The sequence below is a fragment of the Helicoverpa armigera genome, chromosome 16, assembly GCF_030705265.1.
Source record: "Helicoverpa armigera isolate CAAS_96S chromosome 16, ASM3070526v1, whole genome shotgun sequence".
Taxonomy (NCBI): Eukaryota; Metazoa; Arthropoda; class Insecta; order Lepidoptera; family Noctuidae; genus Helicoverpa; species Helicoverpa armigera.
Genome location: NC_087135.1, coordinates 9,472,665 through 9,534,415, shown reverse-complemented (window position 1 = coordinate 9,534,415; position 61,751 = coordinate 9,472,665). Strand labels below are relative to the sequence as shown.

The following is a 61,751-nucleotide window of genomic DNA, read 5'->3' as shown; positions in this document are numbered from 1 at the left end:
AGAAGCCCAAATTGGAAGCTGAAAAACAATAAAAGAGTAACTAGGTATTAATCCATTCCTGAACTTTTGGCTTGCTGACTCAGATTTTAAAAAGGCATCGTTATACAATACGACTTTAAACGATCTCTAAAGGTCATGGTTTGGTATTACCATGGTATTACAAATATTTAATTTACTTTTATTGTGATTTATAGCTTTGGTCATACGTGTAATAGGATTACCCGGGGATTCTCGAAAAATGTCCTTCAGTACTTAAGTATCTTGTAGATTCGAACAATTTAAGCTTTATCTTTTATACTTTATTTATTTATTATGGTTGACTACGGTGTCTGTAAAACTTAGTTTATTATCCTTTATTAGTAATTCCGGGTATTCATATGCTCTCAGCCTTTTATTTTTTTAGGAAACAACAACACCATATACGACATAACTTAATTATATTGACGTGATTGATACAGTAGACGCATTTCCTAACTACGCAATGGGCTCGTCCGGAAATCGCGGCCCTAAAGACAATGATGCTTACATCCTACCATCTTTAAACTGTTCATCCAAATTGTAATGCCACCTACTTTAATACCACCTCAATCATAGACTGCAGTAAAAAATGGAGTTCGTTAGCATTGTACCATGGACTGTACCTAGGCCTCTGATACTCGCTCACCATTCCTAATACGACTATGTCAGGTGGAGCGACCCTATAAGACGACCAACATAACTTTACCATCAATTAGGACAAATTAAACCTTATTGCTGAGCCATAAAGGTGTGTGACACAATTTGAGCGGCAAAAACCCGGTTGTCATAGACCACGTCGTGTGCAAAAGATCACGACCAATAGTTCATATTGTATTTCTTTATAAACGTCAACAAAAATGAGCGCATGTCCATATATAAAAATTTGCTAGGACATAATGGTGTGAGTTGGTTCGTGTGTGTATCTAGTTTGGTAAACCTTGGTACCTTCGTGGGAATGTTATGGTTTTCTACGTTCTTACTTTGTGCTGATTTGAGGCTTTCACAAGTTTGAAAAGAAGAAGGAGAATTGAAGCTTTCAAACGTTTTAGATTGGTGAAACATGTCTTTTAAAAATTTTAAACATGGGAGATAGGTACTTACCTACTTCGTTTAAAGTTTGTGCTGAAATGCCGAAAATCAATCAAATCAGAGCAATGTCAAAAAATCAATGATAAAAAGCTTACGTAGAAAAATTAATTTAAGTAGTGGCATAGGCATGGATTTTCTCCTAATTTTGTCATGATTTAATAAGGAATAAGGATCTTGAGACTCAGAGCCATTAGGATGTCAGAATAATGTACCACTTTTCTGATTCACACTTTTGAGTTAGGTAATTAACAAAATCCCATGAGATGTGTCAATCATGAATCATGATCACCTTAACTCACCATCTATTTGGCCATTAACATAGGGTTCCTCAAACTTGTGTGAATCATCAAATCGAATTCAAAATCTTTCACAAACGTATTAGATTTAATTTTATAGCCAAAGGTTATTTGTTTCTCAGAACTGAATTCGTAGCATAATTTCTGGCGTCATTTAATGACGATTAGCGCAATCATTCGTTTTAAAATGACAGTTATTTTTAAATTACTTGATTAGGTTAATTTGCCGATTAGCATACCAGTTAACGGCACTTATTTTCTTAGCTTGCTTACTTAGCTGGCTATTCCTACTCATATTTGTTTATATCTTGAAATAAGTATAAATAGGTATGGTTTTATTGGGTGTGATTACAAGTACCTAAGTAAAATTAAAAATTTTATGAAAAAAAAATATCATAATTAAGACATTTAAAATAATAGGGGTTAAAGTATGAAATTGCCGATTTGTACTGAAAACCTAAATTGTATTTTTTTTTAATTTTTAACAAACTTATTTAATCAAAATAGTTGCCATTATTATCTATACATTGCGGTCATCTAATAAGAAGGTCATTTATGCCTTTACGATAGAACTCTGAGGATCTAGACTGCACAAACAGTGTGAAAGAATTTTGTTCTGCCTCCTGGGAAGAAACTTCTTGTGACGTAGATAATTGTCCAAATCACAAAAAAAATGGTCGTCCGTTAGAGCAAGGTCTGGCGAATATGGAGGAAGACGAATAGTTTCCAACTGCAGTTCCTGAAGAGTTAAAACGGTTTATTTTGCTGTATGAGGCCTCGCGTTGTCATGGAGCAATAGCGGTGAAGGTCGATTCATGAGTCGTGGCTGTTTTACTGCTAATTTTTTCAACATTATTCGGTGTTCGGCTGGGTATCTGGGTTTGACTAGGATCGGCGTTCACCGTCTCTCTTAATTTCTCGTTAATCACCTGTCAGGCGGTCTTTCTCATGGCTCGTTCTTCAAGTCGAAGTTTCCACCACGAAAGCGTTTAATCCAAAATCGCACGGCGCGTTCTTTAGCAGACACCTCTTCAAATGCAGCATTGATATTGCGGGCTGTTTCTGCCGTTCAATCCCGCGTCGGAACTCATATTCAAAAATTACTCAAATTTTCGCAGTATCCATCTTTCTTGTTTAAGTTGAATAACAAAAACAATTGAACATCGATAATCAAATGTTTCACATTTTTTAAAAGAAGAACATCACAGAAACCACGTGAAAAAAGTTCCATTCGAAAACCTCAAACCATGAAGGACTCTATGGCAATTCAAAAACCTACTAGAATAAAACGGCAATTTCATACTTTAACCCCTAATATTGAAGACTCCTTGACAATCAATGATTAAACATTTATTATATAGTTCTTATTAACACGAACGCGCCTAATATAATCATCATAAAAAAATAGAGCCAAGGTATTAAAATCGTCGTCCAGCCACCATAAAAGCATGATCCAGTCACTGCTTATAATCGATGTCAAGCTGTCAAGAAATAACAACACTATATAAATTGATGTGATAATTGCTACCGTGATCATTTTTCCCGCCATATTTGGCTATTCGCGCGAAAACATTGTTAGAAAAAGGCTGCTAAGGTTTTATTGGTCTGTCGTTATTGATGATGTCCTCCTAGCCGATTATCGGCTACGGCGGCTGTTCTCATGTAAGGAGATTAGCCAACTACGCAGGACATATTATAGTGCACGAGCATTTGCGCAGACACAGGTGCACTCACTATTCCTTAACTCTCATAGCCCGATGGGACGGTAATCCGACACGACCGGAGAGAGATCACAAGGGCGGATCCACCGTTGTGGGCACGATGGGCATGCCCACAACCTTATTAGACTTGTGACATCACACTTTTACGATTTTTTGAAATCGATAGGCTGATGATAACACTAGGGAACAAAATAAGACTTTTTTTGTTGCATTTAATTTTATGACTGTTGTTTACTAATTCGAGGTCACCATATTTTTTTTATAACAGCTTTAGTTTTTGAGGTACTTTTATGTCCCAAAACTCAAAAAAATTCGCGCTCGCTACGCTCGCGGCTTCTTCACTTTACAGTAGTTTAAGTCCAATCAGTGGCGTAGCGTGAGTATCTGCCGCCCGGGGCAGTTGTCGATTTTGCCGCCCCTTCCCGTGTATTTTTTTTCTAACAAGTGTTCCTGGCTGTTTGTCATTTATAACCGACTTCGAAAAAAGGTTTTTTTTGTATCGACGTTAAACATCATCAAATGACCCTTCCCGCCGTGGGTTAGCAGCGGTGCGGGAGTGTCAGACTCTTACTGACTAAAAACCGTCGTGTTCCGTCGAAGGTCTTTTATGTTCCAGAGCCGCGGTAACTCTTTCGAACAACCCGCAGCCCCGGCAGAAGCGGGAGGTTCTCAAGTAGACTGTTCTTTTATATCTTTGTAACTTGATTTCTTGAAGGTTTTAAAATTCAAATGCGCGAGCGAAGCGAGCGGGAAATTTTTATCGGACTTAAATCAAATATTACGTAAAATTTTGCCCAAACGTACTTAACTTTTTGTTTGTTGACAGATGCAAAAATAAGGGCATATCGTTTTTGAATACGCGAGCGAAGCGAGCGCGAAATTTTTATCGGACTTTAAACAAAAACTACGTAAAATTTAGCCCAAACGTACTTAACTTTTTGTTTGTTGACAGATGCAAAAATAAGGGTACATCGTTTTTTATACGCGAGCGAAGCGAGCGCGAAATTTTTACAGTTACAGTTACAGCCTTTTTATCGTCCCACTGCTGGGCACAGGCCTCCTCTCACACGGAGAAGAATTGAGCATTAATCACCACGCTTGCTCAATGCGGGTTGGTGATTTCAGACTATATAAGGCCAGGTTTCCTCAAGATGTTTTCCTTCACCTTTTTATCAGCCATTGGTGTCTAAGATATACTTAGAAAGTACATACAAACTTAGAAAAGTTGCATTGGTACTTGCCTGACCTGGATTCGAACCCGCGCCCTCATACTCGAGAGAACACACAGAACCACGACTCATAAAACAAAAATTACGTATAATTTTGCCCAAACGTACTTAATTTTTTGTTTGTTGACAAATGCAAAATTAAGCGCATACACTTTCTGAATACGCGAGCGAAGCGAGCGCGAAATTTTAATTATTTTTTATTTAAGACTCAAAACCAAAATTACGTAAAATGTATTGTCACGTGTGTTTTAAGTACCGACAATAATTAGTTTGAAAAGTTTTAACTTTCTTGTTTAATGTTTTGTTATTGTTAGGCAGTTTTATGTAGCGGCGCAGATACTAGTTGCGAACATTTTTTTTTTATTGGGTAAATTTTGCCGCCCCCTGAAAGCTGCCGCCCGGGGAATTTGCCCCCCCTGCCCCCCCCACGCTACGCCACTGAGTCCAATGTCGAAAACGTTAGATTACTTTAAGTTAATATAATATAACGCCCTCTTTCAGCACTTTCTGGTTGTGAAGGAGCGGTGAAGAACAAAACAAACTTCCCACTATTTTTCATTTTTTAGTTGTTTTGGTACTGTTTTGTTCCAAAACTCAAAAAATTTCGCGCTCGCTCCGCTCGCGGTTTTTTACTTGTTTGGGTGGTTTCGTGTCCCAAGACTCCAAAATTTTGCGCTCGCTTCTTATTTGCACAGTACTTTTTCTATAATTTCTATACGTATGTTTGTGGCATAGAACTCAAAAAATTTCGTGCTCGCTCCGCTCGCGCAACTTTATACGGTTTTATGCCAGGTCTTCGCTTCTGGTTTTATAACTTGGTAACTACGACGAAATCTAAAAATGTTCCGGCTTGCTACGCTCGCGCAAAAAACAAAACTACTCACAATCTTTCCATACATAAGGGTGCTTTAGTAATGATTGCACCCGACGATAAATGAGTAGAGACGGAACTGATAGTGAGCATACTTAGTATGCGTTTAGATATATTTAAAAAAAAGTCAAATATCGTCAATCGCGTTTTTAGCATTATTAGATTGGTTCGTAATTTTATTTTGTTGCCCCGGGTGCCACCCGATGCTATGCCGCCACTGGTAATAGTTGAGAAGTGCACCAAATGCGTCAAACCCTCCCTATATTGGCTTATAGGCTACTAGAAGTTATTGATTGAAATAGATTTGGATCGAAACGGTCATTTTTTTTTTTGTATCGGCTCCGACTTTCTCCTAAGTTTATTTTCATTCCTAATGCCAAAGTCCTGATGCTCAGAAACCAGGAAATAATTTAATTCAAAAGTTCATAAACGACTATTATAATTTTTAATGAGCATTTTCATGCTCCGACTTGTACTTTTCTAGTAGCCGTTTCTAGTTCCGATTTTCTAGTAGCTGTGACCACAACCTTTTTTCAGGGCTGGATCCGCGCTTGAGAGATCAGGCGCAGGACCGACATTTACGTGCTCTCCGATGCACGGGTGTATCAATCACCAGCTTCCAGGCTCCGGGCTGCTTTGTGAAAGTCTTCTAAAACCCACAAAGCGATTTCGGCCCGACTCGGGAATCGAACCCGAGACCTCGTGCTCAGCAGCCGCACTTGCGACAGCTAGACCAACGAGGCAGTTATTATCATTGAATTTAAAAATTAAAACGTACTCGTTTCGTAGAAAAGAAGAATATGGGTGCATGATCTAAATTGAACTGACCCAATTGATATTTATCTTCCTCGAAATGCAAGTAGGACCCAAAATGTCACCTTGAGGAATCCAATCTTTTCATCAAGTTTATTCGAAAATTCGGTGGCTATAAATTACATTTGATTTGGTAATGGTTAAGGATACTTGGACATGAAATTTCGTAAGTTAAGCTAACTAGCTGTATTCAGAATTCAGCTTCGTACGCCATGTCGTCATCTAACGATGTTGATTGACGCGCGATTAACTGTTAGCACTCTCTCAACGTAAAAGGATAAGCTTTAGATTGCGTATATTCAGACATAGGTACTTAATATTGGAAATGTAAATTCAGTTAGTTCGTCCGTGTGATTGAACTGCTGAAATGATTATGGTAGTAGTGAGCCTGATAAAATAGCGACGAAAGAATCTCTGGCTGCTGTTGAATACACTATCTTCAATCTAATTAACCATTAAGCCCATGCACTCTGCAATGTAATTAGAACTTATCTCAAAATGGAAAACCTAACTAATCTGCATTGAATTCATATTAATTTGTCTCACCTCTGCCTACTTTAGAAATATTTAGTCTACATACGGCCAAAGAAATCTAAATAAGGCAATAAAACCTATTTGTTTTAAAGTGGTCCGAATAAATTTGGTCCACTTTACGAGTGTACTTACGTGGGACACGGATGAAAGACACATTAACTCAGGTAATAAAAACTCAGTACCAACCTACTGAAACGGCATACCTACCTAATGTTAGAAAAACCAAATAGGCTGCTCGCTTCCGAACTGGCAATAAAACCAATTAATTTCATTCATAATTTATAAGTTTACACAAAAACGGAGTCATAACGAATCTACTTGATTCTTACGTGAGAATTTCTCGTATAAAATGGCAATAAGCAATGTTTTGTGTCATTAAGCTGTGGATAAATATCCTCTAGGTAGCGGCATAAAGTATTTGGCACCCAGCAGGCGTTAGGAAGGCTGACGACAGTTTTTGCGAAGCTGGAATCCTGTGTAGCGATTACTTAGTAAAGTCTCGCTGTTTGCGCTTAAGCCTTCTAAATATTTGCTTATTTATAAAGGGGTGTCTATATTGAAGTTTAGCCTATACATTTGTGCCCCTTATCTACGTAGATACGGTTACGAAAGATGGGTAGTATGCGTTGGGAATTCGCTGTACCAAGTCTTTCTTGATCATTTCCGGGTCTTGACAAGACCCATATCCAAGCACCCATAATTTTATACACCACTTTGCGTCTTGGGACAAGACAAGTAATATAATTAGAACGTAAAAAGGCTTACATAAATTGATATTCACTTAATTAACTGTTTAACAATCTCTTTCCTAAAATGTGTATGTGTGGTATTTACCACACTTGTCACTGCCAAACCGACTGCCAAAAATGGCTTAGTTTTTTTTAAAATAATTTCACTGATCTAGAATAAATAAAAACCATTAGGCACGTTAAGCTAGGCCTTAGAAGTCAGCGGGCGGTGTGTCTCGACGCGGGGCGCTCTCGGCAGTGTGAGAAAAATATCCTAACCCTCACCTAGATCGACAGGCGCCGTCAGCGCTTCGGCTGTCCTTTACCACGCTATTTATTGCAAACCGTGAGATATGACGCGGTTATGCACCGGGTTAATGCTATTACGTTTTTTTGTACCTGAGCAATTTGTATTTGCGTTTGTTTTCATGTCAATTCTGGGTCATATTGACTTAGTTATAGCATAACTAGCTTTCCGCCCGCGGCTTCGCCCGCGTGGAATTCGGTTATATTGCGGTATAAATCACAACTATAAGAAAATCATCAAAAGACCCCTCCCGCTGTGGGTTAGCAGCGGTGAGGGAGTGTCAGACTCTTACTGACTAAAATTGTCGTGTTCCGTCCTAGGCCTTTTATATACCAGGGCCGCGGTAACTCTTTCGAACAACCCGCAGCCCCGGCTGGCCCTGGCCCTACTGGGCCCCACTGATTTCAAAACACCTTAAGAAGACTAATTCGCGGCGAACCTTAACACCGCGATACAGAAAAGCACAACGCCATCTATCGAGCTATCGGGAAGCTCGCGATTGAACAATGAGCTACAGGTTAAAGCGCGAGATATTCGCGCACTTCTTACGTATCTTAAAAAAACAACGTCACAACGTTTTAAAAAGCTATCATTCCACTTCTTACGTATTTTAAAAACACATCGTTACCACGTTTTAAAAACACCCAGCGCCATCTATCGCATACCTCAAGAACTAAATAACTTAACTAATACATATACCAATTAGTAATTCGTTGAATTATAGTTATTTCAGGATAAGTAGATGTAAAAAAACAGTTAAGACGATAAAACAAATTGTACGTCATCCCTCGGGAATTCCTCATTTTCGAGGATTCATTATCGTATCATTTTTTAAACGACACACAGCGCCATCTACAATCCATCCATCAAGCAAACAATATTTTTGTTTTCCCTCGGGAATATCTATTTTTTTCGGGATAAAAAGTACCCTATTATTTAATCCGGACTTCTAACTTTACGTCTGCAAAATTTCAAAGCAATCGGTTCAGTAGTTACGGCGTGAAAGCGGAACAAACAAACAAACAAACAAACAAACTCACTTTCCGATTTATAATATTAGTAAGGATAGGGTCTTCTTTTAAGAGGATTTCTGTTTGGGTACTCTTATATAGTGTCCGTGGGTTGAAAATATGCTGATGTTTTTCCCTGTTTCCTGTCAAGTTTTAAAGAATGGCTTCATTACTTTATATCTGTGTCCCTTCAAAATTACCTGCCTACTCAAAGAGGCATTCACCTTAAAAGTTCAACAAAGAGCAAAATCTCATTCAATGGACCACCAGGAAAAGAATCAAAATTATTTATAAGCTTCATATATACCAAAACTGGGTATTGTATCGTTGAATAAGTATTTTTGCTTGCCTTATTTACCTACTCAAAAGCGCGTTTTGATGCCCACGCTTGCCGCCAACAGAGTTCGACAAAAATGTCGTTTTACTGCATACATTGTGATGTCAGATGACCTTGCAAACAGCACGTGTGAGACCTCCGTGGTTTAAAGGATTTGGCTTATTAATCTGGCTACCATCTCATCTTCAATAAAAAAAAAACTTTCTCTGAGTGTGAGGACATTTTTACGGGCGTCTTATCATCGCTTGCAGTGTTCTTATACTTAGTGCCGTTTTTGAAAAGCTGCAATCTGTCCATCTAGGTATATTCTTGGTGTTCAAAGAACATCTTACATTTTTTCTCTCAGCTAAAAGCTTTGCCTTTACTAATTTTCTCAACTTAACATACTGAGGAGCCTAAATATTAGTAGGTGGGTAGGTAAGCAAGTCTTGCACTTCCAGGCGTTACCTACATCTTGCAATGATCATGGTGCACAACAGCTTACCGAAAAAATGTTTAAAGGAAAGAGTAGTATTGGCGCCGAGAGTTTGTAAGTAAATTGTTTGACCTTAGCTACTAGGTATTGCACGAGTTTTACTAGCTTAACATTCAATAACATGATAAGTATACATAATGGATGACAGTGTTAGTCGTGTACGTACAACATCAATAAATATTGTGGTTATCAATTAAATCATCAACGAACTCAATTTTTATGGTCGACATTTATGATCGAGAAACGAGGCCCATAAACACGGATTTTTAATAGCCATAGGTGCAAAAATATTTTTATTATGGTCACACTAACGTATTTTACCTTACGTTTACGGCCAGTTACATGCATTGTGCTAAATAGACATATTCGATTTATAAATAATTTTCCTTTACATAAAATGAGTCACCATTTTAATTACACTGAACTGTTTTTATTTTGCTCATTTATTTTTAATCTTTATCCTTTAATTCTAAGTATAAATGCGCATGTATTTACAAGTAAGTAGTTCCAATGGCCTACTAGTATGATTGACCCATTCAACTATGGCCTGCTTTTAACTCACTTTTAATTATAAGTAAATGTTTTGTGTTTGTGCATGTCAGAGGTTTAAAGTGCCTATAAAAAGGTGAATTTAAGAATCGTAAAAAATCTTATATGATAATTAGTAAAAATAATACTTATTGTGTTACAAAGTATGAAGTAACGTAGTGTGTAATGCTACCTATGTATTTTGTGGTAATGCGTTTACCATATTTGTCTCATGTTGACAGTTTGAGTCATATTATTTTTCAGCTCAAGATAAGCTTTTGATTAATTAAAGGCCTAAATATTGTTGACGGTTTTCCTTATTTTGCAAGATATTCCTGCGTAGCCTGATTTCGTAATTTTAATTAGCCGTAAATTCGAGTTTAGAACGGATCTGTGGGATAAATAAGGGTAATGAACTCTTTGCTTCAAGGTTTTTTTTTTAATAATTATGAAAGACGTTTTGATTTGATTTCGGCATTAAGTTGAGAGCTTTCAAAGTTTCAAATACTTATGGAATTTCAGTTTTGCTAAATACCCGTTACCGTTACCCGTTGTTTTGCTAGTACTGGCTCAACTAACTTTAAAACAAAAACGGCGAATAGAGTTACTCCCTCACCAGTAAATAAAAAATAACCAAGGTGTCTGTGACGTGTAAAAACTACAACAATAAACAAAATTAGTGTCAATCTAAGCCAAACTTCGAACAGTTTTGTCCTAAAAAGGCACAACCATTCTATATGGCATTGCCAATACTTTAATCAGTACTCCATCTACGTCCAGGTTCATGTATAACTGTCAACGTGAATACAAAATCATAATAATATGTGATCATGATTCGCAGACCGCTTCGCCGTCACGTCAGATAATCGAATAATTCAGGGAACTGTCATGGCTGCCGTATTTGGCGGGAAAGCAATCCGCTTAAGCCCAAATGGGCATGTGGGATACTACTCTTTGGTTCTTTATTGCATGACATGGTGTTGCATAAGTATAAAAGTGTTGCATTTTTACCTAACGCAACGGGCTTTAACTTAGTAGGTACATTGCGTAATAAGGCGTCAGAGTTTTATTTGATGTTTAAGCATAGGTAATTCGCTGTTTCTTGCATAAAAGATAGAGGGAGTTAAGCTCGTTTAAAAATGGTAGATAGTTCACAAGGTGTAACGAGTGCATACCTATTCCATTAACTTTACCTAGGTTCTAAATCTCAAACTGATTTCGACGAACAAGCTTGATACAATTTAATATCTGTGAGAATGGTATAGACGAAATAGGACAAAACCCCATTAACCCTCAAGTTAGAACGAAGACTGTAGATGTCCATGCAGATTAGTATGCAAAAGGGAGTAAGTATTGTGAGTAATTAGCTGAGACCCTTAATAGGTTTATAATTGACGCAATCAGACCGTAAAATAGTAAGTCACACCTTACTTCACTATAACATATCTTAGATAATTGAACGACTAGTATTTACGATGCTTAGAACAACTTGTTTTAGTATTGATTGAAAATGATGGGTTACAGCTTTCTACAGAAGGTATGTGTCACTCAGAATTGGAATTCCAAATGAATCACGGATTTAACAACAGCAATTAATTTGTACTGAGAATTTTCTAAATATAAATCCTGTAAGTGTCTGTTTGAGTTGAAAACATTTATTTGGACTTTGGAATTTTATGACCGAACTGAAAATGGAAGCTTTGAATAACTGAGACATACTTTTGGACAAAAATACCTACTTACTTTATGAACTTTTTGTGTGGTTTTGAAAAGGGAACAGTCAAAAAAACTTAATTCCAAAGTAAATAGGTGAAGTCAGAACTGTACAGTTCAGTAGAACAGATTACACAAAATTAACGAGGCGCAGTAGTAAAAAGCTATTACATTCGTCTTGGTTCCAGCAACTTGTATCGAAACAATGAGAGAGATCGACGCGTGGGCATTGGGCGGCAACATCATATAAGGCGCAGCTACACTGAATAGTATAGAAAAAACAAATAATATCTAATAATCCTTAGTAAATGCGAAAATCTGCCTATCTCATTTTCGATTACACTAAGTGTCTAGTTCACTAGGGACATAAGAATTTATCGTTATACCTAAGCTATCACAAGAATAAGAACGTATGCCATGGCCATCCTCATTATCGGCCTTTTTGTCTTTCTCCAGTGGGTCCTGACTGGCCCTGTTCTCAATTACGTATAGAGAAGACAGAATACACGTCACTGAAAAGAGAGAGGGGAAGTTCATTTTTGGATTTGCTTCTAAGCTAGGCACCTTCTTCTTTACACCTTCATTCTTTGGGAAATCGAGATAAGGCTTGACAGCGCAAAACTGTTTAAGAATACTTCTTACCCATTTTAGCAAAATTCCATCCATGTAAGTACCTACTTGCCTTAGACTTTTGCGGTGCAGGTGGTATCAGGTCCACTGTACGTTTTTCGTATCATAGCTTATTTGTTTACCACTCGGCTAGATTAGCCATCTTCGAATAAATAGCGATTTGTTCAGAGACATGACATTCTATAGGTAGAAGCAAGCCCTTTGAGTTTTAGATTGGTGTTAATCAAAATTGCCATTCTACAATTTCTGGGACTATGCTATGAAACTATGAGGATAATTCGTTTAGTGTTTAAGTTGAAGGGAATTCTCACCTATCATGTATTTATACTAAGGTGTAAATAAAAGGTTTCAATAAAAATAAATGTGAAAGTGATTGAACTTGACCGCTTATCAGATCTTGTTTCGATTTTACTCGAACCTGTCCGTTTTGTAAACATGTTTTGGCGGGATCTTCGCAGAATTTTGTGGCGTAATTATTGAATTCGCGCAGCAGAATTATCTCTCATTGGAATTGATAAAAATGTAAGATACTGTGTTTTTCGGCTTGTTCGTTGATTCCATGGCTCAGCGATGGCAAGTTGGCAGGTACGAAGGGTGCGGAATTGGATCCCGTTCATGGTAGTGCTAGGTCTAAATAGTGTTTTGGGTTCTTGGTGGTAGGTACTGTTCCTATAGTTAAAGCTACTGAACCTACATTTTTTTAAAGCTTAAATGCAAGAACGCAATTCCACCAATTAGGTACCTAAGACTAACTAATTTATGTAGACGTCTGAATTAACGATACAACAAATATCCCTAATGTATGTAAAGAGTTCTTTTTATTTTGTTTCTAATTGTCTGAATTAAAATTTGTGTGACACAGACTTTACAGTCACAAGGTTTTAAGACGTTTCTTTTTGTCGTCCAACGATAAATCGGGCAAGCCCACGCTTCCGCAGCCTATTATTTACATAATCAAACGATCATTCCGCATCGGTTGGCAACTTGGACTCGGTAATGAGTGAAACAAAACGTAATAGGCTAGTTTCCTAAAAAATAATAATTAGTCCGTCTTGTAGATTGTCCAAAATTAAGCGATACGTATTTTTTCTTTTTTAAATTGGATCAGAACTTGTTAAGATATAGCGTGTTAAAGTTGAGTGTGACGTCACAAGTTGCTACAATTTTCAGGACACTGTGACGTAAAAGGCCCCCACTCCTAATTTTTGAAGTGTATTATCTTTGTCATTTTATGTTTAATTAAAAAAAGAAAAAATACGTATCCAATATTTTTTGATTATCTAAAAAGCGGACTAAATATTATTTCATTATTTCGACCCTGGACACTACCCTTGTATTGTTCTTTTTTTGAATGTTGGTAGTACCTAACTAAGTCTATGTAGGCATAGAGATATAGATAAAGCCCTGCGACAATTTTTCAGGTTCATCGAATTTTATATTTTTTTATTTTGAATTTAAATGGTTTAATTTAAATATTTTTTTATGAATCGATGCAAAAAAAATAAGTGCATAAATCTTAGCAGTGTTTCTAAACCTGCTGGTGTGATTGATTGATTTATGCATGGGTATGTAATCAAAAATATACCTAATACTTATTTGATTAATTAGGTGTGATTTGGTATAATTGACACGGATTAGTAGGCAGTTTGACCATTTGTACATTCCTAAATTAGGGAGGTTTATGAACCTGCAGTCATTTTCTATGTAAATTGCTGATTAAAGTTAAGGGTAAGCCTTCAATGGGATTCAAATGGGGTTGGAATCAGATTTATGTAGGAGTTCCAGCGAGCCAATTAATTTTGCTATGCTGAACAAACATATGAGTAGGTAAGTTCTTAATTAAAAGGATCTATTATTGCGCACAACATATAGGTTACCTTCATATCAGTATTTAATACAGTGGCCTATTTTCCTTTAGCATGCTCTACCTACCTGTCTGTAATTTTGAGATAAGCAAATAGTGACCAAGCTATGATAGATATCTAGAATTACTATGAATCGGATAAGCTAAATGAATAGATGCAATTTTAAATGACTTGCAAAGTTTTATCAGTTAGCTCTATAAGTACTACACAGACACACACGTCACGGTGATAAAATAAACACATGAGCTCATAACGATAACAATTAAAATTTATTAATAAAAAATAAATAAATCTCAAAATATATCTCATACAAAATAAAATATAGTTATTTATAAGTAATAATTAATAGTATGGCAAAAGGAGAATTAAATAGTAGGTACCTAATTGGAAATAGTCCGGCAGTGCACCACTCACAACACTATCACGCGAATGTCCGGTCGATGTAGTCGCAGTCGAACTCCGCGAAGAACGAGTCGAACGGCGACAGCGAGTCCTCCGCGAACTCCGACGGCGTCTCCTGCTCCGTGGAGAACTCGGACAGGTCGGAGCACAGCGGCGAGGGCCAGCGCTCGGGGCGCGCGCCCTCGGGCTCCGGGCTGGTCTCCCGCAGCGCCGCCGACAGCGCCGTGATGTAGCGCATGGCCAGCCGCAGCGTGGTGATCTTGGTGAGCTTCTCGCAGGGCACCGGCGTGCCCGTGATGGCGGACGCGGGCACGGCGCGGCGCAGCGTCTCGAAGGCGCGGTTGATCTCGCGCATGCGGCTGCGCTCCCTGGCGTTGGCCGTCTTGCGGCGGTACTTGCTGAGCGGCTGCGGCGTGCGGCGCGCGCGCGGCTCGCGGCTGCGCGCGGCGCGGGGCCGCAGCTGGTACTTGTCGTGATCGGGCATGGAGTGACGCCGGCGGCCGCCCCACGCGACCACGCCGCCCGCGCAACGTCGCCGCAAGAAAAATACGCTCACTCCGCCCACTTGCCCCGCTCCGTTCATGTACAGTCACGCAGGGAGCTTTTAACATTGCATTGTATTGAAATAAAACCTACACAATTACGATAAACATAAATTATGGAAAATACGAAGTGTCAAATGGAACATGATATTTTATGTTGCAGGAATTTGACCAAATTTTATTGTTGCAATAAGATAAGTATCTGCCCACACTTTAGAATGTGCATATTTTAACTTTAAGTATTAAGTCATTCACTCATCATACTAAGTGGTTCCATCCATCGTGGTTTTTCCATAGGAAGACCCAATACCTAATGTAAAAACTTAATTCTCAGTAGTAATACTTATTTTTAAAAATAGGACACATGATGATGATGCATTAAATAAGTGATTAGGTGCTCTAACTAGAGCCATATTGTTTACCACCATAGACACCATAACACTTGACCGCTCTCCTGTACCTCCGTTACAATGAATGAACAACATCCAGCTACATAAGTCATTGGGTAATGGCTAGTAATCCGATTGATATCATTTGCATATTCGATTCGGCATTTCCGTTGTAAAGGCTCTGCGTGGACTAATTGTTTACCGACCTTGCCGAAGTACTCAACTGTTCCTACGTGGGTTACCATCACGTGTAGGCGATCATCGGTGACGCAAAATGTCATTATGTAATGCTACTACTTGATTGCATAGATTGCAATTGCAATTTGGCCCTTTGCACTTTAAGTTAGGCAACGTTATATTGCAAGTTTCTTTTATGCATACCTAAATCGCACCCACGATCTCGCTTCATGAAGAAATTGGTGTTAATTTATTAATGCTACGAAGCAAAAACTTAAAATTACTTTTATTTCCACTACTTATCTCACAAATAATATCTTTTTCATACGTCTATTGAAAACTTTAATTGAAGTTACTGGCTGTCTAGCTACATACCGAAGTCACAGCAAGAAACCAATTAAAAATAAAATTAATTAAGGCGGGAAAATCGTTCCATATTTATTACACGAAGGAGGTCAGCTGCAGTTTTTAGTTAACGCTGTTTTACTTTACTAACAGTTAACTTGTAATTAATTAAGACTTCGTTAGCAATGGAGCAACAATGTAAATTGCTGCTATACTTAGACAGCAGGCGTTACTTACATGACATGAAAACTAACTGCATGGATTTCCTAGAACAATTAACTGACAAAACGGTCTGTAAGTTTCCACCATTACGGTTTTTATTGGAGGTTGACATTATGGATTTATTTGATATGTTTCCCGAGATAGGGGAACTATTGATAAAAGAACCAACTAAAGTAAAAAATATGTGCAACGATGTTTTGTTTGCATGCCTTCAGGCTATCGACCTCGAGATAAAGAATCGTATCGAACATGCGCAGGTTGCCGTAACACTCCGTTTGAAGAGCGTTCCCAGACTTTTGAAATCTAATCCTCGACATTATAATGGCTTGGTGACAATTGATGGATTGCTGATAAGTTATTCGAAGCCGGAGAGCTATGTTTACCATTCCGTTTGGTCATGTCCTGAGGAATGTGAAGGCAGCGAAGTTATCTTACACTACATACCCAAACACCCACCAAAATGCTTTGTGTGCAAAAGTATTCTATTTGAAAACAGCGGATTTAGGCGATGTGGAGAACAAGTGACTGCTACATTTAAAATTCCAGATCAACAACTACTAAAACGTTTTCATATTCCCGACGATTTATTTCCAAAGCTAAATCTCGGATTGAGATACATCTTGCATGTCGTTGTCACGAAAAAGAATACAGTTGTCTGGTCTTTAGAAAAAGTAATTCCTTTGGCTGCACCAATAACTAGCTCCATACCTAAAGATGTAGAAGATTTGTTCAAGGCTTGCAAAGGTATACCTTGGAAGTTCATATACTGTCTCGCTTCAAGTATAGGCGTGAATATTTGCCCTTTGAACTGCTTCATGCACCTTAAGATAAACCTGCTATTGAGTCTTACAAGTATAAAGGCAAACGCGATAACCGGTGCAAGTATTGTGCACGTCTTAGCTGGAGGATTTGATACGAGATATGTGGGGGAAATAATGACTGAAGCAGCTAAACTGGCTGATAGACACGTGATTTTAGGAACAGCCAATTCTTTGGCTTCAACTGCTTTAATAAGCAGTTCAGGAGGAGTCTGTATGCTACCATTACCTCTCCACATCTACCATCAGAAGCAAGTGTCATCTGTTCTCTCAGCTATAGAAACGGGGAATATAAATACTGGCACAGGACCAACAAAGCTAAAGTCCGCAGTTTGGGCTCAAGGCATGGATTTCAAGAAGATGATTCTGTTCAACGTTGCCAGCGTGTTCGGTAACGTCTGTCGAGGTGATTGCGGAGAATACTACGACGAAATAGTCGACTTTATGACGCAGCAGGCCGTAGAACCAGCAGGAGTAGGTAAAGAAGAGATACAAGCCCTGAAAGATGTGGCAAAGTATATTGACCTCGTCGCAGGAGTTGAAGTAGATTTAGATGATGCCACAGAGAATTTGTTGAGGAGTTACTTTCTAGCTGCTCGTAAAGAGAATACAAGAAGTGTTTCAGTCGGTAGCATGAGCGCTCTGGTGGCAATTTGCTTGACTTCAGCCAGGCTTTGTCGTAGGAAGATTGCGAACATTGATGACGCTGTTTTCGCTATTTGGTTACACGTCAGCGGTAGTCCCGAGCCAAGGTTCGCCCCCGAAGAGTACCTACAAACCCCGGCAGACGTGAGAAAATTACAAAAAATAATTAATAACTTCAAAGATTGGTTAGAACAATTTACCGGTAGTTTACTTTGAGTTTTTCCTGCTTTGCGGGTTGCAAGGTGACTTTGTTAGCAGTTTTTTTCATACAATAGGCACTTTGTTCATTTTATGTTTCGTTCCCTATACAAGTACCAGCCTGTGTGCTTTTAAGGAACCAATGTTTTTGAGTCTTTAATTAAAACATAAAGTAAAATTATAGCTGTTTTAATTGCATAAAAGTTCTAACAGAACATAGATTTGCTTAAATTCAACAATATATTTAAAACATGTATATTTTTTATTTTTTAAATGTTATTCATATATTATGCTTTTTGACTAGAACACAAAAAATAGGTATCTGTTAGAATTAAATAAATTCGTTAAAATAATAGTAAATTCCATTCAATAGGTAGCAATTTCAATTCGTTAGTAACACCAAAACATAAAAAATAACAATAGGTACTTAATATCTAAAACTAAGTATTACATAAAGTAATATATCTAGCACCATATTACAATAACTAATTCCTAAAATAAAACACAGATAATAAGGCACATAATTACGTTATAAATCACAATCTCATAAACACTTAAGCGTCTTTTAAAAAGCTAAAGTCTAATATTGATTTGTTCAGCAGCTCTTTTTGGGAATTTAATTTCATAGACAAATTCATTTGACTCTTCCTGATTTTCAGACTGTCTTCAATAATGGACTTTAGTTCCTCGTCATCTTCTAACTTGTTAGTCATTCTCATGCAGTGATTAGACACAGGTTCACCAATTTTGAAATCCTTCTTCTCAAAAGACACCACACTATAAGGAACATTTGCAAAACCTTCAGCGTCTTTCACCACAAGACTGATAGTTGACCAAGTACAGTTTGTCAGTTCCTCCAGAACATTGCTTAGGTCAGCGGCCAATTTATTTGTATTATCTGCTGCATTGAGTACAATATCACCAATCTTGGAGAACTCTGTGCTTACATCCATAAGTTTCAGTACAAATGGTTGTTGGTGAACTTCTTCTAATATCTTGCTTCTGACTTTGAGACAGTCATAGCTTATTTTGGTAATGTCAGTGCATTGCTTCTCCCTTGATCGGTTCATGGATTCTGCTTTTTTATGAGCTAAGAAGGCTTTGTAAGCATTAGCATATACTGCTTGGTAATTGTATTTAGTGACAAAGTTGTTGATATCAGCAGTAATAACTTCATTGCTTCGTCTAGTGGCAGACTGAAGTCTCACTGTAAGTTGAGTCCACGCGGTTTGCAGTTTGTTTATTCTTTCCGAGATATCATCTGTATTCTTGAATATTTTTTCAAAACCACCAAGAAGGTTTGTTCCATTAGGGCCATCTTGTAATGCAGAAATGTGTGTTTTACCAGCATCAGTCAACTGTTTCAGGGTTTCATGTTTAGCTAGAAGATTCCCAAGATTTTTATCAACGGAGTTATGTTTGAGTAGCAATTGTTTTCCTTCATATTTCAACGACTCTGCTCTTACAAACAATCCATTGATAAGTGAGTCATATATTTCCATTTGTGACAAGACAAGATAGAAACCATTTTTGTATAGATTTTGGCTGTTCTTGAAGTTATATAATGTCTTTGGGTGTTCTAGACACCTTTGTATAGCCATTGGCACTATTGCTTTTACATTATCTTTGATGATATACTTCTTATTGTACAAGAATAACATGATGTTTTCATTCCAATATTTAACTATACATTCATCGTCTGCAGGCTCCATATAGTTCATCTGAGTGATTAATATCTGTTCACTCATGGGTATCTGAGTATCATTGAATATTTTAGATTTCAGCATTAGAACTGTGGTTGCCTCATCAACTTCATAAGCTAGCGGGGACAATGTTGCTACAGAAAATATTTTGACTATTTTCTTTGTTAAAATCTTTTCAAGGACATCAAAAATAACTATCTTGCTAGCTGCTTCTTTTTGTTCTGATGGTATGTTGAATGTGACTCTAGACGGTGCATCCCTGCCTCTCAACCTAGGGTCCCACTCTAAAGCAATTCTCAGCCAATCTTCAATGAGAGCTTTGAACGGTTTTGAAATAAAGTTTTCAGGGAACACTTCATTGGAATATTCAATATCACCATGGAAAGTTTCATACACACAAATATTCTCATGAGCCTTCTTCTTTACATGCGGCATCCACTGCACAGGAGCCATGAAAGGCAAAAATGGTCTCCTGCCACAAATAAGTTCAAATGCAACCAAACCGAATGACCAAAAATCAACAGAGTTACTGTAGGTTTTACTATAAATAATTTCTGGGGCTAAGTATTGTAAAGTTCCAACTAGACTGGCACAAACAGAGTTAGAATCTATTTCCTTAGCATAACCGAGGTCAATAAGTTTGTATATAACCTTCCTTTGGCCTTGAACAGCTACATTGGTCTGTACTGTGTCTAATATGTGCATGACTATGTTCTCTGGCTTGAGGTCTCTGTGTGTTATTTTGTTCTGATGGAGGAAATGCATGGCGTTTCTGAGATCACTCAGTATCTGCCTGATTTGTTGTTCCTTTAGACCTGAGCAGGATTCAGGCTTGTTGAGCACCTGTCGAAGGTCACCACCGCTGCAGTACTCCATGCAGAGTATTGGAAGGCGCGACGGGTTTGCGCGCTCCAACCCCGTTTCGAACTCTGGCGGCAGATCCTTTGTCCCCACAATATTGGGATTCCTGCAACTTTGTAACATTTCCACTTCCTTCGTCCATCGTTCTCTGTGTTTCTCACTAAGCTCGTTACCCCACTGGCAAGTCTTGATAGCTAGTTTCTCGTCTGTTTTTTTGTGTTTCCATAGCACTACTGTACCAAAACTTCCTTTTCCAAGTTCTCTTTCTTTTATCCAGTCGCCGATAAAGATTATGTCGTCCATTTCTTACGTGCCTACTGAAGTAGGCAATAAAACAGGAAAACGCAACTCTAAGAATTAGGCTATGATATAAAAATAACTTTGCGTTCAGTCGGTTTACACAAAAGCCACCACAGAGTACATTTGAAAGCCACCACAAACTTTGTTTGATAACTAGGTTTTTTATAGAGTCGATGTTCTTAGTTTATAGAAATAAATGCGTAAAAGGCATAAATCCATTGTTGTAACAGTCAGTTTTGAACGTTTTCACTGTCACATAACACTTATCTGTATTAGACACTTGTTTCTGAGAAAAAAACGACTTTCTTTTAGATAAGTTTCTGATAAAACGATTTAGGATCATCCACGACTTTATTGGATAATCGAGTGGCTTCGAAAAAACCTTATCTTACATTCATTCCGTTTTACGAAATGAAAACGATCAATGTTAAGATTATATTTACAACTAACTTATTCCAATTACTATGACAACATTAAAACGAATAAAAAGTGAAAGTGCTTAATTAATTAATTATTTTTCTAATATCCGCAATAATCTGGTTTTGTTTTCCAACACCACACGTCACCGCGTCAAAACGCAAACGTCATGTCAGTGACTGTCGTCTGTCAGTGTCAAATTAATTGCAGCAGTTGCAGTTGTTGCTGTTGGTTTTGCTTCGTCCGATGTTTATTATTTATGTAATTTTGAACATTAAAATCGCCTTAATTTTAAGATAAAATGTTAGATATAACCACTTCGTGTCGGACTTGTATGAAAGACAATGTAACCTTGGTGGATTTATATGGAACAGTTGAAATTGAGGAAAATTATCTTCAATTAGATGAATTGCTTGTTCAGTGCACTTCAACAGAGGTAACACCAGTGCTAAAACTTGAATATTTATTCTTGTTACATTATTATAATATTTAACTTGTAACATTGTGTAAAATTCAAGTATTTTAAAATTTTATTATTTAGGTGTCCAAGGAGGATGGGTTACCACAACACCTCTGCGATGCCTGTGTCAAGGTGCTCCAAGTGGCGTACACATTCCGCAAGCAGGCTGCGAAGGCGCAGGTTGAATTCAAAAAACTTCTACAGAGTTCCATAAAGCCAGAACCAGATGAAGTCAAATCAGAAAACGATGACTACTTCAGTAATTATGAAGATTTCAATTTTAATCCAGATGTTTCGAAAACTGAATTCAGTGAAGAATATTCATGTACCAAATGTAACAAACACTTTACAAAACAGAAGAAATACTTAAAACATTTAGAACTACACGAATTATCACTAGCGTGTACCGTTTGTGATAAGTTGTATTCTAATCAAAGTTTTTTGGACAGGCATATTGCTAAGCATCATAAGAGTGCATTTCTTGTTAGTGACGAGACCTTATTGGAGCAAATAGTGGAACAAAGTGGAGATGTTCAAGTTAAGACTGAGGCTGAGGAGCCGGCACAGTTGTTACAATGTCCCGACTGCCAGTTAACATTTACGAAGCAGAGATCACTGTCACAGCATATGAAGAAACATAGAAACAAGAATGAGTTAAAGGAGTTTATATGTGATGCGTGTGGGAAGGCATTTGCTATGAAACATTTGTTGAAGAGGCACTTGGCGCTGCACAGCGACGTGAAGATGCACAAATGTGAGAAATGCTCCAAAACATACTCCCGGCGAGATCAACTGATGGCACACATGTACACACATAAAGAACAAAAGCGTTATGTCTGTTCTTATTGCAATAAGGGTAAGATACTCTTCTGTTACCATTTTATGTATAATAGACTTCATTGAAAGTAAGATAACACTCAATGGTGTTACTGTCTGTTTAGATTTCATTCATCTAAGAAAACCTACAGGCTTTGTAAATCACAATATGAAAAAAATCTGCTATTACAGCTTAATGTAAGCATTAGTATAATTTAAATAAAAAAGACTAAATATTTTTTAACTATTGAAATTTTATGAAATGGTTTAGACATACCAAAAAAAAAGCCAAATTACCATTGTTATCATATAACTTGTAATATTCCAGGATTTATTCAAATGTGCAGTCTAAAAGACCATCTTCGGACCCACACGGGTGAGACGCCGTACCTTTGCTCTCAGTGTGGGAAGGGCTTTGCCAACAGTTCCAACCTGAGACAGCATATGATGAGGCACTCCGGCGTCAAGCCGTATGCCTGTCACCTGTGCCCTAAGACTTTTTGTACCAAAGGTTAGTTTATTTTAATGTTTTTTTATCATTTATTTATTTTCTAACATATGATTTACATTTTTAAATATTAAATATAAAAAATTATTTTAATTATTATTGTTTTTCTTAATGGACCAAGATTGGTGTATTGAAGAGGCAGTTCTTCATATTTGGCAAATAGAAGTTGGAAATAATTAGCAATATATTTAATTTAATATTAGGAATTTAATAAAAATGTATTTATTTTCCCTTCCTTTATTATTAAAAAAGTGGGTCTCTTCTCTTATTCTCTCATATGATTTGAAAATGTGGTCACGATATTTAGAGTTTCACATTATTACTTGAATGAGCTTATCTGATATTCAATACAATTGTCATGTGAACTGATAACAACATTGTCTATCTATACTACCACAGTGGCTCAGTCACTTTACAAACAGACTCATTTTCGCATTTATAATGTTAATCATCGAAACCATCATCAAAACCGCATCAAAATCCGTTTCGTAGTTTTGAAGATTTAAGCGTACAGGACCATAGGGACAGAAAAAGCGACTTTATCGCTGTTTATACTATGTAGTGAAGTAAAAATCCTGTTTCCAGGACAAATGACGTCCCACGTGGCGACCCACACCGGGGAGCACCCCTACAAATGCGAGGAGTGTGGAGCCGCCTTCACTAAGGGAAACTCCTTGAAGAAACACTCCTTGATACACCTTCCCGTCAGGCCGTTTCCTTGCGACACTTGTAACATGAGGTATGATCAGTGGCGGATTTACAAATTTGCCGCTAGTAGGCCATTCAATTTTTGCCGCCCCTAATGATTGTGAATTTAATGATATTTCTGTCAGTTACTAGATAATTTTTGCAACCCGCTATGTAACAAAGAGTTTAATGTTGACCTAACAAGTTTATTTGACAGCGAGTTTAAAGCGTAAAACCTCTCAATTGATTTTCATGAAACTCGCCCGTAAAACACCTGTAATACAAAAAAAAGCTAAATTGAAATTGGTTCATTCGTTCGGGTACTATGATCAGAGGCGTACTCCGCATTGGGTGGTACCCGGGGAGGACTACCTATTGAGCAGCCCCTAAAAAAACGACACAATATAATCACGGACTAAAATTGTAATTGAAGTACTTAAAAATCGTGTAGAAATCATTCATGGTACTTTTTGCTAGGTTTAACATAAAGAAACTGGATTCATACCACTGCAAAGTTATAAAGCGCTAACTACATAGTTTATAAAAACCAGTGTCAAGTAAAAAAGCCGCGAGCGCAGCGAGCGCGAACTTTTTTGAGTTTTGGGACACAAAAGCGAAATTATTTGCGACACAAAAGTCCTCCACCTCCTGAGCAGCTTAGAAATCGTCAGCGTAGAGCGTCAGTTGTTTTCGGTTTCTTAACTTTCTTACTTCGGTGCTTTAACTTTTTGTTAGATTGGACTCAAAGAGCGCAGAATAAAGGCTCGAGCAGACCGGATGCGTATGCGTAACCACGCGCGTAGTCACGCGCGTAGTTACGGCGTAACCATGAGTTGTAATGTATGGAAATGTATGAGACAGGCCACACCGCTTGCGTAACGTAGACACGCGCGTCATTACGCAAGCGGGTGTCTCATACATTTCCATACATTACAACTCATGGTTACGCCGTAACTACGCGCGTGACTACGCTTACGTCTACGCATACGCATCCGGTCTGCTGGAGCCTTAAACCAGAAATGATGAAGAAACCGCGAGCGAAGCGAGCGGATTTTTCAATTTATTTTTATTGAAACACTATTGGAATATTTTAAAATTCATGATCACATAAACCTAAGCATATATTACAGTGCGTTTATTAATCGTTTATTTATATATGGATTGTGTACCCATATAATTATTAAAAATAAAAAAAAAACTGTAAAAAAAATCGCAAAAATTGCCGCCCCCCTAAATCTGCCGCCCTAGGCACTGGCCTACTTGGCCTATTGGTAAATCCGCCACTGGGTATGATATTAATGGCCAGTTTCAATAGTCACTGATAGTCTCTGGTAGCCGGTCAGGAAGTTATTTGAGAGATAAACTATAACTTTTGGCTTCTCGGCAGAAATTATAGGCTAGCGACTGACGCTTTATTGATAACCAGTGAAACATTAGACAACAGAATACATACAGGATTTGAGTTTAAAAAAACACTTAGAGGCTATGTTTTAATTGTATTCGTCCAAGAGAGCCAGAGAGTATGCCCTTACCCTTACAACATTAAATGCAATTAAAAAAATAATTTATTCAAATTAAGAACTCTGGAAAAGTTCACCTTTAGCGATTTTAAACGAGTTTCGACCTTATTGTGTAGTGATAAGGTTGAGAATTGCTCAACTGTATTGACGAAGTTGACTTCACGTCATTATTACCGGTTCGTTTGTTTTATGTCAGTTTATGAACTAGTGTAAGATTGGAGACGCTTTTTAGCTGGTATCCAACTCTATACCTGCCTTATCATCTTATACATGATCAAGCTGTGCCATGGTTTCAGGCGCGGTTTGAAAGATTGGATGAATTTTTGATGAGTTTTAGTTTTACGTTTTTTTTTTGTTTTCACTAGGATAGTTTTTATATTTTTTTGTAAATATATTTGCTTTCAACCGATAATCTCACAAACTTCATCTCTTAATAAAAAAATCCAGATTCACCTGCAAGGACCATTTGAAGCGTCACCAGCGTATCCACACGGGTGAGAAACCTTATAAGTGCAAGTACTGTGACCGCGCCTTCTCGCAGAGCAACGATCTGGTCAAGCATACGAGGCAGCATATCGGACAGAATACCTACCAGTAAGTTTATATTGGCTTTTAGGATATCCAGTAGCTATGGAGCCTTTTCTCAACTATGTTGGGGTCGGCTTCCAGTCTAACCGGATGCAGCTGAGTACCAGTGTTTTACAAGGAGCGACTGCTTATATGCCTCCTCAACTCAGCTATCCGGGCATTGGGCAACCCCACACACTACATTTTTCTCTGCTACATGTTTTAAATATGTTATTCATTTTTAAAGCAAACTGTTTTCTATGGAGTTTTTTTTTCCAAAGAATGTTTTAAAAACCCCCAAGAAAAAATATATTATAAGCGCACATTACAATCAAAATAATAAGTGTTCTAACAAAATTATATTTAATTCCAGATGCACAATATGCAGCACCCGTTTCCGTCTACAATCTGAACTGAAGCAACACTACCCAATTCACTTCACAAACGGGAAAGACCCGAACGACCCCCAAGACCCCCAAATTACACCCCCTACCAAAGAAACTGCAGAACCAACCGAAAACAACCCCATTGACGACCCCCCTTTACTAAAAATCAGACCCCCGGAGTTCAACCCAATAAATTACAAAGATAAAGATATGCTAAAGGTAAATGATAAAGGTATGCCTTTGTTAAGTCTGAAACCCGATTCTGATGTTGGGCCCGTTCATATAGATCCTAGTAGAATAGTTATAACTATTAACCATTGTGATACGAATGGTGTTGTCAATGGGATTACTATTAAATTGCCCGATGAAGAGAGTTAAGTATTACTAGAACTTCTTTTTTTTAAAGTCGGCTAAATTATTTGTATATTAAATTGGATGCATAGAAAAAAATATATAAAAAGCTTGTTGTACTGGACAAAAATTTATGGCTATGAATGATATGCGATATGAAATTCAATATTTATTTTCTTATTAGGTTGTTCAAAATCTTTTCTTTGAGATGACTTTCTCAAAACGTGTAACATTAACAATAATTGGTGGCAAACATAATGGAGGCTCTGGACATTGTGCGAGTCGCTAAACAGAAACAATTTTTGACAATAGGTCTGAGCAACGTCTGTGCTTGGAAATTAGTTAGGAACCGCCATTATTTTGGCGAGAACTATTCCTTATAAATTAGTAATAGATATGCATTGTGATGTTTCTCTATCCTACATCGAAGGCTTTAATATAATACGAGGCTAAATTATAACTTAAAATTGGTAATAATTGGTTCAAATCAATATTAACAACGAATGGTATTAAAATCGATCTTGTTTTAGTTTTTAATCATCTTTATCAAAATTAATTTATTTACAAAAAAAATTATGACAAAACATTTTTATTTTCTAGACATAATTACTGTAATAATTACAGTAGGCCGTATTAGTTTATCTTAGAGTGTGGTTATTTATATCAGGATCAATTAGTTTTGTCTAGGCTAAACTGGTTTATCCTATCGGGCTTAGGACATACTAGTTTTGTCTAGGCTGTACTTGTTAATCCTATGGCGTAAAGGAAGAACTACTTTAGCCTAGACCACAATCATTTGTCACTAAAGTATAAGTGACCCTTGTTCTTGTTTGATTCATACCTAGTTTTGATGTTTCTTATGTTTTTATGCCAATTGTTAGAAATATATAGTATTATGTACCTTTTATGTGTAGATATTTTAGATACTAGACATTCCCAGTATAATATTACATATTAGTTAAAATCTGACATTATCAATTGCTCTCTATTTACGTATTTTAATATTTTTAACACCAACTTGTAATATATTATTATTGTAAGGACCGCCGCTTAGTGCCTTCACCTTTTATAAGGCTACATACTTATGTATATACCTATAGTAAAATAATAAACTCTTTTGCAAAAAAAACGGGCACCTATGCGAAATCTTGGTTTTATGAACTTTAGGTATGTTTCAAAGGGTTTTAATGATTGGAATATGTTGCTAGCATCAAAAGGGGCAGCCAAGCATGCGTAAGAGTGTATTCTAAATTTGAATTTCGGAGAATTGCTAAGATAGTGGTATATCCTTGTTCTAGACTAATTCTTAGCAGAAAGTTTGTTGGTGTTTTGAAAAGTTTTTGATATGATTTTCAGAAAACTGATAATGCAGTTTCAATAAGTGATTGTTATACCGTTCTGTTACATCAAAACATTTTTGAAAAACTATGCATATTTGATAAAATTTTCGCCTATACCAAATGGTCCATACTGATGATTGATGGCAATGTTACGAGTTTCGATATTTTTGAGGCAACCGTTTTACTGTTTTGATATTGTACTCGAGTGTTTCAAAATATCCTTTTTTTATAAATAAAAATGATTTAGATCTGTATCAGTACTTTGGGCTGCGACAAAACAAATTTTAAGTTGGGAGTACCGATCACAACTCGACTCCTATCAGACTTTGACATTTTGAAAAAATCTTTACAGAATGCAAAATACAGAAAATATCGCATAGACTATGAACACAAGACTTTTAGGTTTCATAATCACTAATTTTTATCCAAGGTCGACTCTTGGGAAACTCCGTAGACCTCTGAACTTCTATGAGACTCAGCGTTCAAATAGCGGGTTTTCATTCCACCTACATTTTATTCAATAAACCTGTCTGCACTGAGGTTTTCTGGTATTTACAGCACTGTACAGATTAAATCATAACAATGTTGTACTACCTGATAATTTCTGAAGAAACATACGTATGACCAATAATTTTGAATGTATGACTCCCTTTCAGCCAAATGATCGTTTAGTGAATCGACACCAATGGCGTTATCGAGAGCTTCTACGTGGCAATAATTTAACTTTTTGAATAGCTTTAACCCTTCTCATTATTTTTCATATTGTTATTTTTGCATTTATGACCAAATTTGGTATTTTTTAAATGTCAAAGTGTAAAAGGAGACGTGTTGTGATCGGTACTCCAAACTTAAAATTGGATTTTCCGCAGTCCAAAGTACTGATACACTTCTAAATCATGTTTAGTTATAAGGAAGGGATATTTTAAACACTCGAGTACAATATCAAAACAGTAAAACGGTTTACTCAAAAATATCGAAACTCGTAACATTGCCATCAATCATCAGTATGGACCATTTGGTATAGGCGAAAATTTTATCAAATATGCATAGTTTTTCAAAAATGTTTTGATGTAACAGAAGGGTATAACAATCACTTATTAAAACTGCATTATCAGTTTTCTGAAAATCATATCAAAAACTTTTCAAAACACCAACAAACTTTCTGCTAAAAATTAGTCTAGAACAAGGTTTTACCTCTATCATAGCAATTCTCCGAAATTCAAATTTAGAATACACTCTTACGCATGCTTGGCTACCCCTTTTGATGCTAGCAACACATTCCAATCATTAAAACCCTTTGAAACATATCTAAAGTTCATAAAACCAAGATTTCGCATAGGTGCCCGTTTTTTTTGCAAAAGAGTGTATATTATTAGTTTAGTTACTTAGATTGCCTTTACTGCGTCACCTACACAGAATACTTATTTAAATTAATGAATAAAGAAATCACGATCTGATATTTTCGTATTAATCAAAAATTAAATTAATATTCATAAAAATATTGCACGTACATACTCATTTATTTACTGGCAACGCAACTCTCAAATGGATGAACCGATTTGGATGTGGTTTTCTTTAGCTGAAAACTGGTTTGCCAGTAGTAATTCTTTTTCAAAATTATTTTAGTGAGAAACTATTGTCGCTTGTGCCTTTAAAGTTTACCTGCAAGATAATATACTTATTATCTTAAAACTTGCCTGTGACAAGTCCTACTCATAGATATATTTATTAACATTTACAGTCAGTTTCTTCATCAAACGTAAAAGCCAAAGTAATGTCGTAAAATAAAAGTAACGGTCAAATTCGTTTTTCACGATTTTATCTATTAGTTTTGTTACTTTAGCCTTGAAAAAAAAGAATTTGTTACTTTTACTTTATGACATATTACTTTGGCTTTTACTTTTGGTGAAGAAACTGGCTGTTAGTTTTTATTACTCAGAAATAGTTTTATAACCTACGACGTATAATATGACACTATTTAAATATTTTTACGTTTAATGTAAAAAATATGTTTTATGCATTTAGTTAAATAGTGCAAATTATTGTTATAGGCTGTACCTTAGCAGTTCTAAGCCAATAGAATTCTAATTTTACGTTCTAAACAAATATTTTACGATTCTAAAAATAGTAGTAAAATTGTTCTGATTTTATGTGATATTTAAATTCGAAATAATATATGGTAATGTAATAATATAATTAGTTTATACATAAGTTTTTGTTTAAATAATTTAAATCGTAGAGAAATGCCTTAAATTCACGTATATTTTAATGACAAATATAGTTATTTAATTGATGTTTTTGTCTCTTATTCAACTTTTCTCCTGATTTCGACTAAGCAAGAACCTTTATTTAATTAATAATGAATTTACTATTATTTTTACACAATAACATCTGAAATTGATTAAAATGGGAACAGGGTTTCAGTCAGCACTACTTACTAGCAGACACAGGTGTAAAAATTCTTACATATAAAGAGTTAGCGTAGCGTGTTCGCGAAATAATTCACATGTGAATGATTTTGCAGGTTAAAAGCGATTTCTTACGTTCGGATTTCCTAAGCGACACAGTCCGAGTTGGAAAAAATCTGTCGCTCGGTTTTAAACGTCATCTTTTGCCCCGGTAGTTATCAATTGTTTCCTTCACAACGCTCGTAAAGAGTGATGTCGCAAAAAATCGCTTGTGTAAAAGCGCTGTCAATCAAATATTCAAAACGAAGCTCTTATTTAAAAAAAATGTCAAATAATTTATTTCATTTAGGCCTCTACAAGCACTTATGAACCTCAAAAATATAATTAAGTTTGATTCTAGTGTTGCCCATTCCAAAAGTAGCTTCTTATGGAGAAGAACGGGCAAGAAACTCCATGGTTAATCTTTTTAATAGTATGGTATTACAGTTTGTATGTATTGATACATACAATAACAGCATGCGAAGATCATGTAGAATTGCAATTTACCATCTACCATAAACGAAAATAAGACTTATGCATATAAAATGATCACAAAATGAGCATAATGTTCCCCATCTTTGTTCGCTGTAAGTAGAGTACTTGCAGTGGAGCGCATTTGAACCGATACACGTCATCTCTACGTGACCCAATCACGAGATAGGAGGCTTACTACCCTCTAGTTAAATATTTTTTTAGAAAGTCGCTTTGTTATGGTGTGGCCTGCATTTTCAACTGACTTCTCAAAAGGAGGAAGTTCTCAATTCGGTTGTTTTTTATTTTACTGAGTTGCAGAGGTTCTCGTGGCAACAAAATGTTTGTCGTGTTCTTATGAACATTTTAATGGCACCTAGTAGGTAATATTATTATTCAGGATATCTAATTTAATTTAAGTTTGGTAAGGGATGGTTGAAAAGCAGTGTTTTATTCATTAAATAGTAAGTACTTTGAATGTTCATATTAGTACAAAAAATGTACACTCATGCTTTTGAATAAATTAGTTTTGGCCGCTTGATTATAGTATGTTCAGTACAAAAAATGAACATACATTCTTTTGAATAATTTAGTGTTTTTTGCTACGCGCTATGACATCGTAGAGGGCACGCGCTACGACGTAGTAAGCGTAGTAGATTCTTACGTAACTGTAGTTTGTAGTAGGTAGATATAAACAAAACTACATTAAAACAACATCCGTTAGTATAAGTTGATACTTCAAGTTATTTTATAGGGTAAATTGTATATTTATTTAATTAATAAGCAGGTATGTATGTAATAATTAGGAACCTACATGACATGCTGTGCCTGTGTCCTACATTACCTAAAGCATTCATCGCGCTGTAATTGTGCCTACATTTCTAGGTATGGCAGGTCTGATTGGTGTCCGAATCCGACATCTCGTTAACAGTATTCACGTTGGCAAGCAAATATACTACATAGGTAATGAAAGATAAACGATCATTTTGAAGTTTCCCTTTGAAAACTAATTCAGTTCCAGCCCAAAATGCTTTTTGTTAATACATTTTCAAAAAGACTTCATTTTAATTATAAACTTCAAAGAATATCTACCTATTCATCAAATAAATTGATAACATCATTCCAATCTATTGATCACGACTGTTGATTCTCCTTCCAATTTACAATTAAATTATAAATTTAAAAAAACCCCCGACCCAAAAAAAGTACGCTATAATTATGACAAAAGGTTAAAAACGCTAAACCGTATAAAAAGCAAAACATAACTTTTAACACTACGTAAACTAAATTTTGTCGTGTCGCGGGACCGCACTAATTCATAACTTTAGATACGTGTTTTTTTTAATGCGTGTCGTAATTAGGTAGGTATCATTTGATTTATGTAAGTATTTATGAAGGTAGAAAGCGGTCCCCCGACACGTCAAAATTTAGTTTACGTAGTGTTAAAAGTTATGTTTTGCTTTTTATACGGTTTAGCGTTTTTAACCTTTTGTCATAATTATAGCGTACTTTTTTTGGGTCGGGGGTTTTTTTAAATTTATAATTTAATTTTATTTCATGCTTTTTAAAGGAGCTCCTTAATTTTTCCTTCTTTCATTTAATTTATTTTATCTTAAGATGGGGTCGCTATATGCGATCTCGGTCAAAGGAAGCTGTTTAACAATCCTCATGACAAACTGGCTCTGGGAGAATTGCACAGATTGAGAAACAATAAAGAGGGTTGAAACCCTCGGGTCGTGGGGTCCGAATGCGCATACCCTATTTAAAGAGCTGTCTAGGCGGCTGGTTGACGCTTCTCGTGACCAAAAGGCTGGCTATTACCTCGGACAAAGGATCAGCATGGCCATCCAACGAGGTAAAGCTGCCAGCCTCTTGGGTACGCTCCCAGTTGACAGCGATGGGGATGAATTTGTTGACGCCTTTTAGATATAGTGTATATATGTTACCGTAAGATTACAAACATCGTTAGATTACAATCTATCTCGAGAGATTGTAAACTGTCGAATTATTGTGAACCGTAACATCTGATTGCAATTTAACGCATTATTTTTCGCTATATTATAATCTATCGATGAGAAATTGTCAAATTGTCAACTGTCCGAAAGCTCTCTCTGATTGGTCAGTCTTTTTGTAAGATCGACCAATCACGACCAGCCGTTCTGTTCCCATGGAGTTCCCGTAGAGTTAGGAATGAAATAGAGGTGTCAGTTAAATAAAATAAATGCTCTTAAAAAATTCTTCAAGTATTAAATTTATATAAAAATAACTCTTGCATGGAAGTAAGCATGCAACATGCAGCAAGCATAACTTCTGTCACGGCTCCGGCGCTGCGGGGCTCCGGCGGTCCCATGCGAGCTTGTCGTCGCAGATGGTTTTCACGCTCACCACCGCAGCTTCGGCTTGCTGGCCGGCTCCGCCGGCCAGCCTCAGCCGCGGCGGCGAGCGCTGAAACTACCTGCGCCTCAGCTCGCAGGCCGCCTCGCCCCTCCGCGCCTACGCGGTTTTGAATTGCACTCTAGGGGTAGGGCAGACAAGACTACGTGGAGTCGGTTTTGCAGCGATTCGTTTTCGTCACTAACTTCAATTTTTAATACAATTTTTAATTGTGTGTAATTTGAGTCTTAAAAATTAAGTACAATTTTTGATTTTATAAAAAATTAAACCGTCACTTATTTTTGCACGTCAAAGAGCTGTGACACCGGGAGTTTTGACCGCTCTACATCGCTCTCGATCTTACAAAAAGACTGACCAATCAGGGAGAGCTTTCGGACAGTTGACAATTTGACAATTTCTCATCGATAGATTATAATATAGCGAAAAATAATGCGTTAAATTGCAATCAGGTGTTACGGTTTACAATAATTCGACAGTTTACAATCTCTCGAGATAGATTGTAATCTAACGATGTTTGTAATCTTACGGTGACATATATATATATATTTTTTATTGTTCTACTAGGATAGTTTTTTTTTGTGTTGTAAATATCTATGTATATAATATATAACTATGTAAATAAATAAAAATAGTTCTATAAAGATTAACCTTTGGACATTCTAGATTTTCAGCAAAAATATAAATCGGTTTATCCGTTTCATTCCGGCATTTCAGGGTTTCATCCGCCACATCCCATTTCCAGCATCAGGTTCTCGTCAATCAGAAACATGAAGAGAACTCGTCAAGACAAATTCAACGAGCCCAAACTCGATGGCTTTACTAAAAGGCAGTTCAGGGTTACGTCTCCTACCTTCGTGCCCTACCAGCAGACCAGCTCAGTGGTTCCAAAAGACATTAGTGTTTCAAATTTCAGATCCCACATATACTTGCAAGTAAACTGAGCGTGTAACATTCCTATCACATCTAGCAAACGAGCTGATGACCTCGAAGACCTGAACCGATTTCCACCAAACATAGCTAAGAACACTCCCGACTGACATACCTTTTAAACAAAAAAAACCGCATTACAATCGGATCATCCGTTTGGGAGCTACGATGCCACATACACACGCATACACACACACACATACACACACACACAGACACGTCAAACTTATAACACCCCGTCGTTTTTGCGTCGGGGGTTAAAAAGAAAAGCGATCCGTATCTTAGCAACGACCTTGACCCATGAAAATTCTCATCCCCGCGACAAATCAGTCGGAAAACGTCTACTGAACTAAACCCGTAGCGCTTTCGCAAAGACTTTGATATTCAAAGATCGGGTAACCTTTTGCTACGGTACATTTGCTACGACGGCTTGCTACGCTACGTTTACTACGAACGAACTTACATTTATTATTGAAAATTTATGTCAACGCACGTTTTTTTTCACATTTTATTTAAGCTAGGTAAGTTTACAAGAAAAATTATAACGAAATAATGTAGAATAGTCATACTGGATTAATTTATAACGAATACAACACAAACTCCGGCCTTGAACGAAAGCCTTTGAGATAACCGTCTGGGTAATCTTCAAGAGCCATATAATACATCCATAATACCTCTAAAATCAATTGTCGATATCTACTCGTAGAATCCGGCCTCGCTGGTCCACGCATAATCTATGCAACGCTCAGTGGGGCAGGGCGCGCGACCCTTATCAGTGCCACAGTGCGCAGCGAGAGCTCGAAGCCTTCGCACGGTAAGCACCTAACACAACCTCTTTGCTATTTTTCTTACTTTTATTTTTCACTAGGCTGTATGTAGTACTAGCAAAAAATACCTTGATCATATTCTTAATTTGAATGTTTGAATTTTAAGGATTCTTTTTTTTTATTTTGTCGTTGGTTGTTGATTTTTTTTTCGTTTGAGTTTTTATTGTCCCGGCCAGTGATGTTCGGCCTATAAGTTTGGCCTTTTATTACTGATGTTGGGACTTTCAATTGATTTTTATGGGGTTTATGAATTAAAGTATTGGTGTTGGTCGTTTTAGTAATATGTAATCAACTTGTTAGTTTAATAAGTGTCTTTGTTTATGTTTTAATACGTAATTTATTTATGTTTACGTACCTTGTGTCAGCGACAGAATTAGGACACTTGTAGTTTTTTTTGTATTATTTAAAATAATACAAATTAAAGTCGCAAAAACAAAAAAAATATATATTAGCAGTACCCATATTTTCATAGGTATTAGCCGTGGTTGTTTTTTTTTTCACACATAAGTAATATGTAGTTGCATACTAGCATGTTATTTGAAACGAAGGATGTCTTATCGGACTTTACGATCGATAGATTATGCAAGATTATTATTTTCTCCAATAACTATTTTATTACTTTTTATTCACAATTGAAAATTAAAATATACTCTGTTTATAATTGTTTTGAAAAACAATGACTTTTTTACCATTATGCTAAAAACATACATTCCAACAGGATTGTAAGTGAGTACATAAAATAAAAAAACGTGAAAGAATGATTGATATTGGCAGCCTCCTTTTACAACGCCAATAACGACATCATATTGGAAGGTTTTGCGAGCTGGCAATACCTTTTCAATTAGGACCCTCGGCTTTATGCCGGAGAGTATAGCTACCTAGGTACCTATCTATACTGTTTTTGTTTATGTATGTTGAAATCTCTGAGACGTAGAAGAGTATATATGCAACACGTAGATAGTAAATTTTTGTGATGGATTATTTGTAATCCATAAACTCTAAAACGACTAGGCCAATTTTTAAAGTTCTTTCACTATTAGAAAGTTTCAGTTTCTGGGCTATATTTTATCCCGGTATGGTACTGTCCATACCGTACCCACGAGATGTGAGCGAATCCGCTTGAAAATGCTAGTTAATTATGTTTTCTTGAATTATTTCTTATTTAAAATTTCGCTTTAACTTTTTAAAACCGTAAATACTCAACTGCCAAACGAATTGTAGTGTAGACTAGGTACCTAATATAACATTTTACAGATGTTTTATCCGGGACATCGATTTAATATACCTAAATAACAACATTAAGTACACAAATAAAACATAGAAATACTTCATGTACAATATTATAAACAGTGGTAACAGACGATAAAACTTCATAAAACATACGAGTATATTTAAAAGGTACGATTACTATCTGTAGAGGTGAGCTCATAAAAAAGGTTTAATATTAAGGCTGTATTGTAAAGGGTAGGATCTCACAGATAACAATTTCCTACGCTTTACCGAGGTAAGTCGTATATCGTCTATAATAACTACACCTACCATACAGTTTGTTGTGTTATTTCAATGTTAAGTACGCATTTGCCGAATATTTTACTATACTCAAGGCTTTAGTATTTTTAATAGGTCTTTTTGTTACCTAGGATTGAACATTTTTTAATAGGTATTTTTGTTAATTAGGATTGAAGATTTTTTAGACATAGAAAGCTCCATATCCATTGACGTTACTAAATTTTTCGACTTCATATTGTTTATTTATTTTTACATATTTTTTCTTATTGCACGTACCTACCCATATTGCAATGGTCTGCAAAGTATGATAGGGTCACCTCTATTTAATGTTGCTTCATTATGCATGCAACACAGCTTAGCCGATTCGTTGAGAACACTCTACTATGTGAATCTTGCTAGTTAAGCTCTAAGATGGAGCAAAATATTGACAGCATTTTTTAAATATTCTATAGATATCTTGGTTTAAACGGCCTATAAAATTTCTGTAATCAAATAAATAACTTACATTGTTCGTAGGTATTTTAGGAATAGCAGACAACTCCTTCCCCAACATAGATAAAAAGAAGTCTAAATGTTATTCTGATAAAAAACTATATTACTGCCAAGTATCATCAAAATTAGTATTCGAATCAGACAGAGAAACGAACATACATCTTCGCGCTTATAATCATCATCATCATCATCTCAGCCATAGGACGTCCACTGCTGATCATAGGCCTCCCCCTTAGATCTCCACAGATACCTGTTGGAGGCGACCTGCATTCAGGGTCTCCGGCGACCTTTATAAGATCGCTTATAATATTAAGTAAGATAACAAGAATGCCCACTATGCCGAGTATTTCAGTCCTTCCTATACTGTCAGTGAAAGTTTTTAAAAGGACATGTGCATCGTATGAAAGGAGGTTCGAGTGGCGCGCCCCATTTATTAACCGCCTCCTTTGTTAGTAGACAATATGTCCGGCCGGCGGAAAGTTTCACGGACAGATCAATCAATTTTAAAGAGAATGGGGTGAGAAATTGTTGAGAGTTAAAGCTAGAAGGACGAAGTTTTAGAGTACAAGAGATTTTTATTTATTAACACAATCTAAAGCGTGGTATCACGGGATATCTTTGTGTAAAATGTAATCAGATTCTAAAAAGCATTCTTGTGTTAAAACCATAAAATCCAGAGAAGAAACTTAATTAAAATACTGAAGCAGTTTTCATAAAGTTAGTAAATAAAATTAAGCTCTAAAACTACATCAAGATTATGTGATAAAAAAACTTAATTTTATCAAAGTTAGTGTAATTCTTAGCTTCTATTATTAACAAGCCATAAATTAAAATGTAACCTGATTTAAAATTCTAATTTTCGCAATCACCACACAAGCGACTTTTAGTCTCTATTTCAGTAAATCAAAAATTAAACGTACAAAGCTTAATTGGCCGTTCTCTCTCAACATTTAATTAACGAAGCGCTCAACCGTCATATTTTGAGCTCAAAGCCTCTCTGAGGACTGACATTCATAGGTACATACAGTACGTACACTTAGTTATTCAAGATTAGCACTTAGTGACGTCGAAATACGGTTCAAAGTCGCTTGTGTGGCGTGCTTAAGATTCTTCGAATATTCGTAAGGGCAGCCTATTGTCATACCTTCTGGGCAAAGGCCTCTGGTTATATGGTAGTGTCTGAGTGACGGATGACAAAGCTTGCTTGGTAATTCTTGTAAATTAATTTAGATTACCTACCTATTGCTACACTATGTAATATAACTACCACAGTGGCCGATAATTTAAGGGTAATCAAAGTTTGGCTTGGTCGATCCGTGGTGGACAACCTGACCGTCTATGTCCCAATTTTCTCTTTATGTACAGTTTCCTCCGGTTTGATAAGTAGCTGAAATATCACAACATAGTTAGGAAATGGCTAGGCCGATAGTAATATGTATAGGGTTCCCGAAGTGATGATGGAATAAATGTGTAAAATAAAATAGGTAGTTTATTGGTTTTCCCAGCTTTCTCCTTAAAATGTAAAATGGCAGCCGAAGCAATATAGACCATGATATTACCCAATCAATTTGTCCCCGACATTCAAAGTACCGCCAATCGATAATAGGATTCTCTTCAGAATAAGTTTCCTAACATTTAGTATTACTTTAACTTTGAACTTTATGTCCTTTGTCTTAGAGTTCAGTTTGCTTTAACAGTTTTTTTAAATAAGCATTTCATTAAAGTGATTGGTTTGTATAAATTGAAGTATTTCTTTAATGTTATTTCTTTGTTAATGTGTTTCCGTCTGCGTTTACTTCGAAATGTAATAAATTATTTTTTATCACTATTCCTTCTTCCGTGGTTTTGCCTGCTGAACTACTACCTGAACATGGATAAAAAGTAGCCGGCATATTAGGTACTATCGCTATATAATATTACTATCAAGTTTCATCAAAGCCCATCTGGTAGTTTTAACGTTAAAATGTAGATTACATATGCATACATACTTACATCCTAAAAAACTTTGTAGAATTTTTATTTTACTTTTTGTGTCTAAGAGCAAGCAACATAATTTCATAAAAGATCCCATTATTCTAACGACTAATGACGAACCATTCCAAAAAGTCTCGAAAAACAAAGCCTGTTTTAAACAAGGATTAATATCCGTCCTTGTCAAAAATTCCCTGCTAATGGCTAGCAATAATGTCTCGTGAGGGCCTGAGGGAATGAGCGGCATTCCCTTCGAATCCTCCTCCCTTTCGACAAAGCCTTAAGCCTTGATGTACCGAGAAACGCAACCTTTTTGAAGGTTACCAAGCTTTTTAAACGGTTTTATTTAGCTCACCCCGTTTGTTTTTTATTAAACGGTTTTATTTAGCTCACCCCGTTTGTTTTATTATTTATTCATTCTTGGGTCAAATTTAGGAATTGAAATTTCAGTGCCTTCCTGTTGTCAGATTGATCTGAAATTTGGTACACACTTTTATTTCCGATGACAATACAATATAGTAATATCAATAACATTGCAAATCCAAGATGGCCGCCGGTACAAAATGGCGGATAACGTAGGTTTTATCAATCCCATCAATATGGGTATCAAATGAAAGTGCTCAACCAGTAGAATACAATGTACTATATAAAATTCTAATCCAAGATGGCGGCCTCTACAAAATGGCGGATAACGTAGGTTTTATCAATCCCATCAACATGGGTATCAAATGAAAGGTCTCAACAAGTAGAATACAATTTACTATGCAAAATTGAAATCTAAGATGGCCGCCGCTACCAAATGGCTGATAACAATTTTCAAACGGTTTTATTTAGCTCACCCCGTTTGTTTTATTATTTATTCTTGGGTCAAATTTAGTCATTCAAATTTCACCCTCTTCCTGTCAACCGATTAATCTGTAATTTTGTATACACCTTTTATTCCGATGACAATACAATATAGTAATATCAATAACATTGTAAATCTAATATGGCCGCCGGCACAAAATGGCGGATTACATAATATTTTTCCACAACCCCCTCAATATGGGTATCAAATGAAAGGGCTACACAAGTAGAATACTGTCAGCAACCCCAGCGGGGCCCAACAGGGCCAAGGCCTGCCTGAGTTGCGGGATTGTTTGAAAGAGTTACCGTGGCCCTGGTACATAAAAGGCCTACGACGAAACATAACTATTTTTTTTAGTCAGTTAGAGTCTGGCACTCCCTAACCGCTGCTGACCCAGGGAGGGGTCACTTGATGATTTTTGGCGTCGTAAAAAATTTGTCTTTTTTTAAATTAGATTGTAAAAAATTATCAGGTAAGAGACAGTGTAATAATGATGCACTAAATGAATTAGAATGAGGAATATTCGGTAGGTTTTCATTAAATACTAAAAACTAGAAAATAAAAAATCGGTAAAAAAACTTTTAAGTCAAACGGTTTTATCTTATGTGCACTGAAAACTAGAAAATAAAAAAATAGTTACTTACCTGTCAACCTACGTAGGTGGTCTTGGTCATATTAGACTAAAATAAAAACGTGGGGCCCCTCTGAAATCCTACCTATGGCAAAGCATATCTTTATACTTTGGTAGATCATGAGCTCGGCGTTCGCTGGTGAAGCCGCTACGGCTGATTATATTATTGATTGTCAAAATCTCCAGTTACGATTATAGTAAGTCGATGCAATCCACACCTATTATACCTCTAGAAGAAAGTACTACAGCAAAAGTTAATGGGCCCCACGTTTTTATTTTAGTCTAATATGACCAAGACCACCTACGTAGGTTGACAGGTAAGTAACTATTTTTTTATTTTCTAGTTTTCAGTGCACATAAGATAAAACCGTTTGACTTAAAAGTTTTTTTATTTAAGTAGGACCTCTATGGAGCTAGGATTAAAAAAAAATGTTGGTTGATTTGAATTTGGAATTAAGATTTCATGATGGCCGATTACGATAACAAATGAGTACCATTTGTTACAATGACATAATAATTATGTTTTTTTATTGGTAAATGAGGTGAAATTGTGAGTGTAATAGTGCCTCTGTATTTTCTTTTTTTTATACAATACTTACGTGCAAGTAATAATATTCTTGACAGATAAATAAATAATAATGATGTTTAGCAGAAACAAGTTCTATTGTTTTGTACACATGTCTCGAAAAATGTATGGAGTTCGCGAGTACAGTAAAAAGGTCCGGTTAAAAGTAAAAATTATTTCTGTTGCTAAAAATATGACATCATTTATTCACCATTGTTATACTGCCTTTCTATAGGCAATCAAACAATAGTTCTATCTAACAACTAGACACACACACATAGACACAATAACTTTATATGACCTCAATACGCCTACAACAAAACAATAGCAACACAAACACAGTTACGTAGCACGCTCGTAGCGCGTAGCCCGTAGCGTCGTAGCGTTGTCGTAGTCATGCGAAAGACAGGGAGAAATTATTAATTATTATTGTATTATTTTCTTGTCTCATGCTGTAGTAAGTGAGAAGATGAATGTTGGCATATCACAAAAAGTCTGTTAACTGTGTTAATGGTAAGAATATTATTTAATCGATTCTTATAAAACACCAGTGAAATGGTCAAAGAAATTCCAAGTGTTAGTTGTGGTCTTTAAAGGCAGTTTTTAATGAATTAAAGACGTATATGAATACAAAGAAAACTAAAAATAAAACAAAAAACCGGTCAAGTACGAGTCGAACTCGCGCACGAAGGGTTCCGTATTTATAAAACGGACAAAAAATAATTTATTCTAGTTTTCAGTATTTTTTGTTATAGAGGCAACAAAAATACATCATCTGGGAAAATTTCAGCTCTCTAACTATCACGATTCATGAGATACAGCCTGGTGATAGACGGACGGGCAGAGGAGCGAAAACAATAGGGTCCCGTTTTACCCTTTGGGTAAGGAACCCTAAAAATTGACTTGAGATCTAACAGTTTTCTATGCAAACAATTGCATTATTTTTATATTTTAATTCCGCTACCAAGAAGGTACAAACAAATCTTGTCAGAGTGTTAATCATGTCAGTAGTAAAATGATATCTATTCCTATAAACTACCTCCATGGTCCACGGGGTAATGAAGCTTGAAGATAACTACATATATACAGCCACGTCATCAATTGTGATGACATAGCCGAGTTAATATTGTCATGGTTCGTTAACGTTCATCACAAGAGGTGTCATGTGGATGAAATGTTTGTATTATCTACAAACGTATTTAATCTGTAGCACCTAATGTTATGAAGCTGGAGAGTTTGGTCTAATCTGAAGACCAAGTTATCCTTTTTGAAAAATGGTTTCATTTGTTATAGCAGCTTATTTATTGAGGAAGGCTAAAGGACTCCCTTACCGCTGCTAACCCACAGCGGGAGGGGTCATTTGATGATTTTTAACGTCGTTAAAAAAAAAGGAAGGCTAAAGGCTACTTTTTATCCCGGTGTGTCCATTTTCCAAGTCTACTGTTAATATTGTTTTTTTTTTTTTACTTATCTGCCCAATAAAAAAAGTCCAAGTCTTTTACAAGCAATAACGATCAACTTGCGTGGTAGTCACAACACTTCATCATCATCATCATCTCAGCCATAGGACGTTCACCGCTGAACATAGGCCTCCCCCTTATATCTCCACAGATACCTGTTGGAGGCGACTTGCATCCAGCATCTTCCGGCGACTTTCACAACACTTAGTCACAGTTTTATCTCAGAATTCAATTGAAATATCATAAGAATTTATCCTAACTACAATAGAATATATACTTAACTCAGTAACACATATGTAAAAGCACAAAAAACGTAAGTTACCCAAGAATGTTACATTATTCATTTGATTTGGTTCGCTCGGTTGGAGCGCACCGACCCGGCCTTATTGACTACCAAATACTTTTAGCTGCTAGGTACGGTACAGAATAATGGTATAAAATTCTTATATTGGTGGAGTATTTATCATATATGTAATAGATTTTGGTGTAGAATCATAGGCTTCTTTAAAAACGTCATGCCATGTGGTCCCAAAAGTAAATACACCTCTTAATTTTCGTCTTTTTAATTTTTGCTTTAATACCTAAAAGGGGAAACTTCAACTTCACTTCTCTTATGAATAGATAACACGCCATATTTATAGCTCACAGCGAATATTATATTTTCTATAGGCTACGAATAATATAGATCGTGATCACTAAATTATTGCAATGTCAAAATATAAAACGCTATTGGCTGCTCTAATTATTAGAATTTTCACATAATGTGACCTGTATCTCTCTGTAAAAAAAGAAATCACGACATGTATTGAAAACGACTGTTTCGAAACCTCAGCTAAAATGTAGTTGGAACAACTAAAGAGATAGCCTGGCAAAAATAATTAGTAGGAAACGATCGACTGCGCTCGGGAGCGCTCGTGCTCGGCCGATCGAGACGCCCCCATCAGACACACCCTCCCACTGAATTTATTGAAAATTTCACTTTATACGCTATGTTTTTCCACTAAAACTTAGGTATAATGGAAAACTGAGATGAAAAGGAAAGTTTCAAAATACTATGAATAAGCTTTATCGAGTGGATCTGTTTGATTAATGAATATTATAATTAATTTTACTAATTCTATCTGAGACTTATTTATCTCTGGATCTACGAAGGCGATTCTAGAAATAGTTATACAAGTTGAAAGCTTTTATCTTGATTCTTCATTAAGATTTTCAATAGTCTTGTAGTGTATTTATATTTGACACGGTTTGATAAAATAAATGCCTTTGGATCTCAAAAGGCAAAATTACATTGGGTTTTTGTTATTCGGGCTCTACTAAAGGCAGGAGGCTTCCATCAAACCTTAGGTAGTTATATCTAGACTCAGTTGAGTTGTATCACGTATGCTGAGATGAGTAACACACACAGAAATCCTCAGATCTACAGTCGTCTACGGATTCTATAGATCCCACAAGAATTCTATTTTCAAATAAGTTAATCAGGTATTATATAACATATAAGAAAAAATATTTAAAAAGTTGACCCTTTTGTGTAAAATTAATAGAATGAATTACATTCGGTCGATTGAAGGCACACAACTTGGCACATACAGTTAGGTGTATTCCACCTTCATGCATTATTTACAGCCATCGCCCGTTCTCAAGTTCCACGAAATATCACCAATTATACTGGCCTAGGTCGAGCACTTACTGTGCCCTAGCTTCGTATAAGTTATATTTCTTAGAAGTGCATTTTTGTTCTATTGTGCTATCTAATCTATCATTCATTTATTACCACAAAACTAGTGTTGTCACAAGAAAACTGTTATAAATTAGAACTCCCATTTTAGTTTTTGCCAATTTTTTTCAGAACTTTTGCTGAAGAAACATCTGAAGTTGTTTTGTTATTTCAAAGCATGAAATATGAGCAATACGAGCCATTTGGCATCCTATACGTTCCTATAAATGAGATAAATAAGTTATTAAACTTCTGTCTGCCAATTCCAGATGGCGCGCTTCGTAACGATAACCCCTGATATGAGCGAGGCTGTCATTCTTCACCTGAGGAACAACTTCTTCGCTGACGAGCCTCTGAACAAGGCGGTGTCTCTCTGCCAGCGAGGTGAACCTCATGCGGCGTTGGAGAGACTCTGCGCGGTCACTATCGCTGATGGGCTGTCGGTCGCCGCTGTTGAGGGAGATACGGTAGGTGGTCAGGATCTCCAAGTATGATGGTTAGTTAGTAGGAACGACATGGAGGGAGCCTAGGTAAGTAGATAGGATAGACCCTTCGGCTATAGAAGTTTTCGAAAAAAAACTTTTAGTATTGGCACTCAAGGGGCTTCAGAGGAAAAATAAAAGGCTTTTGGTGGGTAAGAACATTCTTTTCAGCTTTATTCACATTGTTAGAGATTTTTTGAACATTTCCTAACTCTTAGGTACGGAAACTGGTTTCTACGCGAACAGATTAAATATTATTTTGTCGCCAGTTTATTTAAAGAGGCAATACAAATATACAAATGACCATAAAGATCAGCCGATTAAAATTACCAATGCAACTGTTTCCAGGTGCTGGGAGTGGGTCTGAACGGCATCTTATGACCCGGCGACATCGAGCAGTCGATCGAGAAGATCCAGCAGTCGTCAGACGAGAAGTACAACAAGATCTTCACTATCCTGTACTCCGTCAGCCAGGAACTCGACCTGTTTAACACTTTCCAAGTGAGTTTATAGCCGTACGTGGAGTTTTAGTAAGTTTGTTGCGTACCTAAACCCAGCCCAAATACATCGACTTAAAACTACTTTAAAACTTGTAAGTAAAAATCGTTTTTGAACAGTTTTGCGAAAACTGGTGTTTATGTTATAGCTGAACTTGAGCCTTACACCTTACACGCTTTATTTTGAAATGGATGCGAATATTACCCGATCAAGATACTAAGTACCTATATATTAACCTTGAAGTAGGTAAGTAATTAAAATATTAACTACTATTTCAGGTAGACAAAATTCTAGAATGCAGGATAATATCGGTGGACCAGCAGGCCAGGGGACGCGGCCTCGCCAAGGAGCTGATGTCCAGGAGCATAGACATCGCCAAGGAAAATGGATTCAAGGTATATATAAACTCATACAATTTCTACACTTACCCTGAAACGAATAAATATATTCGTTTGTAATGTTGGATTTAGAAACAGTCGCGAAGTCCGACACTCAAAGAATAATATCTGGATACCAACCAACTTGGTTGGTTGAACTAAATAATTCCTACATTAAAAACTCATAGATTGTAAAAGGACAGTGTAGCCTATTAAAAGTGAAAGAATATCTATAGAAAATGGTAGTTCCTTATATGCATTTGTGTTTAGTTTACTTAGTATCGATCCATTTGTAGTAGTAAATTAATATTCATTATTTAGGGTAGACAGCTTTATTTGGATCCCCTCTGCGTTTGAAAAGCGATTGTAAAAGGACAGTGTAGCCTATTAAAAGTGAAAGAATATCTATAGAAAATGGTAGTTCCTTATATGCATTTGTGTTTAGTTTACTTAGTATCGATCCATTTGTAGTAGTAAATTAATATTCATTATTTAGGGTAGACAGCTTTATTTGGATCCCCTCTGCGTTTGAAAAGCGATTGTAAAAGGACAGTGTAGCCTATTAAAAGTGAAAGAATATCTATAGAAAATGGTAGTTCCTTATATGCATTTGTGTTTAGTTTACTTAGTATCGATCCATTTGTAGTAGTAAATTAATATTCATTATTTAGGGTAGACAGCTTTATTTGGATCCCCTCTGCGTTGTCCCACTAACCTATATTGATGTTTTACTCGCGTAATGCACGCAACTTTCGGTAATGTCAACAAGAGGGCCCTATCGAAATATACCGAGCATCGATTCATTAAAAAAAATAAAATGAATAGAAATTATTGACCTAATTAACGTTAATTCAACTTTAATCATCAGAATTAAATATTCAAAAGACAATCAAGAAAAACATTATTACACATCATTAAAATAGATTTAAAGGTCTCCAAAGTTTTGACGCCGACCACCGAGCCGAGTCGATTGACTGAATTTCTGAACGTAACGTAAGGCAACTAAATCTTTTGGGATAGTTACTAACCCCTAGAAACAACTAACTGAGGAATAAATTTACAAACGTAAACATAACTTAAATCAACTTGTTTCCAGCTATTCAAAGCCGACGCGACCGGAGCCTACTCCCAACGCATCTGCAGTTCTCTAGGCATGGAGATCATCCGCACAGTCCGCTATGCCGACTACAGAGACGCCTCGGGAACTCCTGTCTTCGACGTACCACCTCCTCATAACGCCCTCGCCATCATGGTGCGGAAAATACCCTGAACATCTGGTCAAACAGTACTTTATTTTGAAATACGTTCAAAATAAGAGTTTTTAGAATCATCGGCACGAATCTTGATTTATTAGCAAATAACCAATCCCGAGTGACGGCTATGACGCGATGCGTTGCGGGCCAATCACCGCTTTAGCCCGCCCCCGCGCCTCACTTCATACCACAAAACTGACCCAATAAATTACTTCTCCGCAGGTGAAGGTCAGCGCTCAAGAATCGTGCCGATGATTATATGCGATACAAAAATGTTGTTTTGTTGATCCGGGCGATAGATAATAATGATTATTTTCAACCTTCAGCCGCTCATGACTCTGTTGTCCCCTTGTTGCATGTTTCGTGATTAGTTTCAAAGGGCCCGGTAAGTTAGCTGGCGTTCCCCACCTGTCCTTTTTACATGTACTTATTACTAAATTGTCGTCATCAGGTGCCATAGTATTATAGTTTCATTAAAGTTTTCTCAAAAGGGCTTTACCGTGTCGGTTTCGTCCCCACGTTCGTCTTTTCAAAAGTCCAGGATTAACCCGGAGCGTAAATTTACGCAAGACAAAATTGATCATTTATCTATTGTTTTATAATTAGCGACATAAAAAACTGCAAAACTGATTAATTGTTTTAACGATACATTTTATTGTCCATAAAAATAATTTTAATTAGTAATAACTGTATGCGATTTATTTAATGACATGGAATGGAGTATACTTAACTAATTAGATTGCCAGTTGTAAGATATTGTTGAGACAATAATTACATACTTTTGATGTTTAACAGAAAAGTAGAACACATAATTTTTTTTAATGTTAGCGTGCTTTTGGGATCTTCCTAAAAGTCTATTCACTTTTAGGATAAAATGCTACATTTATCACACTTTCAAAGCATAAGTGAACATCCTATTTTAATAAATAATTAATACACTTTAAAATAAAAAGATAATGGTGTTCTTTCATATTTGGTTAGCTTATAAAACATGTTAATTAAATTCCTTTTATTTGTTTTTACTAAAGAAATGTTTTATTTGTGGTAGGTGTTATGGCCAATAAACTCAATAAATACTTAGGTTATTAAAGAGTATTGTATATTAAACCATAGCGCAAATTAAGCACAATTTTTAAATATTATGTTTTTTGTATTAAGTACATAATAAAGATTTTTTTTTTAATAAGTATTAAACTGTGTAAACACTTAAAAGTAAACGTACAATATTTGTTATCGTAGTGAGTATATTCGTGTGCTGAATTGTTTGAAAAAATTACTGTGAATGAAGTTGAATAAAAAAAAACCCCTGGTGTATAGTTCCGAACTTTTTAGGGCCTAGATAGAGTTACATTCTTCTCTCGATTAAAAAAAGAAAAGAAAATACGTCTTGGTTACTTGTATGTTTCTTATACATTCACATTCAAAATGTTTTAAAAATATATATACATATACTTACGTAAAATGTATTTTATTGTTTAAAATCAATATATTTTATACTTACAAAAAATACTAAATTCTATACATTTTATCGGAAAACATTTTATACTAACTTTGATAACTTTACTATTTTAACAGTATTTAAAAACTATATGTATATTTTATCGTTTGTAGTGAATTTACACTTCTATTATCTGTAGTTACTATTAATAATATTAAAAAAAAAAACAATATTATCGAAACTTTAAAAATCACGTAAAATGTTGAAAACGCTGATATAATATCTATAATAATTTATCTGTGTTAGATAAAGTAGTCACTGTTGTTGAAGTTGTATTCAATATAACGGATTATATTAAAACTACAAATATAAGAAAATATGCATTTTCATTTATTACCTACTTTATCTACCTATTTCCCAGCCCTGATTTGCATTTACTCATTGTAACGTAAATTAGATAATTATTATAACGTAGAAAATTAAATAGAATCCATTACTTTTATACATATTTATTTACTTTTTATTCGGTTTTAATCCGGTTAGACTGGAAAAAGATGACTATTTACTTTTAATTAGAAATTATATATAAAATTATAAAATATTAATGCTAACCAAAATTCGTTCTGTCCCTACTGGTCTAATGACATTTGCTATTTACCGAAAAATATTTTAATACGACATATATATAATCAAAGTTTAATACATACTTTTTACTTAAACACCCCTAAATTAAAAGCTTTTCACATTGACATTTGCCATCGACAACAATTCCTTGCTAAACCGATAGATGGCGCTGATCATTTACGGCTCATTTCTGAATCGCGGTGTTAAGATTCTCCGCGATTGAATGACCCTCCCCGGTAACTTTCGTTCGGTATCGCTTCTCGGCCTTTTGGCTAAGATCAAAGTGTAGTATCTGTTCTTTTCAGCTTAATATCTGAAAGTTCCCTCACTGAGGGACCAGCATATTAAACTGATTTTTGTAAACTGACGGGATGTTCGGGGCTCGCTCCACTCCTGTCACGGGTCGGCCCGGCATTGCAGTGCCGCCGGGATCGGCCCACATATTAACATGAAAATTCGGCATAATCTTAATTAGGAGCAATGATGTGAAAAGAATTCATTGTAAATGTCAGAATGAGAATTCACTCGTAGGAAATAGCATGAGTAGTTATGTTATATTTTAATCTACACTAACATTATAAAGAGGACAACTTTGTTTGTTTGGTTGTAATGAATAGGCTCAAAAACTATTGGACCGTTTTAAAAAATTCTTTCACCATTCGAAAGCTACATTATTCACGAGTAACATAGGCTATATTTTATCCCGGTACTGGCAGTAGTTCCCCCGGGACGCGGCCGGGTGAAACCTCGGGAAAACGGCTAGTGTTATAATAAACACAACTTTAAGGGCTGATTTTTCAATCGCCAGATAACTCCTATCTGAGAAATATTTTTAAGCCCTAAAAAAATGTCCCATAGTGAATTATTATTAAGTAGATAGAATTACTACTCGGAATTAAAAGCAAAAGCCGATCAAAGAAAACTCTTCTGTAGAAACTATTCAGATAAACCTACATAATATAATAAATACTAAAATTATTCTATGAATTTAAACACAAAGAATTAAGATGGCTATAATTAAGTACTTACGTACCCATTCAAGATAGTAAATTGACATTTTACAAGGTTTATATTTAGGTATTGGACGCACAAGGTATTTTGGAAGCTGCGTAGAAATCTGTACGATACCTTCTTCTCCTACCTACTTGCGCCATAGGGTATCGGGGATCCACTGCCTGTTTGATCAGACAATTATTGGCTTCTTTCGTGGTTTACGATTAATTTCGATGTAAAGGGACTTTCTGAAATGAAGAAAGAAAGAAGAAAAGAACACACTTACACGGTAAATTGTGAAGAAAAACTGCAGGTTAAGTTTGCATGCTCATTTCAAAGGGGTATGATTCTTAATATATATTGCTTTTAGGTTGTTAATTTGATGTATCTTATTTTGCCGACAAAACAAAACCGGGCAACTAATCAGCCTAGTGCGTTAAGTTTTTTAAAGTACTAAAATACTCTAGTATTTCTGTCACCTTTGAAGTAGTTTTGATCTTAAGTGATTTCAACTGTTTGATTTAAACTTTGAGAATAGTGTACTTTAGGTAGTCCCGAAAATAACACTTTCTTGAAATAGTATTTCAATAACTTAATCACATTAATTTACACTTATAATTTACAAGTTGGTTGGTTTTAGAAACACAATTTAAATGTAGCCTATATTTTGTTTATTCTATACTCAATATTCATTTTATTGCATTCCTCAGTGTGTTTCTAAGGTGGTGAATTATAATTCATGAGATCATCATGGACCCTGTCGGGCACAGCAAAGTAAAACTAAAAGTAAAAGTAGGAGAGACGAAGAGAGCTTTATTAGGGTCTACTATATTATCTAGTGACCGTTGCTTTCATAAATATATAACTTTTTTTAAACATTAGAAAATACTATATCCTCTCTAGTAGTCTCTCATCATCATCATCATCATCATCTCAGCCATAGGACGTCCACTGCTGAACATAGGCCTCCCCCTTTGATCTCCACAGATACCTGTTGGAAGCGACCTGCATCCAGCGTCTTCCGGCGACCTTTATAAGGTCGTCTGTCCACCTCGTTGGTGGACGTCCTACGCTGCGCTTGCTAGTCCGTGGTCTCCACTCCAGCACTTTTCGGCCCCATCTGCCATCTGCTCTGCGAGCAATATGGCCTGCCCATTGCCACTTCAACTTGCTAATCCGGTGGGCTATATCGGTCACTTTGGTTCGTCTACGGATCTCCTCGTTTCGGATTCGATCACGTAGAGAAACACCGAGCATAGCCCTCTCCATAGCTCGTTGAGCGACTTTGAGCTTTGAGATGAGGCCGATAGTGAGAGACCACGTTTCGGTGCCGTAAGTCATCACTGGTAACACACATTGGTTGAAGACTTTCGTCTTGAGGCACTGAGGTATGTCGGACGAAAAGACATTGCGTAGTTTCCCGAACGCTGCCCAGCCGAGTTGGATTCGGCGGTTGACCTCTTTCTCGAAGTTGGACCTACCTAATTGGACTACTTGTCCTAGGTAGATATATGAGTCAACAACTTCGAGTACCGAGCTTCCAACAGAGACTGGTGGGCTGAACATGGACATTTGACATAATTTTCGTCTTGTCCATGTTCATTTTCAGGCCCACCGTTGTGAAACTCGGTCGAGGCCCTCGAGCATCATACTGAGTTCCTCCATCGACTTTGCCATGACTACGATGTCGTCGGCAAACCGAAGGTGAGTGATGTATTCGCCGTTGATGTTGATGCCAAGTCCTTGCCATTCCAGGAGCTTGAAGGCGTCTTCCATTGCGGCGGTAAACAGTTTCGGGGAGATAACGTCCCCCTGTCTTACGCCTCTTCTCAATGGAATCGGCTTCGTGCTATGCTCCTGTACTCGGACCGACATGGTGGCGTTATTATACAAACACTTCAACACCTCGATGTACCGATAGTCAATATGGCATCGCTGGAGTGACTCAAGTACCGCCCATGTTTCCACCGAATCGAAGGCTTTCTCATAGTCCACAAACGCTAAGCATAATGGCAAGTTATACTCCTCGGTCTTCTGTATAACTTGCCGCAGCGTATGGATGTGGTCTATGGTACTAAAGCCTCTTCGGAAACCGGCTTGTTCGGGAGGCTGGAAGTCATCAAGCCTGTGTTCGAGACGGTTCGTGATAACCCTTGAAAACAGCTTATAAACATGGCTTAGAAGTGTGATGGGTCTGTAGTTCTTCAACAGGCAGTTGTCACCTTTTGAAGAACAACACCACCCCACCCCTGCTCCATGCTTCAGGCGTTTTGCCCTCGGACAGGACGGAGTTAAAGAGCTTCTGGAGGACTTTAAGTACCGGTGTTCCACCCGCTCTCAGAAGCTCTGAAGTGATTCCGTCCTCACCCGGCGCCTTGTTGTTCTTAAGCTGCTTCAGGGCCATCCTAATCTCGTACAGACTGATGTCCGGGATATCTTCGGTATAATGTCGGGACAGCTTGGCTCTTGGATCTCCTGCCAAGCTGTTGACGGGCTTTGCGACCGAAGTGTATAACTGTCCATAGAACCTCTCAATCTCGCCTAAAACCTCTGCCTTGGTCGACGCTATGCTGCCATCCTCCCGTTTCAGCTTAGTCATCTGGCTTTGCCCAATAGACTTGTCCTTTGCGAACACTTTGGAGCCTTGGTTTCGCTGTATGGTCTCTTTAACACGATTCGTATTAAAGAGACGCAGATCGTGTCGCAAGGACTTGGATATTCGTCTATTGAGCTGCCTATATGACTTCGCGTCGTGGGAAGACTGCAACTGTAGCAAGCGTCGTTCAGCCATGAGGTTTAAGGTTTGGTCGGTCAGTTTATGAGGCCTATCTTTACGGCAAGGTCTAAAAAACTTAGCCCCTACCGTGCGGACAGTTTCCACTAGCCCGTCGTTGATCTCGTCCACTGACACTAAGTTCTCGAGGCAAGCAAAGCGATTAGAGAGCTCGAGTTGAAAGCTTTCCGGGTTTTGAATATGGGACCGAGTAGGTCGGAGCGTAGACTTCATCAGACTGGACCTTTCAAGTTTAACATTGATATTCAGTGAGGCTCTTACGATTCGGTGATCGCTTCCGGTTTTTACCCTGTTGATCACAGAGACATCACTGAATATCCGTCTCTTGTCGGTCATGAAGAAGTCTATCTCGTTTCTCGTGAAACCATCGGGACTCAACCAGGTCCATTTCCTGTGAGGCGGCTTCTGGAAGAAAGAGTTCATCATGAAGAGTTCCTCTTTCTCCAGAAAGTCAGCCAGCCTCTGTCCCCTAGGGTTCCGTTGCCCATATCCAAATTGCCCCACTCTCAACTCATCACCGCTTTTCTTGCCCAACCTAGCGTTAAAATCCCCCATAACAACAGTGAAGTGGGTTTTGGAACTATGTATGGCCCTACTTACGTCCTCATACATAGTCTCCACCTCATCATCGGAGTGTGACGAGGTCGGTGCGTATACCTGAATGACCTTCAGCGAATATCTTTCGGATATTCTGAGTATTAGGTATATCACCCTGTTCGACACACTGTCGATGGTTGTTATGTTGTTTACGAGGGACTTGTGAACGAGAAACCCGACACCACCTTGGGACTTTTGGTCGCCCTCCCGGTAGTAGAGCAAGTTACCAGACTTCAGGGTTACGGTGTCCTCTCCCTCTCTACGGACTTCGCATAACCCTATAATGTCCCAATGTAACTTGCTCAACTCCTCTTCCAGCTCGCAGATCTTTTCGTCAGTCCTCAATGTGCGTATGTTGTGTGTTACCAGGGCCAGTCGTCGTGGGGGTGGGTAGCCGGATCTCTTCCGGAGATTCTTAGCACCCCCTGCTCCGCCGTTACCTTGACCGCTACCCGCGCCAGGGATAGCGGAGCTGCCGGGGACTGGGGGCCTGGTTTCTGTGCTTCTCATTGGGGGGTAATTGCCTTTAATCGCCACGCTTGGCAGGCGGGTTGGCGATCGCAGTGAGGGTATGCAGTACGCGGAGGACGCTGCTGCCCGACCTCCGGTTTGTCCCTTAGTCGCCTCTTACGACACCCACGGGATGATTTGGGGGGAGCGCAATTCTAAGCCGGCGTCCCACGGCATAGTAGTCTCTCGCGTGAGAGGTATTACTGTAAAGAAAGAAATCAGTTGAATACTTTCATTAAAGTATCTAGATCTTTTTTAGAAATATTTCCCCAATGTACTCGCTAATTTTATAAATTCGAAAGTAGTAGTCTATCTAGATCTTTTTTAGAAATATTTCCCCAATGTACTCGCTAATATTATAAATTCGAAAGTAGTAGTCTTTTTACTATAGAACCGATTGAAACAATATTTGGTACACAGACAGTCCAGACCTGAGAGAAGACTTACACCATTTTTAACCGCATGCGAGCCGCAGTTACTTCAAGATGCACGTAAGAACTGCTTTCCCATCTAAATAATCAATAATCCACAAAACAATAAACAAAATTGCTACAGTATTTGCTCACGTTATCTAAGACTGAGCCAATAAAATCAAGTGGCGCCGGACAGTCGCGCCGCGCTGGGAGCCTGCCAACCATTGATTGTGATTGTACCAGTGGAAGCATGGCGGATTTTTATGTGGGAACTGTGGGATTTGAGATGGGGACCTAACTTAAGTTGTGTTAATTTTAAGTAGGGTGTAGTACCTAGGTAGTAAACCTTTGGGTAGGCTTGGCTTTAACACACAGTAAAAGAGTAAAATAAAACAGTAAACTAGTATACATAGCTTCCACCAGTCGTTCCACCCGCATCTCGTGGGAAACTCTGCTCGAACCCGGATAAAAAGTAGTCTATAGCCTTCGTCGATAAATGGGCTGTCTAACACTGAAATTTTTTTTCAAATCGGACCAGTACTTCCAATCGGACAAACTCTTCAGCTTTATAATAATAAGTACCTGTAGATTAGGTGTCAGAATTATGGAATAATTCTACCCTCTGCAGATGGAGCGAATGTCGCACTTGTACCAACTGAAGAAGATGGAATGCTAAAAGTGATCTCAAACGTGTCTGTTTAGTAAGGCGTCCTCGGTTTGACTTCCAATCCAAGATTTTTTTTTCAGCGGCAAACCTGGATCTGCCAGCCCCGATATTTTCCCCAAACACACAAAATAAACAAAAATAGATTATTGTTTATGCATAATGATCCATTCATTATCACTCATCTACTTAAAAGAACCAAACATTTTTTTTATTAGATATATAAAATGTATTATGTAAACTAATTTGACACAAACAATACACAAAACTTGAGTACATTAACCTAAAAGATTTCAATGTATTAATATAGTCTGTGTATTACTTACATTGTTTACTTAATGGCGGAGACGATTTTAGGGTTCCGTTATCTTAGAACTTTCTCGAATTTACTAAAATGCTTAGTTTTCTATAGTTTCTATTCGGAGTACTAAGTAAAAATATGCTTGCTATTCTGCAATATACTCTAAATTCTTATTTGTTTTTAATTAATACCTTTACCATTTTTAACATTAGGTGAATAAATGCCTACTCAAATGGAGCTTTGGTATAGTCAAACGAGTAGAAACGGTAGTAGATCATATACATAAATCATAATGATTATTATTATGTAAAGTACATATTTAGAAGTGCGTGTTACAACCTCGATATTGTAGCTACAAATAAAAAACTAAAGTAATGATACTTAGTAAAGCATTTTTTTTTTCATTTTTCATTTCAATGTTATAACTATAAGGCATGGTTAACTTAATATTTCTGCACTAGCAATGGTAGTGTATGTGTGAAACAATATTTAATGTAAAACCTCAACATACCATACGCTAAGAAATAAACGATATTCTATTCTATTTCATTGGCTTCGAGCTGCGAATGTTGACTACGACTTGTAAAAGTACGCATTTAACTTCCATAAAGTATTAAAATAAATAAAAAAGCTACAGAACCCACATTCCTCTATAATAAATAAATCAAACAAGCTTGTCCACTTTTATGCGACTGTCAATATTTCAGTACATACATACTGCGTAGCTACGCCGGCTACGAGCTACGCGCCTACGCGTCTGCTACGATCTACGAACGGGTGACATTATAAAGGACAGAATGTCCTTTATTTATCAATGGGCTACCATTGAAAAGGACACCCGAGTAATTTGGGCTTTATTAAGTACTTTCAATGTGATTATTTATTTTTATTTTAAACATTATGTTAAAAGGTTTTTCGTGTTTCGGATTTGTTAAATGGTAGCTTTTTTGCAATTTTTTTCAGGTGTCGTGAATTTTGTAAAAGTCTTTATATATTCGTTATTTTTTTATTGGTATAAGAGTGATTTCTAATAAGCCTACCCAAAGTTACATTGATAGTTTGCAATTTTATTTAAGAGCTATACGTAAAATTACTCAACTTAATATGTACACTTGTTATATATACATTTATGTAAGTGCTGTATATTGAGCATCCATTTAATTTGTACTTCAGCGTAAGTAAACATAATGCTATGTATGTCAGGTACACTCAGGCTAACGTGAAAATTACCATAATGACGGGAAGTGTGTACATTTACTCTTGTCACTATAAATAGATGTATTATATAAGCTATTTATTTTAGTTGTCCATTAGCTGAAGGTACTTAATTTTGAAATATAATTGTGTATTAAATAAAATAGAATGTATGTATGTTTGCTGTATCTATATGACTAACTATCCAACAGATTCTGATGATACTTTGCTATCTGTAACACACATTATGGAATGTAAATAAATGAATATGAATAAGTTTGTCTGTTTTTACCTTCTTAGCTTAGCAGCCGCACTAGCATTGCAGCGTATATATATAGAACACTAGCTTCCGCCCGCGGCTTCGCACGCGTAGAGTTCGGACATCGAGTTTCCAGAATTTTCTTTGCTATAAACCTCACGGAGCCCAAGACCTTTCCAACGAATGCAAAACCGTGGAAATCGGTTCGTGCATTCTAAGGTTATAGCGTCAGGGAGGAAAACCCGACTTATTTTTATATAATAGATTACATTTAATCGAAACAAAAACCCTGAATTATTTTAAAGAGAAGAATGGTTGTGTTCGTCAAATTAAGTAATTCATAACATTTGCAGAGTTAATGAGCTCAATAGTTCATACCAACGAAGTAGATTATCATCAACCCACCACATTTCTACGGTAAATAGCCAAAATTCTAAGATCAAGCTATAATAAGCTTTCAATACGCTTATCTCCCAAATCTAGATTCGATGTTCCTTAATATTTCTAAGAACACAACTAAATAAACAGTAGAATACGTCATTACAGTTCGAAACAAATCTCATTTATATACAGCATTTATCGAGCAATCGCTTCAATAGAACTACTTACTGATACACGGGCTGAGAATCCTGGGAACGAGTTAATTCTAAAATTAAACATCCATTCAACAAGGCTGAATGTGGACTGTGAAAGAAATAACTCCCTAGTGAATCACCCTCTACGTAGGTATATAAGGCAGGGGTTTCCCGAACTTCGCCAGTATCATGCCGACGATGGAAGGGATACCACGCGCCCTCGCCGCCCCCACAAACTTTTTACGTATCACGAAACATGGAAACTTTCCCATTTGATAAGGTAAGACTATTTATTTTTAAATTGAGACTTTTATGCTTTTTTATCGTTAGTGGCCAGTAATGGTAGCAAATTAAACCCATTGAAACTGTGCGGAACTTTTAAATCGATTTCCATTTTCCTAGTTAAAAATAGTTTGTTGTTCTAGGTATTTCGTGTTAGATTCCTTTTAATATTTTCAGTATGCAGGCCGGTGAGCGTTTTAATTGACGGTGCTGCGTATTTTCTTAAGTATTACCATAAAAAGCTAACTACCACTAATTGCAATGAGTAATTGACGTTATAAAACTTCTCGCAACAGTTATAAATTTTACTGGGCTTATGAGTGCAATGTTTTAACACCGTTTTCATATATTAAACAAAATAATAAATTTAAAAAATGCATTTATACACATGTTTAGTGAGGTGAGTTAGTGAGAAACTATTTTATACAATTAATCAATGTTTTCATTCATTCCCACACTTAGTTACAAAGAGTTTTCTAACTACTCATAATTGACGTAACAAAACAAAACATCCTATAATTATAAATACTAAAATTAGTTCTAATGACAGGCTAGACCCACAGGTCTAAGACCCTAAGTGGTCGTAATTACACGGTTGCAAGGGTGACATGTTCGATTTCCGTATGCGGCAAAATAAATAAGCTGCCGAAGCCAGCGGTCGGCCTTGACCAGCCCTCGAGTACGATGTACCTAATACTAGAGCTTTAAAACCTCAGAATCAGAATATTCAGAACTTACCTGACATTTCGAACTAGATTTTTAAAACTACTTCGACTTTTTTCTGCTAAAAGTTAAGCTGGGAATTTCATGAGTTAAAGGTGGGATCAATTGGGAAAGAATTGAATTTTCAGAAACATTAATAAGGCCCTGAACATTAAAGCAATGCTATATTTTTAAGTGTTGATGATTAACGCTCAATTGGTTGGTTGGTGATTATCGCTTCTCCGTGTGAGAGGAGGCCTGTGCCCAGCAGTGGGACGATAAAAAGGTTGTAACAAACTATATTTTTAAGTGGGTATGCCTCATCTTCCTGATATCAAGTTCCTGTACTAAAGCGGGAAAATGTATACCTACTTACTCGTATTTGAATCACAACATATAATAATTTTAGGCAATGACTCTTAATGATAATCTATTTTCAAAACGAATAAGAAAAGAAAACATCTACATTTATGATTGAAAAAAATAGGTCAGTAATTATTTGAAACCTATTCCAACATGACCCTTTATTCAACAAAAACTTTGTCAATGAAAAATACAAATACAATATTAGTAGCTTTCGTCAATCAATAGTCAATCCTAATTGTATTTTAACTGCACTATAAAGGGATCAGATTGATATCGATATGTTTTTATAATTATTATGATCGTTGTCCTAATCACTCGCTCATGGTCAACTATCATAATGGTTAGGGTTAAAGTGTACAAACTGGAACAAACTTTACTATTGAAATTCTATTTTGGGTGTAACTATAACATCATCATCGCAGTTACTCCATGCAAAATACTGGTAGGTACTCGTACTCAGCTGCATAAGGTTATACTGGAAGCCGATCCCACAGAAAATTATAACCATAACTGTAACTTAAGCCATTCACCTCATATAAATCGCTTCTTTTCTAAGAAGGTGTAATCATTCTTGAAATTTGGAATGTCGTAGGGAAACCTAAATGTAATACACCTACACCTAGATTACAGGGAAATATTAAAAGAAAAACATATTTTCAATTATTGGAAAGAAAAGTGTTTAGTACAAACTTTTCTTTTAAAGAATTAAAGCAATATGAAAACTACAAAACTAATTAGGAACTATCAAAGAACATAATACTCAAAGAAGTCTGAGTAGCCATTAGTTTTATACTCTATGGTAAGTCGTCGATGGAATAATATGTCAACCGTCATGGTAGTATCGCGAAATGTTCATTAAGTAAATACGGCTAACATTTGTACAGGATATTTGATCACTGTCTCGATTGGCATAAGAATGTCAGTTAAATATGTACTTATGAGAAAAATACTATTTCTGTTATCGTACGTAAATAGTCATAATTATTTTATGGTTCAGCCTCTAGGCATATTTTCATTAAAAACTGTGGAAACATACTTTTAGATAACCGTTAACTATTTTTGCAGTTTTTCATTTTTATAGCTTACCATACCCACCACATCTTATCCCCCAGCATAGTAGGGAAAAGGTTCGGTCTCTGCCATACCTACCAATAGCACCAAAATTTAAAAAAATCTGAATTTAGCAGCACAGAGAATCTGTAGTACTTTTTACTTATTAATGATGCGAAAGTAAGTCTGTCTGTCCGTCGCATTTGACGTCAAAACGAAGATAGTCTCGCTAAAAGTTGTAGAAGGACATTAAAACTGCTTACCCATCTATCCTGCGAGTGAGTGGGTGAAACCGCAGGGAATATATAGCAACTATTCAAGCGTGCAAATAAACGTTTAGTTCTAAATAAATAACTGTACCTAAGAATCCATTTAACAAAGGGCATAATACTGTTGCCAATAACGAGTGTCCTACGTAACATTATCTCTTACTGAATGGCGATTCTAATTCTTTAAGCAAACAATAGCGCTCTAGTCACGCAACTGTGGTCCCACCATTTAGCAATGTCTCTAAATATAGAAAACTAGTGATAGAATAGGAAATACTAACTACTTAGGTATATGTAATTAAATTTAAATCTGTTCTTTTACATCTCTACATAACTTCAATAGATTTGGGGTATCTAAATTACCTCCTGCTCCTGCAAGTATTATATAATAAAGTTCATCGTCTGTGTTTTCACGATAAACTCAAAAAGCACCTACTGCACGCGTTTTCATGCGCTTTTCATCAATACAGATTAATGATTGAGTTAATGTTAGTTCAATAATAAGAAATAAATAAAACAAATGGCAAGCACATGGTGATTCAATCTACTTTTACCACTAACGAGCTTCTGGTATTGGTTTAGCCAAATACGCACCAGAAAGATATTCATCAAAAGAAAAAAGAAACATTATTTCAGTTTTAAATAATTCGTATGATAAAATTGTTTAAAAGCAAAAGTAAATAAAAATTGCCCTGCCTGCTTGCTTGCCCTTCTGCTGACCCTATAAACATGTAGAGGACGACAACTCTTTACTTTTATTAAAACCACTTCATCTATAAAGTTTCTCGCACTACAATAAAATAACCTTTTTCTAAAACTTATTAGATTGAAAGGGTTAAATAAAAGTCACTAAGAAAACGTTTACTATATTGTTAGTTTTACTTATCATAAAAAGTTTTACACTCATTTTATAAACACGTTTCTTATTATTTTCGTTTGAAGATAAATCGGATAAACGATAAATGTAACTTTTATTTGGTTTGTTTTTATTTACCTAATTAGGTACTTAGTTATTTGACCGAACACCGATTACTGAATTCATAATTTGCTGCTCGTTATTCATCCTCCGAGCCTTTTTACCAACTATGTTGGGGTCGGCTTCCAGTCTAACCGGATTCAGCTGAGTACCTGCGCTTTACAAGAAGCGACTGCCTATCTGACCTCCTCAACCCAATACCCCTTGGTTAGACCGGTGTCAGACTTACTGGCTTCTGATAATTTCAAATAATTTGCTGTTCGTGATTCTTCGGCCGAATTGAAGAGAGCTAGTATAATCGCCGAATATTCGTGGCATCTCCCTAAAAAAGTCTTCAAAATTTTTAACTAAATTTTTTTTCACTGCTGGAAAGCTACACTCTTCCCGCGAACAAAGACAATATAATTTGTTCCCGGTACGTCCCACGGGATGCGGGTGAAACCACGTTAAAGCGGCTAGTGGTCTATAAATTAGTCTTTCATGCAAACCTAGCCTAGAAAAAAGTATGGCGTGTGTAAAATTGTTGCTTTAACACTCTTTAACAACTTGAAATCAATTATTTTTTAAAGTTTTTCACTCAGTATTTCATAGTTCCAGTAAGTAGTAACTTAGTGCTATTTAGTTTACCTACTCCGTACTTAAGTTACTTTAACAAACGTCTTATTGAATTTCAGTTTAATTACCATGTTAACAATGGTACAATTTTACATCCATACCTACCTACCACTGGTTTTTTCTTCGCCTGAACTGTGCCACTCCTGGGCAAAGACCTCCCCAGTCTCCACACCTCTCGATCTTTTGAGTGTAACATTTAATCCCTACTAATATTATAAATGCGAAAGTAACTCTGTCTGTCTGTCTGTTACGCTTTCACGTCCAAACCACTGAACTGATTTTAATACAATTTGGTACAGAGATAGAGTTGACCTTGAGAAAGAACATAGGATTTTTTATCTCGGACTTTTGAAGAATTCTCTTCGAAACGCGATATAACCAAACTTTACGCGGGCGTAGCAGCTGGCGGAAGCTAGTCAGTTATATTTGTTTGCCGATGGACA

At 36.6% G+C, this 61,751-nt stretch overlaps 4 protein-coding genes, 1 non-coding gene and 1 pseudogene across 5 annotated transcripts; 4 read left to right on the top strand and 2 right to left on the bottom strand.

Moving 5' to 3' along the window:
* Positions 1 to 14,411: 14,411 nt before the first annotated feature.
* On the bottom strand, positions 14,412 to 15,164 carry LOC110372163 (neurogenic differentiation factor 2). The gene has a single exon (XM_021328726.3). It carries the CDS (start codon positions 15,147 to 15,149, stop codon positions 14,586 to 14,588), a length of 564 nt encoding a protein of 187 aa, XP_021184401.1. The 5' UTR covers positions 15,150 to 15,164; the 3' UTR covers positions 14,412 to 14,585.
* A 328-nt stretch (positions 15,165 to 15,492) lies between these two features.
* LOC110372147 (uncharacterized) lies at positions 15,493 to 18,002 on the top strand. Its single transcript, XM_021328709.3, has one exon. The coding sequence runs from the start codon at positions 16,205 to 16,207 to the stop codon at positions 17,918 to 17,920; it is 1,716 nt and encodes a 571-aa protein (XP_021184384.3). The 5' UTR covers positions 15,493 to 16,204; the 3' UTR covers positions 17,921 to 18,002.
* Positions 18,003 to 18,414: 412 nt separating this feature from the next.
* Positions 18,415 to 21,143, bottom strand: LOC110372140 (inhibitor of nuclear factor kappa-B kinase subunit beta). Its single transcript, XM_021328699.3, has one exon. The coding sequence runs from the start codon at positions 20,767 to 20,769 to the stop codon at positions 18,457 to 18,459; it is 2,313 nt and encodes a 770-aa protein (XP_021184374.3). The 5' UTR covers positions 20,770 to 21,143; the 3' UTR covers positions 18,415 to 18,456.
* Positions 21,144 to 21,379: 236 nt separating this feature from the next.
* On the top strand, positions 21,380 to 26,571 carry LOC110372146 (zinc finger protein 883). The gene is made up of 6 exons (XM_021328707.3): positions 21,380 to 21,619; positions 21,725 to 22,499; positions 22,788 to 22,970; positions 23,553 to 23,706; positions 25,622 to 25,768; positions 26,115 to 26,571. The coding sequence occupies exons 1-6, from the start codon at positions 21,485 to 21,487 to the stop codon at positions 26,503 to 26,505; spliced, it is 1,785 nt and encodes a 594-aa protein (XP_021184382.3). The 5' UTR covers positions 21,380 to 21,484; the 3' UTR covers positions 26,506 to 26,571.
* An 8,174-nt stretch (positions 26,572 to 34,745) lies between these two features.
* LOC110372156 (uncharacterized) lies at positions 34,746 to 46,986 on the top strand (annotated as a pseudogene).
* Positions 46,987 to 49,000: 2,014 nt separating this feature from the next.
* LOC126055485 (U2 spliceosomal RNA) lies at positions 49,001 to 49,193 on the top strand. Its single transcript, XR_007511472.2, has one exon. It is a non-coding gene; the product is annotated as a U2 spliceosomal RNA (small nuclear RNA).
* The last annotated feature ends 12,558 nt before the right edge of the window (positions 49,194 to 61,751 follow it).

What these genes read in the sequence shown, in the direction of transcription:
- LOC110372140 (XM_021328699.3), bottom strand. Translation starts at nt 20,769, where the DNA reads ATGGACGACATAATCTTTATCGGCGACTGGATAAAAGAAAGAGAACTT.
- LOC110372147 (XM_021328709.3), top strand. Translation starts at nt 16,205, where the DNA reads ATGGAGCAACAATGTAAATTGCTGCTATACTTAGACAGCAGGCGTTAC.
- LOC110372163 (XM_021328726.3), bottom strand. Translation starts at nt 15,149, where the DNA reads ATGAACGGAGCGGGGCAAGTGGGCGGAGTGAGCGTATTTTTCTTGCGG.
- LOC110372146 (XM_021328707.3), top strand. Translation starts at nt 21,485, where the DNA reads ATGTTAGATATAACCACTTCGTGTCGGACTTGTATGAAAGACAATGTA. An exon ending in CTGTTCTTATTGCAATAAGG is followed by an intron (nt 22,500 to 22,787) that starts GTAAGATACTCT and finishes GTAATATTCCAG; the next exon opens with GATTTATTCAAATGTGCAGT. An exon ending in TGCGACACTTGTAACATGAG is followed by an intron (nt 23,707 to 25,621) that starts GTATGATCAGTG and finishes AAAAAAATCCAG; the next exon opens with ATTCACCTGCAAGGACCATT.